The sequence below is a fragment of the Bufo gargarizans genome, chromosome 4 (assembly GCF_014858855.1).
Source record: "Bufo gargarizans isolate SCDJY-AF-19 chromosome 4, ASM1485885v1, whole genome shotgun sequence".
Lineage (NCBI taxonomy): Eukaryota > Metazoa > Chordata > Amphibia > Anura > Bufonidae > Bufo > Bufo gargarizans.
The window spans coordinates 141,931,157-142,003,245 of NC_058083.1; the positions used below are offsets into that span (position 1 = coordinate 141,931,157).

The 72,089-nt window shown below is 44.4% G+C and overlaps 1 protein-coding gene across 1 annotated transcript; it reads right to left on the reverse strand.

Annotated features, from left to right (window-relative positions):
• Positions 1-16,933: 16,933 nt before the first annotated feature.
• IRS1 (insulin receptor substrate 1) lies at positions 16,934-53,317 on the reverse strand. The gene is made up of 2 exons (XM_044289787.1): positions 49,353-53,317; positions 16,934-18,016 (listed from the first exon to the last, which is right to left on the reverse strand). Exons 1-2 carry the CDS (start codon positions 52,585-52,587, stop codon positions 18,012-18,014), a joined length of 3,240 nt encoding a protein of 1,079 aa, XP_044145722.1. The 5' UTR covers positions 52,588-53,317; the 3' UTR covers positions 16,934-18,011.
• Positions 53,318-72,089: the final 18,772 nt, after the last annotated feature.

The window sequence follows — 72,089 nt, forward strand, 5'->3', positions numbered from 1 at the left end:
CCCGTTATATGTTATACAGAGTTGTTTTCTTCCTTCCTCTGAATCTGACAGAAGAAAAAATGACAGCATGTTCCAGCAGACTCTGTATATACAGACTGTATAGATGCTGCACTGCTCCAGGCATTGTGGTAGTGTGCAAAAACCCTTAAAGGGGTTGTCTGTTTTATTTATTTTTTATGACTTAGGCCTCTTTCACACTACAGTATGTTGAATTCAGTGTTTTGCGTTCCGTTTTTCACGGATCCGTTGTTCCGTTTTTTTGCTTCCGTTGTGGTTCCGTTTCCGTTCCGTTGTTCCGTTCCGTTTTTCCGTATGGCATATACAGTATACAGTAATTACATAGAAAAAATTGGGCTGGGCATAACATTTTCAATAGATGGTTCCGCAAAAAACGGAACGGATACGGAAGACATACGGATGCATTTCCGTATGTGTTCCGTTTTTTTTGCGGACCCATTGACTTGAATGGAGCCACGGACCGTGATTTGCGGCCAAATATAGGACATGTTCTATCTTTTCAACGGAACGGAAAAACGGAAATACGGAAACGGAATGCATACGGAACACATTCCGTTTTTTTGCGGAACCATTGAAATGAATGGTTCCGTATACGGACCGTATACGGAACGCAAAAAACGGACCGCAAAACGGAAAAAAAAAACGGTAGTGTGAAAGAGGCCTTAAAGTGGCATAAACACAAATAAGTCACACTCACCTCCACTTGTTCTTATGCTCACTAGGACCCTGTTGGTCTCTGCTTCCTGGTACCTCTGAGCACACAGGAAGTGTCTGCTCAGCCAATCGCCAATCACTAGCGTAGATGGGTCAACATTGTTGCCAATGATTGGCTAAGTAGGCATTTCCTGTACATTTGAACAGTAGGGGTGGGGTGTGGGTGAAGATGAGTATGGCTTATTTTATTATTATTTTTTATGCTCCTCTGAAGCTCAAGAACCAGCTAAATAATTCCTTAAAGGTAGCCATGGGTCAGAAATACACAGTAACATTACAGCTCTGTAGAGAGCTAAGGCTCCTTCACTTGATCTTCTCACACATATCATGTTTGGCTGGCTTCTGCTTTGAACATTGGATGTAGATAATAGGAGTTTTTTTTTCCATCCATTGTCTCTCAGATTTTAAAATAAAAATACAAATGGAAAAACTAGCATTCTCCCATTGACTTAAATAACGAAATAAGTGAAGTTTTTCCATCCTTTAAAGTGAATGGAACTAATGCAATTGATGACAATAGTCATCAGTCTTTCACACATTTGTCAACGTGACGGATGACAAATTTGTGTAAGCGTATACTTTCCATTGATTCTAAATGGTATATAAATCTGCCTGATCATGGAAAATCGTGTGACAACTCTTATGAGCTTCGTAAGAATTGCATTTTTTGCCTGTATAGGAGATTAAGGTGTCTCAGAGCTGGATGAATATATTAACCCCTTTGAGCACCTTTGCTCCACACGTGCGCGATGAGTGTACAGAGAAAACTCAGTAGTTGAGCACATGGTTACACAGCTGACATCTGCCTGCAGCGGCAGGGATCAGAGATATCTCAGATCCTAGCCATTTAACCCCTCAGAGGATGCAGCGAATAGCGACCGCAACATCTGATGATTAGACATAGGGAGAGGACACCCTCTCTCCTCCAATTGTGCTCCACTTGTTGTCATAGCAGCCAGGGGCCTTGTGAAAGTGTGTGCGGCCAGTGATTGGCTGCAGCAGTCATGTGCCATCAACCTCTATGTCACTACTACAGCCAAACACTGGGAAGAGGACTGGATCTGTGGCACTGAGAACCGCAAGGGGGAAAAAAGGGGATATAGGATGATTTTTTTATGTTCTAGCTTATACTGCCATAAGGCAAATAACTAAGACAACCCCATGAAGACTGCTATTAAACCCTGCCTCTAGCAGGGGGTAATAGGATATCAGAAAACTCACAATACACTGCAGTATGGGAGTATTACAGTGTATTGTATAAGCAATCTACTAATTTCATATTTCAGTTCCCTAAACTTCCTTCCCCCTAAAAAACTGATGAAAAAGTTGTCTACATCCCAAAATCGTAGCAGTAGAACTACAGATCTTCCCACTCAAAACAAAGCTACACCGACAAAAGGTTATGGATGCCTGAATCAATTTTTTAAAACTAGTAAAACATAAACCTAATGAAAACTATATGAATTTATCACCTACTACAATGTGAACCCTGTAAAAACCAAATTCAAAAAACAAAGGTGGAATTGCTTTTTCACACCAGAAATAGCTATTTTATGATATGATATATTATATTGAAAAGGTGCCATTAGAAAATACATCTCACCCTACAAAAACCAACCCTTGTATGGCTATGTCAACGCAAAATTTGGTTTTTGGTTCTTAGAGTAAGAGAAGAAACTGAAAAAGGCTTGACTTGGTCCTGAAGGGGTTAAAGTATTTAACACTTGAAAATGACTTCTTTTCTGGTAGTTTCTTGATTTCAGAATACTATAGGTTCTACTTGTGAAATAATAGTCCCTGTTACAATAGTAGTAAAAAAAAAAAAGCCCGCTGATGGGAAGGATTACTATTATAAAATACTTCCGATATCAAGAACGCACAAGTCTTTACAATTTTTTGCAACTGTTCCCAGGCTATGAAGGCAGCAGCTGCTAGGATGGATACAGTAAAATATCTCAGCCCTCGGCTACATTTACAGTGTCACAACATAGTTTCCTGTAGCAGTAAATTATGTTTAACGGAAGCTCATGTTCTGCAGATAATACAGATGATATCAGAGCAGATAGGTTCATTTCGTAATTTGGCCTTTGCTCTGGCAAAAACTTGCAGGGGCATGTTTACAAGCAGGATAGTCCACCATACTCTCCATACAGTTATGCCAACGTGCCAAAGCCAGCGTACTGAACCCTCTGCATAGACATAGGGTTGTAGTGCGAACATGGAGAGGGCACATGTATTATCTTGACAGCCCTGCTGTCCACAGTGCACATGGTATGTTGGTCGTCATTTAACACAGATTGCTAAACCGTTGTGTAAATTTAGACCAATGGTTTGTTTGGCTCACTTATAATGAGATCAATGATGATATTAACAGCTGAGCTGATGGAATAATGTGGTAACATCTCCCTGATCTTAAGCTTTGCCAAGCCACTGGCTCAGACCAACACCATAAAAATACTGACTCTAAGAAGTTCTGAAGAATCTGCCAATGTTCAGGTTCTTGTCAAATTTTCTCCAAATAGAAAACAAATTATTGATCGGATATACTGACACCTCCCCCTCCCCCCCCACCCCCGATTTGGCCACTGGGGTCTAAATGTATGTTAAAGCCATGTATAAAAAGGGGGGGGGGGGGGTAGGTGATTACTGTGTTCTGACCTGTGGAGGGAAGATAGTCTCAGTACTTACCTCTTCATCATGCGGCTTACGCCACCGTCTCTTCTGCTTTCATGTGACCTCCAGGACAGGATGAGGGCTGTTATGCTCAGGTCCCAGCCGGATTCCTTATTATTCTTTCCCATTGCATTAGCACTCCGGCAGGCTGTTCTGGCAAAGAACGGTTCAAGCAGAGAATGCTGCACACAACGTTTTTTGTCCAGCCAAATCCTGGCATATTCTGCATGCTATATGTGGTAACATCAGGATATGCTGGATCCAGGGAGCTCCAGCAGGCTATTGAGGAACTAGCCTTAGTCTTCCTATTCGGCTACAAATACACTACGTGCAGAATTATTGGGCAAATGAGTATTTTGACCACATCATCCTCTTTATGCATGTTGTCTTACTCCAAGCTGTATAGGCTCGAAAGCCTACTACCAATTAAGCATATTAGGTGATGTGCATCTCTGTAATGAGAAGGGGTGTGGTCTAATGACATCAACACCCTATATCAGGTGTGCATAATTATTAGGCAACTTCCTTTCCTTTGGCAAAATGGGTCAAAAGAAGGACTTGACAGGCTCAGAAAAGTCAAAAATAGTGAGATATCTTGCAGAGGGATGCAGCACTCTTAAAATTGCAAAGCTTCTGAAGTGTGATCATCGAACAATCAAGCGTTTCATTCAAAATAGTCAACAGGGTCGCAAGAAGCGTGTGGAAAAACCAAGGCGCAAAATAACTGCCCATGAACTGAGAAAAGTCAAGCGTGCAGCTGCCAAGATGCCACTTGCCACCAGTTTGGCCATATTTCAGAGCTGCAACATCACTGGAGTGCCCAAAAGCACAAGGTGTGCAATACTCAGAGACATGGCCAAGGTAAGAAAGGCTGAAAGACGACCACCACTGAACAAGACACACAAGCTGAAACGTCAAGACTGGGCCAAGAAATATCTCAAGACTGATTTTTCTAAGGTTTTATGGACTGATGAAATGAGAGTGAGTCTTGATGGGCCAGATGGATGGGCCCGTGGCTGGATTGGTAAAGGGCAGAGAGCTCCAGTCCGACTCAGACGCCAGCAAGGTGGAGGTGGAATACTGGTTTGGGCTGGTATCATCAAAGATGAGCTTGTGGGGCCTTTTCGGGTTGAGGATGGAGTCAAGCTCAACTCCCAGTCCTACTGCCAGTTTCTGGAAGACACCTTCTTCAAGCAGTGGTACAGGAAGAAGTCTGCAAGGTAAGAAAAACATGATTTTCATGCAGGACAATGCTCCATCACACGCGTCCAAGTACTCCACAACGTGGCTGGCAAGAAAGGGTATAAAAGAAGAAAATCTAATGACATGGCCTCCTTGTTCACCTGATCTGAACCCCATTGAGAACCTGTGGTCCATCATCAAATGTGAGATTTACAAGGAGGGAAAACAGTACACCTCTCTGAACAGTGTCTGGGAGGCTGTGGTTGCTGCTGCACGCAATGTTGATGGTGAACAGATCAAAACACTGACAGAATCCATGGATGGCAGGCTTTTGAGTGTCCTTGCAAAGAAAGGTGGCTATATTGGTCACTGATTTTTTTTTGTTTTGTTTTTGAATGTCAGAAATGTATATTTGTGAATGTTGAGATGTTATATTGGTTTCATTGGTAAAAATAAATAATTGAAATGGGTATATATTTGTTTTTTGTTAAGTTGCCTAATAATTATGCACAGTAATAGTCACCTGCACACACAGATATCCCCCTAAAATAGCTAAAACTAAAAACAAACTAAAAACTACTTCCAAAAATATTCAGCTTTGATATTAATGAGTTTTTTGGGTTCATTGAGAACATGGTTGTTGTTCAATAATAAAATTAATCCTCAAAAATACAACTTGCCTAATAATTCTGCACTCCCTGTACAGTATATGCAGCTGAAGAGGAAGACTCAGGAACACAACTGGTTGGAGAGCCAGCAGTGGTGTAAGCATCATGGAGATGACATCATCGGCAGTGGGGTAAGTAGTGAGCAGACTATCTTCCCTCCACAGGTTAGCAAACAGCAAGATTTTCAAGAAGCGCCTCATTGTGGTCCTCCAGCTGCTGAGGTTATTCTCTTGGCTGAAGGGTGACTTTCCATGCAGAGGTCACCACCAAGGCCGGTGTCAGCACCCGGCATACCCGGGCAAATGCCGGGGCCCACAGCACAGCTGCCAGAGGCCAGAGGCCAGAAGCAATGAGTGCTGCCATCTATACAGATGGAAGAGCTCATTGCTGGATCGCTGGGAGCTGAGGTCCTGTCATTCACCGCTCAGCTCCCCCTGCTCCTCCCCTTCTTCAGGGCAGCTGCGCTCTGACTGGTGAAGCAGGAAGACTTCTCCCAGCTTCACCATTCAGCCTGTAGGCACGGATCGCGCTGCCAGCATGTGTGGGCGGAGCCATCAGGCGGGGAAATCGGCATAAGCTCCACCCACACAGTGCTGCAGAGCGATCTGTTCCTGCAGGGAAGAGAGGACTGTGAGCTTTAGGAGCGGGACAAGGTGAGTAGTTACTGTGTTTTTTTGTTTTTAATATAGAGGGGTCACAGAGGACTTTATTACTATGGAGGGGGCACAGAGAACTTTATTACTATGGAGGGGGCACAGAGGACTTTATTAATATGGAGGCGGCACAGTGGTCTTTATTACTATGGAGGGGGCACAGAGGTCTTTATTACTATGGAGGGGGCACAGAGGGCATTTCTACTATGGAGGGGGCACAGAGGGCATTTCTACTATGGAGGGGGCACAGAGGGCATTACTACTCTGGAGGGGGCACAGAGGGCATTACTACTCTGGAGGGGGCACCGAGGGCATTACTAATGTGAAGGGGGCACAATTGACATTTCTACTATGGAGGGGGCACAGAGCCAAAGGGCATTACTACAATGAAGGGGGCACAATGGGGATTATTACTATGAAGGGGGCACAATGGGGATTATTACTGTGAAGGGGCACAGATACAGCATTACTACTGTGAGAGGGCACAATGTGGGCATAACTACTGTGAAGGGGCACACATCTGTACAAAACTACTGTGAAGGTTGTACAATGAGGGCAATATTACTGTGAGGGGTAAACATTTTTTATTGGGGGGTGCCAGAGAAAGGACCCACCCCAGGTGCCAAACACCGTCGGCACGCCACTGAAGCAAGAAACTATTTTCTCCCCACTCCACCATTGAGCTGCCATTGCTCCACAGCAGCAACAGCACGATGTCCTTACACATAATCCTGCTGATCTGTGTATGAGGAGGAGCGGCAAAGGCTAGAAATCAGCCTCTGCTCCTCCTACACAGCAGTGCGATGTGTCACAGTATCCTCCTGCTGCTGATGGGGAGCGCAGATCATGGGAGGAGCCAGGTGACTGAGGCCAGGAGTATTTTTATTTTTTATTTTTTCACTTCCTGTGAAGGGGGTACATCTGGCCATAACCACTGTAAAGGGGGCACTGGGCACATATCTTGGCATATCCACCATAAGAGGGCACATATCTTGGCATATCTACTGTGAAGGGGGCACACATCTTGGCATATCTACTGTGAGGGGGCACATATTTTGGGATATCTACTGTGAGGGTGCACATATCTTGGCATATCCACCATAAGAGGGCACATATCTTGGCATATCTACTGTGAAGGGGGCACACATCTTGGCATATCTACTGTGAGGGGGCACATATTTTGGGATATCTACTGTGAGGGTGCACATATCTTGGAATATCTACTGCGAGGGGGCAAATATTTTGGGGTATCTACTGTGATGGGGGCACATATCTTGGCTTATCTACTTTGAGGTGGGCACATATCTTGGCATATCTACTGTGAGGGGACACATATCTTGGCATATCTACTGTGAGGAGGCACATATCTGTGAGTAGACCTGAGGGACTGAAACAATGGGTAGAAAAAAAAAGTAGATAAAAGCACATAAGAACTTATTCAAATATATCCGCTCTGTAGCATGCTCTGTGTAAGGTAATCTACAGGGTGGGCCATTTATATGGATACACCTTAATAAAATGGGAATGGTTGGTGATATTAACTTCCTGTTTGTGGCACATTAGTATATGTGAGGGGGAAAACTTTTCAAGATGGGTGGTGACCATGGCGGCCATTTTGAAGTCGGCCATTTTGAATCCAACGTTTGTTTTTTCAATAGGAAGAGGGTCATGTGACACATCAAACTTATTGGGACTTTCACAAGAAAAACAATGGTGTGCTTGGTTTTAACATAACTTTATTCTTTCATGAGTTATTTACAAGTTTCTGACCACTTATAAAATGTGTTCAATGTGCCGCCCATTGTGTTGGATTGTCAATGCAACCCTCTTCTCCCACTCTTCACACACTGATAGCAACACCGCAGGAGAAATGCTAGCACAGGCTTCCAGTATCCGTAGTTTCAGGTGCTGCACATCTCGTATATTCACAGCATATAACTTGGACAACCCTTTTCATGTAGGTTATACGTTTTCCTAAAGTGATGAATTTTCATGGTGCTCTTGAAAAAACTGAAGGTGGGAAAGAGCTTGATATACTGGGGTAGCAAGTTCCAGAGGATGGGGAATGTATGGAAGAAATGTTGGAGACAACTGAATAGACAAGAAGAGAGCAAATAAGGAGGTCTTGGATAGATTGGACATTATATGTGGAGATGTACTGAGAGATTAGAGCTAAGATGTATGGAGGAGACAGGTTATGAAGATTAGGTCAGAGATGTATGCAGGGGCACACTTGGCATGTCTGAGGGCCCTAATGTATGATCAGTAATATATTATGTTATTACCTCATAGCAACCATTTTCTCCTATTATATGCTGTCAGGATATAAAGCTGATAAAATGGTCTGTGATGTAATAACACAGTATAATACTAATAATAGGCAATTATTACTAATATCACGTTATTACTTCTCAGACAGTTTTATCATGTTAACCATAACTTGATGGTACCCCAAAGTGCTATTCAGGATAGAAAACACACCCCACAGACCACTAACCCCCCAGAAACAGGTACAGGAGGCACACAATACACTCCCCTAACACCATGATACAGCTCATGGTAAAAGCCGCCAGACATCAAATTGACCAAGATAGGGAAACAACCCACTGAGGCCAAGTTCACCCTTCAGTTATTTGGTCAGTTATTTCCATCAGTTATTGTGAGCCAGTAATTAACCCCAGTAATAGCAATTCCTGACTGACTATCCTATCAGTTCCCATTCCCGCAGTTCCCTATCTGTCCAGCCGATCTCCTGCATATTTTTCGGGTAGCAGCTGGATCTCTGCCAAACCCCATTACAGTTAATGCGGTCCGGTGGGCAGACCGTAGTATCCAGCGATGCTGGATCCAGAGAAGTCCGGTAGGCTGTTCTATGTCGGAACAGCCTGCCAGAGCGGACGGCCGGAGATGTGAGAACAGCCTAAGGTTTCCATAAAAATAAAAGCGACACTAAGCCAAATTTGCACGATTTTGCTCTTTAAAAAAAGATCTTATTGGCAGCAACTACTGTGTGTCTGGCCTGCTTAAGAGTCTTACAAACATAATTCATATTCTTCATATATAGGACACACATCACTATAGGATTATGTCACTGAATGCTTAAGAATTAGGTCACGCTGGGCTTTCTAATAGTACACATCTTTGCTCATTTCCCACATACATTTATCCAGTGTTGGCTATGTACTCACATGATACGACAATCACACATGTACATCAAAATGATTAAAGTGATATAATACGCGTTACGGAGTGTATTAGTGAGGGTTGCAGCAAAGATATGGATTGATTATTCATAAGGTATGAGTTTCCCCCATAGACGTGTATGAGCCCATACTGTATTTCATATGAAGTACGACATTTTTTCCCCCGGATTCAGCTGGAATCCGAGATATCAGCGAAAAGCCCCAAAATTTTTTTTTTTTTTAACAGCATATCATTTCTCATTATCAGCAGGTGATTCTTAGTAAGGGATATTGGGTGCCTTTCTGTGTTTTTGGTGCATTTCTGAGTTCATACCGTCCTGCCTCACAATGCCAAGTGCATACCACTCTGTAAATGAGTTAAAGGGGTTTACCAGGCTAAAATATTGGTGACCTATTTTTAATAGAGGTCATCAATATCACATCAGTGGGTGTCCGACTCCCCCTGCCAATCAGCTATTTGAATGGGTTCCTGCACTGGACCAGGAGATGCAGTCTCTTCATTGTATACCAAGCACTGCAGCGTACATTCTGCTGTGCCCACAAATGTAGCTTAATGCCATTCACTTGAATGAGAATGAGCTGCAGAAAGGCCATGTCAATAATGAATGCGATATCACAGGCCCAATCAGCTAATTGCAAGGGGTGGCAAGAGTCGTTTCCCCACCGGTTTTATATTGGTGGCCTATCCTAAGCTTTAGGTCATAACCATTTAAAGGGAGTCTCCAGGAAACTCACTATCAAACCAGGCATGATGCTCTGTAGAACTATCTCAGCTGAATGCAATGTTACCTTTATCCGAGGCTGCATTTTGGAGAAAAATAGATTTTATACCGTATGCAAATGAGAAGTTAAAGCAGTTGTCCCACAAAAAATATTCTATAGTTTTTAAACCAGCCCCTGTATCTGAATACTTTAGAAATTGTATGTAATTAAAAATTTTGTATACCCATTTATTCAATAAAATATGACTGTATAGCGCCACCTGCTGTTTTTTTCCCTTATTTCTTTGTCCTGCTCACTGAGATGGCCGCACATGCTCAGTTTCATCCTTCAACTGCCTCCTGAGCTGTGATAGGGAGAGCTGAGACACGACCCTGAGCTGTGATAGGGAGAGCATGGACACGCCCCCTTAGCTGCAGCAGAAAAGACACTCCCCTTGAGCTTTCACCTTGATATAAATCTAGCAGAACAATGAATGTGGAGATCTCGGGATCCATTTGAGGTACAGGGCTGGTTCTAGCTTTGTTAGAAAGAGACCGTCATGTCCTATATGATGTCTGATTATCATTTTTTACATTAGTCATGGGATAACCCCTTTAAGTGCACTGTGGGTGGTCCCAAGCCACAGCATGAACGTGCCCCTGTCAATCAAGAAGGAGATGGAGGGGCTAGCAGAGGAAGCAGGAGGGAAAGGGTGCACCTAGTGACTCAGATCTGCCCTCAGTGCACTTAACTGCTAATTTGCACATGAACTAAACATACTATTCCTCCTAAATGAAGCAACAGGTCACTAAATGAAATATATCATTCCATTCAGCTCAGCTAGTTATACAAGACCTTGTGCCTGGTTTAATAGTCAATTTCCTGGTGACAGGCTCCCTTTAAGTCTCATAAATGCATCTTCAACGTGTGTTCCGATGCAATCATTTTAAATAATAATAGGGTCAGTGAGGGCAAAAATAAGAGTGAACTATTTGCTCACCTTACCGATCCCCAGTCGCTGCTGTTTGACCACTGCTCCAATCTCCACTCTTTTCAACCTCCTCTTCTCAGGCTCGACACACTGGAATCGGCTTGGACTGCCCATTCAGACAATTAACGGCTGAGGTAGGTCAACTCTGCAGCCAGTGATTGGCTGCGCATGGAGACCAGTGAGAACTTACCATTTGTTATTTTTGCCTTCTCCAACCCCACTTTTAGGCTACTTTCACAGGGGATCAGCAAAAACGCATCCGTTCAACAATACAACCGTTTGCATCTGTTCACAACAGATCCGGTTGCATTATCTCCAACATGAACAAGACAGATCCATTGTAAGTCAACGGGTGCCGGATCCATTTTTTTTCGTGTCTGAAAAAACAGATTCGGCACCACTGACTAAGGCTGAATGCACACGGCCGAGAGCGGTCCGTGGTATGCCGGGCTGGATTCCTGTTCAGAGCAGGAGCGCACGGAGTCATTGGTTGCTATGACGCCGTGCGCTTCATGTCGCCGCTGCACTACAGTAATACACTATACGAGTGTGTATTACTGTAGTGCAGCGGCGACATAAAGCGCACGGTGTCTTGGCAACCAATGACGCCGTGCACTCCTGCTCTGAACAGGAATCTAGCCCGGCATACCATGGACCGCTCTCGGCCGCGGACACGGCCATGTGCATTTGGCCTTACATTGTGTTTCATGCTGGATCCATCTTGCTCAGTATCCCATAATGCACACAAAAACGCTGCTTGCATTGTTTTTGTGTGCGTCATGGGAACGCAACGGAACGGGGAGCATTCTGCACTCCGTTCAAGTTTATTCAGTTTTGTCCCCATTGAAAATGAATGGGGAGAAAACGGAAGCCTTTTGCTGCGGTTTTGAGATTCTGTGACAGATCTCAAAACCACACACAGCAAAATGCAGATGTGAAAGTAGCCTTACTTACAAATCGGAATACCCCTTTAATGTCAGTGCAGTCAGAGGGCATGGTGCAGTAAGATCACTGTTCTCATAAGTGTGAGAAAGTGTTGAAAACAAAGGAAATATTCTTTACAGTGGCGCACCGTTGTGTTTCCCTAGTTTCCATAAGCCCCCATTTATCAGAAAGCTTAAAGCAGGGGCGGACTGGGAACTTAAAGAGGACCTTTCACCTGGATATCCTTAATCTAATTATCCTACCTTATAGTGCGGCCCCCACTGAATCGCAGCTCCTTCTCCCTGGCTAAGAGCGGGGCGCTCTGATTGGATGCGCTCGCATACAGGGATAAGATAACTGCGCCCAGGAGAAATACAAGTCCACGCCTAGTATAACCGAGTCGCCTCATTAGCATATGAGGCGCCAAAAGATACGGGACCACAGTGGACGAACGGGGGGTTCTTTAGAGAGAAAAAAGTGTCAAGACATCAGTGGGGGCCGCACTATAAGGTAGGATAATAATTAGATTAAGGATACCCAGGTGAAAGGTCCTCTTTAAAATGACCCCATTTTATCGTCGGGTCCAAATTGATGGAAGGCAGGGCCACCTGTACCATATTGTGGCACATTATACCACTCCAACAGAGCCAAATACCACAGTCCTACATAAAATACTGCCAGCAGCACAAAACACATCCCCAAAAACTTCCACTGGCCGGCCATGAGGAGGGCTCAGGTGGCCCCGTGTGTATCGGCCCACTGGGAAATTTCCCTTAAAGGTTTATGGCCAATCCGCCCCGGGCTGAGAGAGTTCTTTTGGCATCACCTGGCTGGTACCATCATACCGTTTTCTTCAGCTGTATGAAAAAGCGTAGCAGGGTGTGCTTTCCTATACAGAGGGCCACCACAAGAACAAAACTGAAAGGCATCCATCACCCGACTGCAGGCTCTAATGCCATGTATACCGCTACAAGGTTTCTAGAGGAACCATTTTCTAAATGCATCATCTGAATATTGATGGAAATGACATGCTGTAGGAATCAATATCAAAGCATCCTGAAAGTTTGAGGAAAAGATATATGTGGCTTTAAGGGTTTACATTATTTTATCCTGGGAACTGTGAAAAGGAAAGACAGAATCGACTCCATGAAGAGTTTAATGAATGAGCACTTTGTTACTATAATATGGTCAGTATTCATCAGGACGAGGTTTGAGGAGCAGGAAAAACAACATGGAACAATTCCACTAGTTACTGCAGGCATGTTTTCAGCCTGGTCCGACGGATGTGGCTCCCCACGCATGGGCCTCTCTTGAATATCTAGTCTTGCTGTTGATCATGTACAGCGTGATTTTCTCTCCGGCAGACAGCTCTGAACACCAAATGGGGAGAAAAAGACGACTGGACACAATTAGGGCTGTTTAGAGATCCCTACAATTACTCAATTAGTTAATCACAAGGGGCATCAAGCTACATTCTGTCCAAGATAAGAAATAGACCTCTAACTGAAAGCTACAGAGCTGATAGGTGTAATATCTAACTCGGGATATATATATATTTTTATTAAAGGGATTGCAGGGACACTACGTTATGACCAGTGCTTACTCGGCACTAACTCACTAGTCACGCGTCACAGTTTTTAGACGCCGGTCTTAATAGCCCCCATAGCTGGAGGTTGATCCGCCGAAGTTATGTAGAGGCGTCAGCTTCTACATAACTTCAACATATCCAGCTTCCTTGCTTACATTTAGACCACTTTCTACACCTAAAACATACGTAGAAAATGATGAATTAGACATGCCTAGCAGCCCATCCCTGCCCATGCCGCGCCCACTATTTTAGACCTGGCGTGAGCGGGGAGAAGTCACAGATTGTGGTGCAAATAACCTTTGCGTCGCAATCTGCACCAGCAATACGCCTAATATAGACTTATTTCTGATTGTAAATGACTCCCATAATCCATAGACCATAAGTGTGCCTTATTGGGTAAATGACACTTGAACATGGTGTACCACCGCACCACAACAGAATAGATTTGGGGGAAATAGGAATGTCCCCTCCAACAGTAAAGATCCAAGTTACGTTTTCACATTAACATCCTCCTCTGTGGTTGGGAAGTTGCTGTGATTTACTACAGGCATGTATGATCTAATGGTCATAGGATGAGTCAGATCTCCCATCATTCTGCTTGAGTAATAGTAGATCATAATGCACATGCACAAGCTTTGACGGGAGCGCATAGCTAAAGCCAAAAATCAAGCTTTATGTTAGGCATGCTAACTGAAATGCCAAATTCTTTTGAACCTCCAGACTGGAGACATTTATCATTTGCAGTTGTTTTTGTGTCCTTTTTAAGTCTGTCTGTGCCAAATTTATGAAATGGCTCAATAATATATTGTGTTAACGTACATCAGGCGGGTGCCTGGCGTAGAGTTATGACCTTTTTACGGCTTTTGCAAAAGTCGTACATAGTAATGTGCCATAACCCAGGTCTAATCTCACTTTTAGATCTTGGAAAAGTGGCAAGGGTCACCACGTCGTAAAATCTTACCAAAAAAAAAAAAAACACTGCAATCATTTTTAAGCCACAAAATAGATGTATCTGATTTGCTAAATGTCCCCCCATATTTACACGAATACATCTTAATGAAAACAGGGTTCGGCTATAAGGTGTTCTCGGTCGGGAGACACCTGTTGCTCCCAAAGATCACAGTGTAGCAGTATTAGCATAGAAGTGAATGGGGTAACGCTCATTTACCATGACCACAACCCCAGAATCGCAAAACATTCAGCAGTGTCTGAGCTTGCGGCACACATGCAGTCGCACTGTGATGCCATCTATTTCTATGCTAGTACCGCTACACTGCCATCCCACTGCAACTCTTGGGCGCGACAGACTTGGGCAAGTCCAGGATCACCATGTAGCCGAACTCTTTCTAATTTTTTTTATTTATTTCTTTTTTTTTACAGAATTAGAAAGGCCTATTAACTCACCTTAACATAAAAAAAAATATATAAATAATATATATATATATATATATATATATATATGTGTATTGGTTCTAATTACAGTTCCCTACTTTTAACTAAAACTATTCTTCGCATACACCAGGCATCCTCAAACTGCGGCTCCCCAGCTGTTGTAAAACTACAACTCCCACAATGCCCTGCTGTAGGCTGATCAGGCATGCTGGGAGTTGTAGTTTTGCAACAGCTGGAGGGCCACAGTTTGAGGATGCCTGGCATACACTCACACAGCGGTTTTTCACTCCCAAATCCACCCCAGTTTTTCACTTTGGACGTCACAGACCCACAAGCGGTTCAGCCTCGTGTCCATTCTTGGCACAGTCATGGCTTTGAGCCGACGGCTGTGGGAATGGCAGCGTTGGGGGGCAGACACTGTCCAGTTGCTGCCAGAATTTGGGCTTTGCACCATATTTAAGTATTTTAAACACTTTCTTACACTTTGTACACCTTGTCCAAAAATGGACCATGACCTAGTGGGAAATTGGCAAGGCTTAGGGGCTCATGCACACAAATGTATTTTTTGTCTGTCAGTTTGTTTTTTTGGGGCCCTTTTTTTTCCTCCAGATCGCAAAATACATATGGTTGTGTGCATGAACCCTTAAAATGAGACACCAAATCAACAAATAGGTGGTGTGATCTTAGAGTGGATAGTCTAACGATGTGACAGATTGATCAACAAGCGTGATAAGTGCAAGGCCATCATGGAGAAATAAGTTATAGGAGTGCTGCTGTGCCTGGCTCATCTATATGGGCACTGCTTTGGAGGGCCCAATAGAATGGTCATTGCCCTGGACACAATTGGATGGGTATCTGCTTTGGCACAAAGTACTCTGTGGAAACTGCTACGAGATGCTTAGTAACCGCACAATGGTATATTCAACCGTGTTAACATTTTTACTGTGCTGCCCCTACTTGCAGCTCAGAGCTCGAAGGTGGCACCACTGTTTAAGTACTACAATGTCATAATCAGACTATAAGAATAATTTGCGAGGCGTCATATGTTTGGCTTGCTGTGGGCACTAAGCATAAAAACATTGGATTGTCGTGAGTTTTAAACTAGAGCTGATGTAGGTGGTGTTAAAAGAATAACGGGTCAAGACTACATCCAAATTAAGGTCCCTTTACATGGGCCGATGTAGAAGGCGATTGTCAGGGAGGAAGCGTTGCTTCCTGACAATCGCCTGCTAGTCAGAGGAGAAAACTGCATTTACATGCAGTGATCTCCTCCACAGTATGGGATGCCATAGCTCAGGCATCCTCTAACTGCGGCCCTCCAGCTGTTGTAAAACTACAACTCCCACAATGCCCTGCTGAAGGCTGATAGCTGTAGGCCAGGGATGTCAAACTCGTGGCCCTCCAGCTGTTGCAAAACTACAACTCCCTTCATGCCTGGACATACTACAGCTATCAGGGAATGATGGGAGTTGTAGTTTTGCAACATCAGGAGGGCCACGAGTTTGACATCCATGCTGTAGACTGTTCAGGCATGCTGGGAGTTATAGTTTTGCAACAGCTGGAGGGCCACAGTTTGAGGATGCCTGCCATAGCTCATCCCCATACAGAATCACTGTTTGCCATTGTTAGCTTGTATGCTACCAGATCATTCTAGATAAAGTAGATAATTATACAAATGCATCAAAGGAAATAGCATGTTTAAAGGGAATATGTCACCAGTTTTACGCTTCCCTCTCTGAGGGCAGCATAAACTAGTGACAGATATGTGAAGTAACCCACTTAGCTTTCGTGTGTGCCGACCATTGGGGTCCACTCAGTACACAGCACATGCTAGAGAGTTCTCATACTCATGAGCTTCCTCTCTCCCTGCTGATGACTGACATCTTTCTTCCTATCAGCAGCAGGACGTCATGGAAAGATGAATATCAGGACTCCTTGGCGCGCACTGTATTGGGTGGACTCCACTGCTTGGATCATTTAGCAAATTTACTGGATCATTTGGAGTAAGTTGACCCAGCATTCTGCGCAGCGGGTCGCTCATCCCCAGTCACCGCTGCTCTTGTATGGCAGCATAAAACTGGTGACAGATTCCCTTTAACACACCTGTATGACGGACATCTATAGACCTGTGTCTTTGTGTGGCCATGAAACCTTCCACCGTTAGAATATATATATCACTTATATGTTAGTAAAGGACAACAAATTACACCACATTTACCAGAAAAAAAATTAAACAGTATCTAGTTTATTACATATAGAAAGATTTTCCAGAATTTACAAACAACCACATTGCTCATTCCAGGGAGTTTCATTTAAAGAATTCAGCCAAGTTTCACTTTTTTTCCCTTTTTTTATTTTTTTTTTAAATTTTATTATTATTATTATTTTTTTATTTTTACTTCTTTCTTTTATAACTATATACAATGGAAGACTCTTTATTATTTTTTATTTTCTTGTACCTGTGCAATGAAAAAAAAAAAAAAAAAAGTCAGTGTTTTTTTTTTTTATCTTTTAAACCTGTGACTAGCGTGGGTATGGTCATTGGTTCTGATAAACTGCAGCCCCATCTGGCACCGAAGGAGTTAAAGCACATCACTGCCGGGAGTGCAGATGTATTCTGACATACGCTTATATTACAAGTCTCACTAAATAGGACCCAAAATAAGGAGTCCTAGCAATCTAGGACCGGATTTGTTTCTTAGAAAGGAGGATAGTACTCTACGTCTTTTATTAGCCATATTTTAGCAATTATCCAAAGTCTTTTTACAACAGTATACCTCAAATTCCCACATAAAAAATGGGCTCTAAGAGAAAAAAAAATAAATTGTATAAATCAAAAACCTATGTTAAATATTTAATTCTCAATCAATATTATTAACAGTTCTTTTGTACTTATAATAATTTACACCAATGATTTGTAATACAGTTTTTTTTTTTTTCTTTCTTGAAAATTTTCAGCAGCAACTTAAATTGAATGAGTTGAGTACAATGTGCGAAGAAGAAAGTCCATGTGCACCGCGAGCTGGTGCTGGGGGGATCACTGAGGTTGTCTCCAAAGATGAAGAAGGAGCAGATTGCTTCTGTCCAGGCGTCACAGTGCGTTTTGCTTGGCACAACAGACAAGGTGCGGTTTAGTCAGCTGACTCCTGAGGTTTGCGTGTGAAGTAAACAAGGTGAAGTGGATGCAGCGTACCATCTATTGAAGAGGAGGATTGTGAGGTCCTGGTTGTGATGTGTGGAGGTTACTGAGAGTCCATAATCCCTTGAGATTGAACAGGTATCTTGCTGAGGTTGTAGAGGTTGTTATTCTGGAGAGCAAAAAATAAAAAACAAACATTAATATATTTGACCTTCACTGTCGCACATCAGACTAGAAAACTACTAGAGAACCCCTTTAACATGTTTAACACAATCAGAGATACTAAAGGGTTGTTCCATCTGGACACCCTGGGGGAGATTTATCAAACAGGTGTAAAGTAGAACCAGCTTAGTTGCCCATAGCAACCAATCAGATTCCACCTTTCATTTTCCAAAGAAGCTGTGAAAAATGAAAGGTGAAATCTGATGGGTTGCCATGTATCTATATACCATACATAAGTGCCCTTCACCGCTATGGCACAGCAAGCGCTGGCTCAGCTATTTTCGGAAGCACCACAGCAGTAAAGTGAATGGAGAAAGCCGCACAAGCGCCATGTTCTCTATGTTCACAGCAGGGTCTCATTTTTGAGACGTGCTGGTCCCAGAAGTAGGACCCACGCCTATCAGATATTTATGGCCTATCCTATCAATAGGTCATAATCGTCTTTAATTTCCACGGTCACGGCAGGGGCGCAGCTGTCTGACAATTCTCGCACCCGTTTCTTCGGGGGCTAAAAACATTGCATACAAAAACAAGCAAGTGCTTCCCCGTAAGTGGATGCTGAAGAGATTTTGGCAACACCTCATACACTGAAGACCATCAAGCTCTCTCGCCTCTCCTGACATGTCTCTTTTAGTAAATGTTTGCACCCCCGGCGAAATAACAATTCTAGAGCATCTTTTCTCATAACTCAGTTGTGCTGTACCTCCGTTATTCTTCCTAGAAATATATAAATAAAATTACCAACTGGGCGTTACCATTGCCTTTGTCAATTGGGCGTGTCCCTACACATTCGGGCAGTATCAGCATTGATTGTACAGTGTCAGCCACCCCCACAACTGGTGACACCCAGTAGTCAACTTAACCTGACATTTCTAGCGGGAATAACTGAGGAACAGCACAATGCTCCACAATTATTTTGTGGGGAACATACAGTTCTTACTAAGACAGACGTCTCCAGTCAGCCAGCTGGTCCTCTTTAAGACAATGCTTTGTGGTTTAAAACTGATAAAGAAGTTTTACATCATGGTATCCATCACACAGCGCTACGACATGTCTATAATATATAGATTAATGCACGCCTTCAAAAACATCTATGCCATATCTGGGTTACAAGTAAACTCAAGATTTCCACAAGATGCAATGCAGTCTGCACTGATCATTTTGGGGACGGGGGGGCGTTCTCTGCGTCTGGACTCGCCATTGTTTTTCAGCGTTTCCTTAACAACCTGTGAAACAAGGCTCGGCACAAATGGCTTAGTGCAGGGGATCTCGGGCTACAGTGAGCTCAGCGTAGGATCATTTAATGTCACTGACATCACTGCTGGCAGCTTAGGAACAGGGGAAACCTGTGTTTAATCTATTTCCTACTTACCGCCAGCAATAGCTGGAGTCCCCGATAATACAGCTTTGTGGTTGGGCTGGCTTACTCAAGCCTTCCTGGCAAGAGGAAGACGTGACTGAAGGTTACAAAAGGGGAGCGTTTTATGCATTCGTCTGAGGTTTCACATCTGCTCCAAGGTGCATTTTACGAAGACCAAGAGTATTTCACTTCAATGTTAAAATATTGCCATTACAGAATAAGAAATTTGACAATTCTGTGCATTCTACAAGTTATCGCCAAGCTGGAAACAACAGGCAAGGCGAGATAGGCTGCAATCCAGAACCAGATTAATTCATCGCTGCTAAGTTCACATGGCTCCAGCACCTCCTAACCACCCTAGGTGGTCCGTGTGTAAGGTCGCAGACAAACCTGCTGCATCAAAGGAGGAATCTACTAAATCTTTTAAGCTTCTCAAACGCTAAACAAGGTCTCTGCTGCTTGGTTTGCAGTTCAAACGCTAAAGCAAATCTAATAAGCAAACGCACTCAAAGACCGTATGAGAGAAGAACATTTATCCTACAGGCGCTGGCCTGCAGCCCTAAAAGTCGTCTGGGCTGCGCTCATTCACACCATATAGGAAATATGTCAATGCATTTTTTTTCCATTAGGAGCGCCGGATCCCAGACGGGCTGAAACTCCCATGTAATGCTCTCGGTATGCATTTCTGGAAAAAGCACAAGGAACGCTTGCCAGACCCTCAAATGATTTACCATATCCTGTGACGACATGCAAACATAAAAACAATCCCGAAATGTCTGAAATAGTATAGGCAAACAAAGCGTTTAAAGCACGGCTGCACAAAAATAGCGGGCGCCTCCTCAAAGGTGCCAAGGCTCCTCGAGACCGCAGGCGATAGCTCAACACTGCTCGCAATGGACAATCTCAATGTGAGAGCTCTTAGGGCACCTGCACAAGGTGCAGATTTGTATGCAGAAATCCGCATGAAGAAAAGAAACAAAAAAAAGTCTGTGCTGTTTATTACAGTTTTGGTGCATTTTTTGCAACTTTTTTTTATGCGTTTATGTGCTGTCCGCATCTGTAGTTCCATTCCGCAGCCTCGCAAAAAAAGATAAAGCATGTCCTATTCCTGTCCTCAATTGCGGTCAAGAATAGGCATTTTCTATGGAGCGGCAGCCATGTGCGGAACGCAATTTGCAGAACGCACACGGTCCAGTATCCAGTGCACACTATCCAGTTTTGAGGATCTGCAAAACACTACGGTTTTGTGAATGTATCCTTACGCTGTGGTTTTCCTGCATAAAGGGGGGGGGGGGGGGACACACACTTGATCAGCAATGCACTCGGGCACCCTTAGGCTGTGTTTACACGTTACGACACAATGCGTTTGATGTAGTTTTCCAGAAATTCCAAAAAATGCTGTGAGGTTATTGCAGTTTCACAAAACTGCTGCAAAATCTCAGCACAACCTCACTAATATGTCTATGCTGCCACTTTTCAAAAATGAAAGGTCTGTCACATCACCACATGCCTTGTGCACAATCATGGTATACACCACTGAACACACATCAAAATCCACCTGAAAATGACTCCGTGTGGCTGCACCCCATCAGACGACACTCTTTCTGCTTCACTCCAGTTCTTAACCTCCGCGAGTCTGATGGAGTCTCGGGCACAAGTCAATGCTCAGGCTGGCAGCTCGTCGTTTTTTAGCAAGAATGCGTTCGGCAGACGCACACGTTTAATCCAGATCCCGGTTATGTCCCACAATTCAGAGAAACAACTAATGAGACCGAGAAAAGACGTCATGTCTGGTTTCATCTAGCCATCTTTAAAAGTCTTGCAAAAGTGATCATTAAAGTTGCCTTTCCATATGTGGGAAGCCTTGTTCTGGGCATTACAGCATTGACTTCTAATGAGTACAATTAGGGTCTTGGTTATGAATCTGCCAGACAATGCCTCTCACATGATTTCGGGTTTACACGATAGAAAACTGCATCTTCTTTGTAATTAAAGGGGTTAGAGCCCCATGAAGATGACAACCCTTGTCCATATGTCCTATCAGGTCATATAGGGGCAGTTCCACACTCACAACCCCCTCCATGAGCCAGAGCAGAGACCCCCTTGATGGCTGACTTTAACCATCCTTGTATAACATGGGCGGCCATTTATCTTAAAGGGATTGTCTAGAAAAATACATACTCCCCTCTTTTTCTGGCGCCATTCTCGTCACTGCCAGTTCAGTCTCTCTCCCTCGGCGGTGACGAGCCAATCACGTTATACTGGCGAGGACAGCGACTGGCTATAGAAGCCACGTGCCAGTTACCGGCACATTACTGCTACAGGGACTGAACAGTTGGCGCAGCAAACGCTGCCAGAGGAAGATGTAATTCTTATTTTTTTTACAACGTTCAGGGGCATTTGAATTCTCAGACAATCCGTTTAAAGGCCGCCCTGTAAAACCACATACTGTATTACGCTGCGTTTTTTTAAATGGAACAATCACATGTAATCTATATCACGTGCTGTTAGCCTTAAGGAACGCCTGCGCAAGTCTGAAGAGCTACAGATTTGCCACCGTGGATTTGCCTGCAGCAAATCCGTAGAATTGCACAGCACCAGCAAAGTGAATGAGTTTTAAACAATTTTGATTCTTTTTTGCAGCAGAAATTGACCTGCTGTGCAGATTTTACGTAAATGGTTTGGTGTGGTGTTCCAGCTGCGGATTTCAGTCATGTGTGGACACACCCTTAAGGGGGTTAAACCAGTTAGTGCCCATCAAAGTGCATGCAACCATGCCACCCCAAAAGGCTGTACTGCATTGGTGATTGTCCAATGGTCTGGGCAGGTAGGAGCTTACAGGGAATTTTTCATGATGTCTACAGAGGAGTCCTTCATTTTTGCTCAACTGACATAAGCTAATTTTCCTATTCACGAGTGTTGGCGGTACGTGGATGGTGATCTACATTAGGAAAGGGGTCAGTGTGCTGTTTCTACAAAGCGAAGAGCAATCACACGCTCCTCCGATGAAAGCCGTCCTGCCAGTTTATACTAGAAGCTGAAGCTCTCTATATATAGAAGTGATGCCTCAGCACCAAAGCTTTGTAACATGCTTCATCGTCAGTGCCAGCAAATGCCAGGATAAACCCCCAGAGGAATATCTGGCCGAGCGATGCAGGGTAAACAACACTAAACAAGAAGGGTAAAGCATCCAAATTCAATGTCGCTCCAGTTCATTATCTACAGCACCGGGCGTTCCCACTAATCACCCTGAAGGATTAATAATTTCTCCCCCTTTGGTGCTAAGAAGTAAAATCAGAGGCGTCAGATCTCTGCACCTAACAAGATGACTGTGCTTCCCATACAGCATGCCTGTCCAGGGGCAGCGAGAATAGGTCAGTGTAATCCTGAATATGACATCTACAGGTGAACGGTATAATAGGATTCCCGGGACTAGGTGAAAGGTCTAGCTAACAAGGATGCTGACCCCTGGGATCCTGGCGGAGGGAGGAAAGCATGTCTATAGAGCTAAATGTAGCTATCCTACCACATATAGAGAAAAACTAGCTGGACAAATCCCAATACCAAGTAGAAAAATGCATTCAAATTTTTATTTTATTTTTTACGGAAATGGCCATGGATCAGAAGAACGTGGCCGCTTTCTTCCAGAAACCGCACCACACCTGTTCATGGGTTGCGTTTGCTACTAACGTGAATGAGACTGAGCTGCAATACCACACACAACCAGGTGTGGTGCCGTTTCTGAAAGAAGGGAGCCATGTTTTTCAACTCTCTGGTTCCTGAAATAATCTAATCGGCTCCTCAAGTGTACAGTAATGTGTCCCTTTATACAGAACAATCTCAAAAGTGACCTGCGTTAAGCGTCCCTGAATGCCATCTGGCGTCGTAACTCACATCTGAAAAGTATTTGTACCGAGACCAAAATATGCGAAGGAAAAGTACATCATGAGAGACTCAGATTACTCCGAGGTCTGAAACAACTGCAGCAAAACACTGCATTTATCATCAACAGCAAAATGTTCTCATGGCCCAAATATATAAAGTTTCCATACACAAGGAAGCGAGAAAGGCTAAGCAGCCACTTACGGGGCCTCGTGATGGAGAAAGCACCTTACTAATAAAAGTTAATGTGCCAAGACTGTACTCTGTATTCAAGAGCAGCTCTGTTTAGCCACAAATCAATGGGAAACAACTGTCCTCGGGGCAGGTGTATACACCGATGTACTGAAGAAGGCATGTGACTGCTTCCAACCGGGGAAGAACTGGTTGGAGGTGGTGGCCCACCCATGCCCATTACTGGAGAAGAAGCTGCTAAACACCAGAAAAGCAACTAAAAGCAGACCGATCACGACTTTAGGGTAGGTTTTTGTTCGCATTTTATGGCTAAAAGCCTTGTAAAATAGGATTCTAGGTTCACTCATTTTGTCATTATATAAAGTGGAACGTAGTACCAAGCCCTAACCTTTAAGGGTACGGCCACACGGTCAGGTTTACTGATGCAGTTTTGGAGGACAAAATCAGAAGCGGATCATAAAAGGAGAGAAAGTATACACAGACATATTCACTCCTGGTTTTGGCTTTCAAAACTACATCAGGAAACCTGACAGCGAAGCCGTACTCTAAGCCCCTTGTATTCAGGGTTGATGATTGGTCAGGCAAACGTTCGCATGGATATTCGTACCCAATTACTCCCCTGTATAAATATGTCCAGTGATCAGCTGACAAATGCTGATCTCATCTCATTTCCTGGCCTCAAAAAAAAAAAAAAAATCACAACTGTCAGCAGCACATTGCCCTGAGTAAACAATATGTACAAAGGGCATGTGGTCGAATGATCACACTAATGATTGTTTGTTCCCTCACTTTATGACGGTTACTACGTTTAAATGTAGTACACGTTTACATGCCCTCTGATCTTCCAGTAGAACTGTGGCACTCGGGATCAGCATGCTGGAGTATTCTTCAGACAGTGCCCATTCTCTGTACAGGAGATCACAGCTTTTGGGACATAACATAACTTACTTTATATATATGACCAGCTGCTGACTCAAAACTTACTTTATCCAAAAATGTTGCACCATGTTTGTATGATTGCACCCTTGCTCCTCCTTCCCTCTCCTTATTTATTGGAGACATGACTATGCAGTAACCTGGACATGTCCCTCAAGGAGAGTGAGGGGATGGCAGAGAAAGTAGGAGAAGGAAGGGTGTATTGCTTGTATTCTTAAGGAAAAAACTATTCTGGAGCATCTTTTCGTTGATCTCCACATTGTGCTGTCCCACTGCAATCCCTCCTAGAAAGAAATGAATAAATGGTTGACTTTGAGGGTGTGTCCCCATACACTGACTGCCTGTCCAATCCGTGCTGACAGTCTCGGTGTTATATCAGTATATAATCACTAAGGAGGCCATTAGTGCTGAATACTTAGAAAGTTGTATAGCACTTGGGCATCACAAGAGTGTGTCTTCCTACGTCTTACTATGAATGGTGCTGAAGTGCTCTTAGGATTAGTTTACGCACAAAGGCAGGCAGGGGCAGAGTGGGAATGCACCAGCCGACGCTTCCCGGGATTGTGACCGCTCTCTTTCAAAGAGCTCTACTCCTGGAATGCTGCCAGCTGGAGGACCATGACGCACTCCCGAGCACCAGAACGTATGTGGCCTCGCAAGGATGACAGGTGCATTATTTTTAACCTTCCCATAAGCATAGTGGGGGGAGGAAGGGGGGAATATCCTAAAAAAACATCCATTAATTATGTTCAGGAACAAAAAAGAAGCAGTGTGGAACATATAAGGAGCAGCAGTGGTGCGACCCAGTTACCTATTATGTAACATGCAGGGGATAGGCCTACTTCATAGTGACATTACCGAATCCACTGAACCTCAGCTGACAGGCAAGGGAACATTTCCTACAGACATCCTAAGGATATCAATGGAAAAAAAAAAAAAAAAAAAAGTCTGGGTCATTCTCACTTGGATGTACCCTCTGCTGTCAGAGTCCTTGTCTACGAATAGAATTCCAGAACTGCGGTAAAAACTGACACTTGCAGGTAGCATTGTTGGGCAGGAAGGGAATGTACACTACAACGCCAATTTCTAGGGCATCCAGGAAACATCCTACATTGTCACTCTTCAAATCTAGTTAATCCAAACTAATGTTGAAAAGACCACATAGAAGATAATCGGACTTCATGCAAGAGGAGAACTTTTACCGAAGAGCAAACAGACGACCGTTTAATACACTGGCAATGCCTTTTTCCATAGGGAACTGCTTTACACGTAATCCGTGAAGCAGTGAAAGGACGAAGACGATGAAACCTTCACTTATGTAGTCAGAAAGGCTCTTAACATTCGGAACAATTGGCGCATGAAGATCATGTAATGTGACAAGCATGATCTAGAAGGAGACTCCTCCACGTAGGATGGCAAGCCCTGTAATGAGGAACATGCATGCAGCCCCTCATCACAGCAGCCGCTCCATGTTCTGAGACATTAAACACTAATTAACAGACGTCTCCTATTGTGCCAAGAACACGGCCAGCACCGTCCCAGGTCTACACAGTTGTGGCATGTGATCGTTTTATAGCTAAAGCCATCATGAATGGGAGATCACAAGAACAGGCAGGCACGTGCCCAGAAGTCTCTGCCGAGAGGTGCTGCATGCTTCAAAAGGAGCCGTCACTTCAGAGCTGCCACCACACAGGGAGGGATGTGGACATCTGCCAAGTCTACTACCCACCACATATAGGCTTTTTGCCCCTTTTTAAACGAACTTGAAATAAAGGTTTTGTTTTTTATTTTTAAACATTCATCAGGCTGTGAATTTATTAACACACAGGTAACCACACTGCCGGACACATGCAGAGCAACGATTGCACAGGACTGGAGGAATAGTGTAGTTTGCAGTATATGGAAGCCATGACGCTAATGTGAACATTGCCATATGTAAGAATATGTTAAAGGTTTAAAGGGGGTGTCGGGTGTTTAATACTGACAACCTATCCTCAGAATAGGTCATCATTGTCTGATCGGTGAGTGTCCGACTCCCAGCACCGCCGCCAATCAGCGGTGGTCTCTTCCTAGGCCAGTGACATGTTCGCCTGTCATATGGCCTTGGCACAGCGCCATCGCTGAGTTGCCATCCAATGATGAGCTGCGAGGAGGTCATGATGCTCACCAGAAGTACCCTAAGGCTACATATGCACACAACAGTGAAAAACGGACGTGTGTTGTAAATTCTTTTTAAAGGCCATCACATGTCCGTTTTAAGACCAATGGTAGTCTATGGGGTTGTTCACACAGCAGTTTTTTTTGACTGTCAGTGAAAAACGGACGCAAAAAAACATGCTCTATCTTGTCCGTTTTTCAGACTGACTGCCCCCATACAATTGAATGGGTCCATTTTTAACGTCTGTTTCTCAGAAAAGAATCAGTGAAAAATTGCCAGTTAAAAAATGTCCGTTTTAACAGACATCGTGTGCATGTAGCCTAAGGCTATGTTCACACAAGTAGTGAAGTGCTGTTCTGGAAAGGATTAGCCATATTAATAAAGCTAATATGTCGGAGATATCCATCAGTCTCGTAGGCTTATATTACATTAAACAATCAGGCAGGCGGGAGGCGTTCCTTTCCGAAAATCGCCTGCTCAATAGTGCAGAAGAAACTGCTATTACATGCAGCGATCTCCTCCTCAGTATGGAGAGGAGCGATCACTAATGACATCGCTCATCCTCCTACTGACTAGTCGTTAGATGGCACGATCTGCTGGCGGCAAACAATGGGGGTCATTTATTAAGATCGGCGTTTTAGACGGTATTACACAGGCAGATCATCACTAACGGGCGTGCCTGTGAATGCTTGCTAGCAATGATCTCCATGATTATCTGCTAGCGCAGGGGTCAGCAACCTTTGGCACCCCAGATGTGGTGAAACTACGACTCCCAACTTGTTCCAATAATTTCTAAGGGAGCTTGAAAAACAGCTTAGCAAGTGTGCATGCTGGGAGTTGTAGTTTCACCACAGCTGGTGTGCCGAAGGTTGCTGATCCCTGTGCTAGTGTAATATAACCAGATCTATAATCCATCAGACTGTAATCTCTCAGATTTCTAATCTGATGAATCTGACACATGTTAACATAGCCTTAGAGAGTTTCTGATGGATGCCATGCTTCATTAGCACCAACCCAGAAAAGTTGCCATCTCACAATGCCACACAGCAACTGTAAAGAGGGATCCAGGCAGCTTTGCTGCCACCGGCTAATAGAATAGGACAGTCAGGGCTGCCTGCGCTTGCTGCCTCCATGAAAACCAATACCTCCGCCCTGCAATGTGTGTTGTTTATGTCAAGCTAAAGTTAGTAGCTGAAACAGGCACCGTGGCAAATAAATCAAAATTGCGCACAGATATGATATAGATATGTTCTGAAGAGAGGCATGAAGCTGGAAACAGGAGTAACGTGGAAAAAAGGCAGCCCGTCCAGCCAACGAAGGCACATTACACGCTGCATGGGATATTGTTGCAGCTGCATTAGGTACAAAGTCTTCAATTCATCAAATACATCCAAGCGCGTCCTTACATAAGAAGGAATAAAGAGTTTAGCGTTTGCTTCGTGGGAAACTTCTAGGCAGAGTCCTCTGAGGCACATTAATAGCAGAACTTGCATTACGTATTCTGGTAAATATGTGCAGATCGTGGATGATATTAGCACAAGTGCTTTCTCACCACAGACCTACCTGAGAAGCTCTACGGCCTGTTCAGCAATGCTTAGGAGTCTTTGTCATTTCGAAAAATGTGACACACTGGTTGGATGGAGTGGATATCCGGCCATCAACATGGGGGAGGTCAAGCTGCTAATGGCCTAGCAGTAAAATCGGAATCTGTGTTGTACATCGACACACAAATCCCTAGCTGAACCCATTGAAGCAATGGGAAGGAGGTATGGACACTGGGGCATCATTGAATGCTCCTATAGGAGCGATCCCAGGAACTGAAAGTTTTGGAGGCGTTTCTGGTATGTTCCTGAGCAGTCCTGGGGGATTGACATAAATGTTCAAATTTTTGCTATGTACATGTTGGTATGCAGGCCTCTGGTCATTCCATGTTCCCGAAGTCTCCACAAATAATACAGTAAACCTTACGGTGTAAAAATGTACCAGGACCAATGTCATTGAGATCCTGGACATGGGCTATAAAAGTGATATGGGAACAGTGGAGCCGATCCGCTGGTTTTTCTTCAGGTATTTGTCTAAACTGGGGATCGGTAACCTCTGGCACTCAAGTGATGGTGAAACTCCCAGCATGCTCCATTCACTTCTATGGGAGTTCTGTGAACAGCTAAGCAAGTGTGCATGTTGGGAGCAGTAGTTTCACAACAGCTGGTGTGCCGAAGGTTGCTGATCCCTGTCAGAATGGGATTACTTCATCTTCATAGTAAAAAGGAAAGAGAATCCAGCCATTGACCCAACATGGCACACAAGTCAATATTCGTTACCCTGCACCATCGCTAAGTGGAGTCAATTTATTTTAACTACTAAAAAGGAAAAGAAAAAATTCCCTCCGAAAGAAGGCGCAACTGCAATATATGAACGTGATAAGTTTCCTCTAAAACACAAGGCCGGTCAAATAACGTTCTCAAGCTGCTTGTTTTGCTCTTCTTTGGCCTATTTTTAGTCTCTTTATTGAGATTGCTGCATTTTCTCAGTGCCTTCCTTTTATATCATCTTGTGGTTTTCCAGTCTTTAGAAGTATGCAGAGCACTGAGCACTTTATTTTCCCTGGGAAGAATGGAGCACAAAGCGGTGCCAAAAACATTACAAGCAAAACCGCAGAAAAGCACCGTTTGTGCCACGCGTCAAGTTACAGAGCTTCAGGACAGAAGTAAAAAGCAGGCGCTCTATGAGACTCATCAGTGCTAAATATAGTGGGGTTCTATGTAATAACCAAAGAATATATGTGCAAATCTACCATGAACCTGGAAATATCGTCCGGCATGGACCCTGCAGAAGCTTTTGAGAGTGGGAACGAGTAAATGAGAACTGTACCCACTTTATAGTCATCGAGTTGTACTGCCATCTCTGGGGCCCCCCATTTATTTGCATAGTAGGTGTCTCCTGGCCCCTTTGTGTGCAGTTAAGGGGGCACTGAAACACTTTCCGATTTTAGCACCTCACATACATTACACAAAGGAGAGCATCAATTCATGCATGCTCTCTCCCTTTCTGCAGAGGGAGCAGGAAAGAAGGAAACTCTCAAGAAAGGTGGGAGTCCTAGAAATGCAACTGCCACATATGAGACATTACAGATTTTTGATGTCATACATGTCTCATATCATAATATCCCTTGGGATTGGTTCAATCTGATAATGTGACCTTCGGATCAGAAAAGATTGTGCACCCCTGGTCTAGACAACAGCACTGGCACAGCAGATGCATATGCTGAATGTGCAGTGCGAACAAATCCAGAACTAACCAATGGAAACTAGTGGGCATGGCTGGCATTACACATGGACTTCTCAATTGCGTGGCATCAGTTTTAAACACTTCTACAAGCTTTTTAATAAAGGGGTTGTACAGCATTAGGGCTCGTTCAGACAACCACATCCGTTTTGCGTACGCAAATTGCGTATCGGCAAAACACAGTTACCAGCCGTGTACTTTCCGCATTTTGCGGAATGGAACAGCCAGCCCTATGATAGAAATGCCTATTCTTGTCTGCAAAAACAGACAAATGCCCCGCTGAAATGAATGGGTCAGCATTCATTCTGCACAATTGTGGAACGGATGCGGACACAAACATACGGTTGTCTGAATGAGCCCTTAGAAAAAAAAAATATTACTTTTCTCTCAAAAACAATGTTGTTCCTGTCCACAAGCTCTAAGTGCACTAGAGGTGGAGCTTCACAGTGAAGTGCCCTCTACATTAAGCATTTTCACAGCCCCCCCCCCCTCTGCTTTGAGTGACAGCTGCAGCATCCAACCAGGAGACCACTACAGCTGTCACTCAGCAGAGGGGAGGGTCTGTGAAGAGGCTCAATGCACAGAGCATCTTACTGTGAAGCCTCGCCTCCTTGGCACCTGCAGGAGCACACCCCAGCAGAATAAGGCTACTTGAGGGTATGTAGTGTCCCACTACGTAAAGGTGGGCACTACTAAGGGTCATGTTGCCCCCACCTCCTGTGGGAGATTGGTATTTTGTATTGCATTATAATGTATATTGTCATGTTCTCTCCTGTGTACCAGGCCTGTTAGGGGTGTAGTTTCCTCCTCCAAGCTGTAGAGGGAGCTAGGGAACCCCCTAGTATATATAGTTAGGCCCAGACAGGAAAGGGGCAGTCCAGTCTAGCCTGCCTGAAGTGCTGAGCAAGTGAAGCTCAGAAGTTGCATCTAGGAGAAGAAGTTGCCTCCTGAAGATATCTAGCACCTTGTAAAGTACAGAGCAGAGCCAATTTTATCCAGCCAAGTAGAAAACTGAAAGGCAGAAGGATATTTACAGCAAGAGGATTTATACCAGAGGAAGGTTTTCCCTACCCAAGGATAAAGCCAGTTATAGGGCATACTGGCCTTGGAGAGAGCCAGACAGGATTTTAAGAAAGTACAGCCTGATCTGTGAGTGTTATTCCCTCTGAGTATCTTGCAAGAATTTTGCCTGCCATTTATGTGAAGCCTGCCTGTTACCAGAATCTTTCATATGGAACTAACTGAAGCCTGTATATAGTTGAACTGTTCAGTAAAAAGGTGTTCTGGTTCACTACAACTGTGTGTACCTCAATTATTCCTACAATAAGTCGGTGTGCCACCGTTACCGGCACTGGCGTCACGAACTATAAGGGATCTTGCGACAGGCACACTAAACCTGCAACACCCAGGGCACCTCACCTACCACCCGGCCTGGTCCCTATATACAGAGAGTGCCCCAGAGGATCCATGTGCCAGCCTCTCTATCACTGCTGTACGCCTGCCCAGGGTATCCTACAAATTTTGAGTACCAAAAGCAACCCTTGGTCTGTTAACTGACTTCTGTGACCTCATATTCGCTCCCCCCCCCCCCCCCCCCCGAAGGTCTGGCGTACTGCAGGTACACAAGCAAAAAAAAAATAATCATGAAATCGCCGTGTGGATTTGGAAATTCTGCACAAAAGAACCGAACAACTGACATGCTGTGGATTTCAAAATCCATACGGCAGAGCAATTACCACGTGGAAGATATCAGCAAAGTCTACATGAGATTTGCTTAATCTCAGACTTTGCTGGTACTGTATTGTGTTGCATTTCCCCCCCATGGGAACCTGTGTGGAAAAGCCATGCGTTCTCACTACTCCTAATAAAAACTCCACAAAAGGTATGTTTGCTCTTTTATCCTCAGCTCTTACCTAGGGCTGTTGGCAGTTTAGCACAATCAAAACTGCTGACAGATTCACTCCAACATCGAAATGCATGACTGTATAAAGTATGCAACATAAATAGTGATTAAAATGAACACACAGGCTATAAAAGTGAATGAGGCAATAGTGTAGCAAAGTAGAGCTCCCAAAATACTCCTGCAAACATCAAGGATCAGCTGCCTGAAGACTTAAAGCTCTCCAGGCTAATAGGTAGCATATTTACAATGCGTAAACGGGTATTTCCAGCTTAGCAAATGGTAAAGACAAGTGGATGGCAATACCCAACTGGTCAGCTACAAGGACAGCTTTGAAAAGCCTTGTTTTCCTTAAAAGGGTTAAAGATGCGATAAGTATAGCCGTAAAGAGCGATTGGCTATGAGGGAGATGGGAACCCCTACTGACAAAGCTCTCTTTCTCCAGAAGATCCAGTTTAGGTTAAAACCTCCAGCTTTGTGGGGGCGGAGAGCGAGCTATCGGATAGCTGTGAGCCGTGGCCCAAAGCCATTAAATTCTTTGCTGCTCCCTGCTTTGCCTGCGTATCGTTTTCCGATCGCACAGAGCTTCCATCAGCTGCGTGACCTCACGTTTGAGGACACATTTTGAAAGTAAAGCCCTCTTGGGGTTTCCAGCTCACAGCCATCGTGGCTACAAAGTGAGCCAAACATGTGCGCTCCAGAAAGATGTTTACAGTCTAAATTCCAGTACAGTTCAACTGTATTACATTATGCTCAATTCTGATCACAAGTTACTAGGCAAGAAGGGAAAAAACAGCCCCCAGTCTGAAGAGTGTCCCCATTAATACATCCTGCTAGACTTACCTCCCTCCCCGGAGACGCTCCACCTCCACTCATCTATGTTAGAAAACAAAATGACTCCTCCTTACCATTCACATGTGTTTTCTGTATACAGGAAAAAAACTAGGATTTTTATGGGCAGCACGGTGGCTCTGTGGTTTGCACTGGTGCCTCGCAGCACTAGGGTCCTAGGTTTGAATCAAAGACAACGCGGGGTTTGCTTGGGTTTCCTCCCACACTCCAAAGACATGCTGATAGGGAACTTAGATTGTGAGGACAGAGTGATGCTAATGGTTGTAAAGTGCTGCTGAATAGACCTAGTAGCGCTATATAAGTGCATTAAATACGGTAAATTTAAAAAGAAAAACATACTGACATGTAATTTCATGGTTTTTTTAAATACGGTTTTAAAATGTTTTTTCATACTGCCCATTTTAATGGGAACTCTGGGCACGAATTCAAGAATGGACGTCACTTTTTTTGTGGCATGGTTTTTAAAACCACAAGCAGGGGGAAAAAAAAAAAAAGGTGTCATATCTATTAACAAGCTGTTTTCCCATTTGATTCAATAGAGATGAAATACAAGCGCCTTCAGGACAGTCTTTGGGCACAGAATCCGCGTCGAAAGAACTGTCAGGATACCGTAAAAGTACATTCACATTAGACTTATTAGGGTGCGGAAAACCCACAACCTGCGCCAAAATCTGTATGAGGATCTATTTGGGCAGAGTAGATGGGCCAAATGGTTCTTATCTGCCGACACATTCTATGTTTCTCTATAATGCGGATTTGGTTGGGCATCTCAACCTCTGCAGTGCAAAGGGTGAAACCTATGACATAAATTGACAATCTCATCCATTGCTGCTACTGTACAGGCTCCAGATTTCTCCCCGCCATATGCGGCATTGCCCTTTGACTTTACCCACATACATGGTGACTCCCTGGAGCTTGTTGTTTTCAACTGCTGGCCAGACACAGGCTGTCTACCTCTGTCCATGGTCTCACACACGGATTGGGGGCTCATTACTAAAACCATGGCCTAGGACAAAAAAGTGATCATTATAATCCTCATTAAGTCGAAATAATACTTGTAAAAAGTGAGCAGAAATGCTGGCACCGGTGCAACGCTAGTAGCCGGCACCATGCGGTCATTATGTCTTGTATCGGGGTGAACAATCCTCAGCTATTTAAAGCTGTTTAAAGGGTCACTATGGTTTCAGAAAACTGTGGAGGTCATAGACGCATATAAAAAGTCATGATCGCTGGGTGCGGAGACCCTCATCGATCCCTAGAATGAGGGATCTCCCTTCTGGCGGCTCAAAAGAAGTCTATGGGCTCATCTCAATTCCGTCCTCGACAGTGAGAAGAGAGAGCGCGATATTGGCGAGCTTCTCTCCCCTCTAGGGATCTCAGTACTCAGAGCCACACAGATCTAAAATTTGGTATGTCTCTATGACATATAAAAACAGTTGTGACAAAAAAAAAAAAAAAGGTATTGCCCCCTTTAACTACTTTGTAGGTGAGAATATGGCAGGCGTTGCAGGCGCTCCTAAACAGCCGAAAACACTGTAACGGGGCGGCTACAGCCACTTATTTATACAAGAAGAATTTGGCATAACCTGCTCAGAATAGCGCACGATCCACATTCATCACATAATCTGGACCCTTGGAGCTGCTATATTGGTAACTGAATTGCATAAATGGATATTACATCAATCTGTTAAGCAGCTGCAATACACATCTCATGTAGTCCAAGAAATATATAATAAAAAAGTATAAAGTAAAATAAAAAGAGCTACAGCAGAGCATAGTAGAGGACATGCCACCATTATTATCCGTCACTGTGATCCTTGCAATTGTTACCTTCTAAGGGGATCTTCACGCGTCACGGATTTGCCAGTGGCTAACCTGACTTAAAAGAAGACCAGAGTCAGAAGTCCAAGGCTGACACTCAGTTTTACTGCAAATGTGCAGAGGATGGGCCGCAGGTTTAACCTCATTCAACTGAGCTAATTTGCAGCTTTTCCACAATTATATTTTTTAGACATGCTCGATCTCACTGCCGAGGACTTCTTTTTCTGAAGCAACGAATACAGAAACCAAACCCCTAATCACGTGCATTGAAGGCTGAATGTTAGCAGATTCCAGTCCTTGTAATCTGCCAGGTTATTGATAACAGCACATCGCTCGCTGCCGGTATTTACATGCACAAATTCTCTCTAATATCGGGAGGAACCATGGAAATACGATTGTTCATCCCCATGCAGTTTTCATTTATTGGCAGAAGATCCCAGATTACATGAGATGATGAGCTGTGGACAAACAATAGTTTTTTGGTACCACATAGAAGATTCGACCACCAGATAAATGACCACTTCCTCACTGGTCAGGTATTGCGGCATGTTCACATGGGCAATGATCGCCAACAAGTGATATTTCCGATCATCGTCCCCTTAAACTAATCACTTATCAAGAATTTAATGTGTACTTCCACAGATTATGTCACAAGTGTGTAATGGGTGGCAGTCCTACCAGGTGAGAGGTCTCCTAACCACAGATTCATCCAGTCTCAGAGTGACTACAGTGCCCACAGAACTCTCCCCTCCAGCCTATACAAGTTGAGGAAAAAATTCTAACTTTAGATGCATAAATATAGATTTTAAGTGTGCCATTTTGTGGCGCTTTAAGATACATAAAGATGGTAGTATTCAAACCGCCAACACACCTGGATGAATTTTTTTTATTTAGCAGGGAAGGATAAGATAGCAGTAAATTTAAGATCAGTTTCTAGGGTCTGCAAAGTCAACGAGTCAGGTAGATACACCATTAATTTCATCACAATATCCCTAACTTAATCTCGGCCTTGTGTGTCTAAGTTGGCCGGCAAACAGTATGCTTTCTGCCAAGGTTTAGGGTCGAGATGAATTGAGGACACGAATCACAGAAAATGTGGAATACCGTCTAGGAATTCAAGGTCAGACTGTTTAGAAAGGGTGGAGGGTAGTAAAATACTTCGTGTTTTCATACAAAATGAGAATTTAAGAAGAAAAAAAAAAAAAGTGAGGCTGTTTAAACAAAATACATGAGTCACGCCAGCAGCTTAGGAATCCTAAAACTTCTAAGTTTAACCCCATCAGAAATCTGTAACAAGACCACACAAACACCAGTGCTTTAAAAGGAAACGGTCATGGACAGAAGGGTTTTCACAAAGATACTATCCCTCAAATGACAAGTACATAGTGTAGGACGATGGGGCTAAGGGAGAGGCATAGAATGGACATAGCGTCTACACAGAGGAACAAGATTTAGATAAGGGCATGGTCATGGGGCAGTATTTCACGTGGTTGAACCCATGTCTGACCCCCAGGTTTCTGCAGTTCATCACAATGCCTGTCTGCATGTGGATATAGGCCCATTTCAGTGTGCAGCTTCCTGGCATTTCATGTCACCTTTTTTTTCCGTAAAGTGACATGAATGGCTAGAAAAACGCATCAAAATCCTCTGTGTGAATAATCCCTGAGGCACGCATGACAGTTAGACCACAAAGCATGTTAATAAACCTTACTAGTCTCACAATTTCCTAAAAGGGGTTGTCTCACTCAAGCAAATGGCATTTATTATGTAGACAAATTTATTACCAGACCTTACTAATGTACTGTGATTTTTCATATTGCCTCCTTTGCTGTCTTGATTCATTTTTTTCATCACATTATGCACTGCTCGTATCCAAGGGTTACGACCACCTTACAATCCAGCAGCAGTGGACGTGCTTGCACACTATATGTTGGCCTAGGTGCAGTTACCAGAAAGCCAGGTGCCATAGCCAGGGTTTACGACCACCCTGCAATGCAGCACCAGTGGCTGTGCTTGCAAACTATAGGACAAAGCGCCGGCTTATGTGCAAGTCCGTGGTCCCGACCACCAGGGAGGCCTTCTACTATAGTGTGCAAGCACGGCCACCGCTTCTGGATTGCAGGGTGGTCGTAACCCCTGGATACGAGCAGTGTATAATGTGATGGAAGAATGAATCAAGCCAGCAAAGGAAGCAATATGGACAATCACAATACATTAGTAAGTGCCTTGTTTTAACTTTCTCTACATAATAAATGCCATTTGCTGAAGTGAGACAACGGCTTTACACAACTGTCCAAAAAAAATATATACTTTTGGAGTCTAGTACTAATTCCCCAAGATGTCTTTAGCAGAATTCTGAGAAGACAAGCTGTGTATGTACTCGCATTGCTAGGAGGCAGAGGCCCTGTGCAGTTACTACATATTCTGAATACTAGAACAGCAGGACAATAGATGCTGGAACACATCTATGGCGAGCTGGCTGGACGCCATTTCTGCAGTCACTCACTACTGCCGTTATAGACTTATACTCCCGTCTTTAGCAATGTCCAACTAAAACTTACAAGAAAGCCTACACGTTACCTTTACGGGCTGAGACTAAAGTTATATTTCCCTTGTAATTATCCGAGCACCAGATCTCCGTTACCACAGGCTCAGATAAAAAAAAGTACGTTGGCTAGGCCTGGAAGCTTTTGTGGGAAACCAACTATCTTTGCAGGTAGGAGAGGAGATCACACTTCATTTACAGGTTTTACCCAATGACATGTAAAAAAAAAATAATAATAATATTAATAATACATTGCATAATACATGTAAAGAGCAAATTCCCAAAAGTCCAGCGCTATTCAGAGAGGATTCACTAAAACCAGATTCCAATGCAATGTCCTACTGAATAAAACCCTGAAGCCCAGAGGATGAATAGACATTGCCACCCAATTAGATCAGAATGGGAAGGCTGGAGGGGCTTTGTGTGCGCCTGATAATAGCAAGCTTCTGCCCCAGAGATCCGGCCCAACAAAGGCCTGTGTGAAACAAGCTTTGAAGACACAATAACATTCCTCTGCTGAGCTTCAAGCCCCACGGGCTCAGCAGCGCCAAAAACAGCCACTCGCTCTTCCGTATTGAAGCACATTCCTAAACCAGAGATTCAAAGGCCTGCAAGATAGCATGCCAGAGCTGCACCTTTCTGCCGGAAGATTAACCTTTTCAAGACCGCACCATATCCCTCTAACCTACTAAATATCAGAAACTGAGCCTTAGCCTACTACTACTCCAAAACTACAGAGCGTAACAACTAATGAACATTTATAGCCACAATCACATTTTACGCACATTCCAGAAAGGGACTTGGTATTTATAGGCCAAAACGGCAAACCATGGAACATTTTCTGCCCATGACATCACTGCAAAGTCAGCTGCAGTCGTCTTGTGATCACAAGACATATATTTCGCTTGACCACGATGATCTCCCCTACAGTGACAGCACTGGGGGCCACGTGGTAGTAGTACAAGCAATGCTGACTGCAGAGATCCAGCTAACGAGTCTGAAGATCGCACACAACATGGGCTGAGGTCATTCTCCACCAACAATGGGTGGAGAGATGTTATGACAGACAAAATGCCACATTGTGTGGTGGAACTTTTAGCTACAAAATGTGGAGGTATACATGTAATCCCCAAATAATTTTGTATTTTGAATAAAGGGGGGGGGGGGGAGCATGTCAACCAGCTTCTTTTCTGTACTATATAAAATATTAGGAACAGGTGCAGTATATACATTTTGTGTATTGGGGATTAAGATTATGAAGTGATATTAGATCACAAGACCAGTCATAGGTGACTTTGGCGCTGCCATATTGCCTTAGCGGAAGAGCTGGAACCATGGCTTCTTGAACCGCAGGACACTCCACAACGTTTATTCATTATTTTGCCATTCTTGCCCAAACTGCTGTTCCCTCCAGACCCCCAAAATACACATGCACGCTCCGCCATAGGGTGCGGAGAAAGGCCGCAGCCTGACATGAGTAGCAGTGTGCATATCTCCGTCAAGTACAAAGGATCAGAAATGTTGAATCCAACATGTCCAATCCTTCTCCTGACATCGTTCAGATGTCTGCAATCAAGACATCCCAATATACATTAGATGCCTCTAGGGAGATCATGAGAACTTTCAGAAGAGGATGATCTCGGTTGCTCTAGCTCAGAGCTCCTTTCCTTAATTTGCTTTTCCTGAGAGGGAACAATTCGTAGAGGATGTTCCGTCTGAAGGTGCACGGTTGCAGACTCCAAGAACAGACCTTAAGTGATCCTCCCTACAGATTAATTATTAAAAGATTAAATCTTTTCATATCTGAGGCAGTAGGTTCTGCTGCTGTCTTCCTGACGAACCCTTTGTAGCAATGAGGGATTTTCTCCGGCATTGCGCTAATTAGGTAACTGCAGGTGGGATGCAAATCTGCAGCTGGCTGTCAGCATAGGGAAGCGCTTATAAAACCAGTGAAGCCTGGCACACGTGTAGCAAGAACAGACAAGCACAACCACCCGGCAAATCTGACCTGTTGACTTGCACAGGCTTCATTCCAACGTACAGTATTAGATGGCAAGATGAGCCGAACATGGGCTCATACATGGGTTCATTTCATTTTATGGAGGCTATGGTTTCCCATATATAATTCTAGACTTGAGTCGGGAAAGGAGAACGATCAGAAATCCTCAATATTGACCAAAGACCGTGTTATGTACAATAATCTATTTGCTATGAATGTTTTTACTTTGGACTCCTAGAAAGGGAACGGATATGACCCAGCCAGGAAAGTGGGAAAACACAGAACAGGGACCACAAACCAAATAATGTACAGACCATTAAAGGAAAAAAAAAATAAATAAATGCCCACATCTTTCCCGTATAAAATTATACTAGAACACAGATTTTCATAATGGCAAAGCGATGCGAGAAAAATAACACAAAACGGGAACGTCTCCCAGCCACTTTAAGGATAAATCTCTAAAGACATCTTCTCAGTTGGTGACCTAGATCTGTCACATTTCATCAGAAAACTGCACGTCAATACATCTCCAGCGTTCCCCAGCAAATAAAGTCAACAAATGAAACGCTCATTCCCGTCTCACAAGAAATTAGAGATTTATGTAGCAGAGGGCACTTTCCAGAGACATGACTTTAATCGAAACAATTTGCATTCTACTCCCTTTTTAACACGCTGAAACTTGGATCTTAAAAGGACCACTCACTGATACCACTGAGCCAAGAATGGTGCAGACATTGTAATGTGTTCTGAAAAATATCCATACAACCAAATAGCATATGCCTTTTTTCTTTAAAGGCATTGTCCAGGATTTTTAATTTTAAATACCCACACCCAGCTGTACCTGTGAGGGAATCTACAGCGACCTTCTCCCTCCTGCTCCTGGGCTGTCATCTTCGGTATGGAAGGTCACAACGATTGGTCTCAGCGGTGGCGTGTCCCCAAGAGGCCTGTAACTGCTGGATCACATGACACATCACTGCTGAGGCCATTGGCTGCGGTGATATATGTGACCCCGATGCAGAAGTTGAAGTCAGTCCAGTTGGGAAGCTGGGAATGATCCTTCCACATAAGGCTACTTTCACACTGGCGTTTTGGCTTTCCGTTTGCGAGATCCGTTCAGGGCTCTCACAAACGGTCCAAAACGGATCAGTTTTGCCCTAATGCATTCTGAATGGAAAAGGATCCGCTCAGAATGCATCAGTTTGCCTCCGATCAGTCTCCATTCCGCTCTGGAGGCGGGCACCAAAACACTGCCTGCAGCGTTTTGCTGTCCGCTGACGAAGCGGAGACAAACGGATCCGTCCTGGCACACAATGTAAGTCAATGGGGATGGATCCATTTTCTATGACACAATAGAAAACGGATCCGTCCTCCATTGACTTTCAATGATGTTCAAGATGTATCCGTCTTGGCTATGTTGAAGATAATACAAACTGATCCGTTCTGAACAGTATTCGTCTGTGCACATCCATGACGGATCTGCACCAAACGCGAATGCGAAAGTAGCCTAACAAACCCTGCCATTATCATGAAAAAAAAAAAAAAGATTAAACTGTGTTGCTGAAGGCTACTTGAGATGCCCACCTTTCCACATATAGCAAAGATATCTAGAAGAGAGCCAACTGTGTAGCAGATTGCTCACTTTCGCCAAAGGTCACTTCAAGCAGCCCTCCTCCAGCATGAGCCACATTACAAGCTGCTCAAGGTGTCACGTTACAGGAGGTTCCCATGGGAAAGGGACTAGAAGATTTGCTGCAAGTGTCAAGTATTAGTTAAAGGGAATGCATTATTGGAAAATGCCGCACTGGATGTTTCAACTAAGTTTTTAGGACAGCTTTCTTTTTTTCTGATGGTCTTTATTTAAAAAATGTCAGCCATTATCCCCTTTACAGCGGTGGGCTTTCTACTTACACTGCTCTGATAGCTGCATGTGTGGCCCTAATCTCTGAACTCCCCACAGCTTACATACACTCATAGCTCAATCCTGATAAGAATATGGCGTAAAAAAGTGTTTATGAACTGTCAGGAGTTCAGAGATAAGGGCTTCACATGGAGCCATCAGAGCTGCTGTCTGACGTGAATCAGTGTAAACAAAAAGCGATGCGCTGCAAATACAAAGAAAGCCACAGCTGCACAGGGGAAATTGCTGAAATAGTTTATATATAAATTTTAGCTGAAAATGAGGAGAATGCAAAAATACAATCTGGCCCCCAAAGCTGTTCATTGCATTTAAACATTTTTTTTTATTTTTTTGCTAATTACTAGAGCACTATTTAAAAAAAATGCTAAAATCTTGCAGTTTACACTCTGGTTACTGAGCCTCATATCAGACTAGGTTCAGAGCTGAATCCAGACACAAGCTCCCTTTCATACATTTAGCCTGTATCACAGTGGAGCATCGGGGTATTTCTTGCTCCCATGCGCTGCTTGTTTTCTGCAGGTGACGTACCCGGCTTCCGTCTAGCATACCCATCAGAAGCCTGGTACATCATTGGTAGTAAAAAAAAATAAAAAAAAAAAAAGCCAAGAAATGCTCCACTGATACAGGCTAAATGTGTGAAGAGGAGCTCATGTCCGGGTTCTGCAGACAAACCCTTTAAGGTAGCTGTACATATAACCTCCTTATACACATGCATGCTTGGCCTAAAGTAACGAAATTTGCAGTAATTCAAATAGATAATATATCTGCCCACACTCGCTCACATCTGTGTTGGAGGCTGCGTTTGGAGCCTCTGTTGCAGATTCTGTCTAAAGACCAGACAAAAATGCCTTGTATGCAGCACTTTTTTGGTCTGGTAAAAAGACAGGCTTGTGAAATGGAAACTGAACGGCCCCCTCCATCATAGTAAGCGGGGTCACACGTTAGCCTACATGTTTTTTGGCTGGACTTTGCAGGATGGAAAAACATGGTACACTACCCTTTCCCATCCTGCAGAATCCTAAAAAAAAATGGCATCTGTTGATCGTATGACAAAAAGCCATCCTTACGTGCCCGATGCAGCACTTCCATTATTTTCGTTGTTCTGCTCTATTAGATGAGCAGAAAAACAGAAATAAATAGTGGTAATGTGAACGGGGCCTAAGAGGTGGGGATTTACGCAGGGGACCATTACTGGTCTAAATAACATCAAGCTATTATAGCGAAGTTATAAAGTCCAGTCCTGTACTTTACCACTTGGCTATAATAGCCTGTCTGCATTCACTACATACATGCGTGTGATGTATGTGGGGTGCAACGTGTGATGTATGTATATAGTGCAGCGTGTGATGTATACATGTGTGTGATGTATGTAGTGAAGTGTGCGATGATCACACACTGCACTACATACATGACACACATCGGTATGTTACACGCTGCTGTCACCTTGTTCTGCTTCCATCTTCATGTCAAGGCCCAGTTTTTAGCTCCACTGCCGCCAGGGTCCTTGTGCAGCACGCCCGGCACGCCATATTCAAACATCCTCTGGGAGCCGGCCCCTCCTCCCTCCAGCACCCGCCGGCCCCTCCTCCTTCCCCTGATGCAGGACCTGTAGCGCTGCTGCGCCCACCTAAACTAACCAATAGCAAAGCTCCTTGCTGTTGGAAGCTTTGCTATTGGTTACGGTGGGCACAGGCAGCATTGCTGCACTGCATGTGCCGTTCACTGCGCCATATTCTGATGAAAAGCAGGGAAAAGTCTAAGGCGAATTGGTACGTCAGACTTTTTCCAGGGAGAAAAATGGCCTGAACAGGCGTCTATGACATTATTGCGACCTTTGCTCGTATGCACACCTGTCAGCGCCACACACACAAGTTGCTTGGGTTTCTGAGAAGAGCAGCTTACCCCATAACAGAGTTAATCCATTCATGAAACCAGACAGCACAAAAGCATTAATAATTCAGAGGATACACACCGTCTGGTACAACCTAGGAAAGACTATGTAATAATGAATCTTTATGAGATAAGCGGTAGTGAGGACTGCGTTCCTTCATGACCTTGGCCAACATATTCCTTCCTACATCATGTAACACCAGTTTACAGGTAACATGGAAGGTTAACAGGTTAATACCTTAGGGACCCTCAGGTGCCGCAGCACTGCTTCGTGGTGCCCTGGCCTCGCACTGTACAGGGGAACTGAAACACAGCCATATGGGAAAACCCTTTTAAAACAAAATAGTCTTAAGTCCACAGTAGAGCTCACACAGAGTGTCCTCTTTACCCACTGCAGACGACGGGCTCAATAAGAAGTCTATGAGCCCGTCTTAAGTCAGTTTCTTGCAGCTAGGATAGAAAACACTATGCGTTTGTAACAGCAGTTGCTGTGTGCCGATGTTCCCCTGCTTACCGCCCCAGTCTCGGGCGCCGCGTTCAGCGGTGATCTGCTGGCAGCGTTTCCTTTCATGCTTGCTGCTTTTTTCCCGCAGCATTTCTTTAAGGGCCAGAACGCGTCACTTCCTGTGTTTTATGGGATGGATCATGTGACCTTGCCAACCAATACTAGCCCTCTTGCACATATATAAGTGTCTCAACCCCCTTCCCAGATGCCTCACTGTCAAGGTCCTTATGTCCTGCTAAGGTTCCTGATATCCGCTTGTGTTCCTGACTCGTAAGTGTGTTCCTGGACTCCGCTACATGTCCGATTCCCTGCTTGCTTGCCTTGACTCTCCTGTTGCCAATCCGGATTGCCTGACCTGTACCTGTGCTGCCTGCCCTGACATATTGCCTGTCTGACTTTGCCTCTGCCTCATCCTTCATTCCTGCACTGTTGCTCCTGGTAACTACTCAGCCTGCTGACAACCCCTGTACCTCTGAGGTACCTCCTGGACCAGCTGCCTCGTGTGCCTATCCTCCTCAGGAGATAGCAACCTGGTGTTCCCCTTGGGAAAGTCTATCCCCACCATCAGGGGTACTGTAAAGATCCAGGGGTTCACTTAGACAACGCCCTTAGAGGAGGTAGGAGACGTGGCACAGTGGGTTCACACCCACTGGTTCCTGACCGTGTTGTTTTTCCTCATTCTGGTGATCTATGGGGGTCTTAGCCCCGGGACACCACCAAACAAAGCCTCCGATATGTCACTATGACATATAAAACACGTTTAAGGACACAGTCATATTAGATGAGCCATTTTTACACGGTTAACGTGAAAAAGACAGACCTGAGCATTGCACTGAATGAAGTTATAAAGCAAAAAAGTCACATAGCAATGACATCAACACAAACAAAAGGCAAAAGCTCTTTGTCTGCAAAAGAAGTGAACATGGCACTGTTGCTTTAACAATATAACAGAGGTCTGGGAATGGAATGGCATTCCTGTGGTTTAATTAAGTAAAAAAATACTCTCGTAGATTGGCCCGAACATGGGAAACTGATACACCATTCTCAGCAGTCAATCACTTCCTTAGCCTTTTGCTGTTTTGGAAAGAGAGTCTGGCCTTTGAACAGAGGCTCCAAAAAATAAGAAAAAAATAAATAAAAATGCAAACTTCACAACACAAGAAGAAAAAAAGCATGTGACAGGTTTAGGCTACTTTCACAAAATAAATAAAAATGCAAACTTCACAACACAAGAAGAAAAAAAGCATGTGACAGGTTTAGGCTACTTTCACACTAGCGTTCGGGCGGATCCGTTCTGAACGGATCCGCTCATAATAATGCAGACGGAGGCTCCGTTCAGAACGGATCCGTCTGCATTATATTAGCAAAAAAAAGCTAAGTGTGAAAATAGCCTGGGACGGATCCGTCCAGACTTTCAATGTAAAGTCAATGGGGGACGGATCCGCTTGAAGATTGAGCCACATTGTGGCATCTTCAAACGGATCCGTCCCCATTGACTTACATTGAAAGTCTGGACGGATCCGCACGGATCCGCACGCCTCCGAACGGCCAGGCGGACACCCGAACGCTGCAAGCAGCGTTCAGCTGTCCGCCTGTCCGTGCGGAGGCGAGCGGAGCGGAGGCTGAACGCCGCCAGACTGATGCAGTCTGAGCGGATCCGCCCTCCATTCAGACTGCATCAGGGCTGGACGGCTGCGTTCGGGTCCGCTCGTGAGCTCCTTCAAACGGAGCTCACGAACGGAAACCCGAACGCTAGTGTGAAAGTAGCCTTAGATCACTCCAACATTCACCAGAAGTGGAGGAAACACTCGGCTAGCATGGCCATGTAACGCAAGCAGATCTCAGTCCTCTGCAATACATCATGTGGAAACGAAATGCAACAAGCATCAAACAAAACAAAGAATCCTGAACGTAAGGCTGGGGCTACATGGCCGCTTTGGCCTTAGACACACATCATGCGGCCAAAGATCGGAGCAATCCAATGCTACGTAGTAGCTAACGATTTCTTGTGACTGTCAGGTCATCAAAACTTGCAGGCTACATCACTAGTGGTGATCTCTGGCCACATGACGTGTACGGCAACCAAAGTCACCGTGTAGCCTCAGCCTTAGGGTTCATGCACATGACCGTATGTACTTTGCCGTCCGCAAAAAACGGATCTGCAAAAAAATACGGACGTCCGTGTGCAATCTGTATTTTGCGGAATGGAATAGCTGGCCCCTAATAGAACAGTCCTATCCTTGTCCGTAATGCGGAGAATAGGACATGTTCTATTTTTTTGCGGAACGGAAATACAGAAACTGACTGCACATGGAGTACCTCCCATTTTTATTTTTTTTGCAGACCCATTGAAATGAATAGTTCCACATACGGTCCACAAAAAATAAAGTTTGTGTGCATGAGCCCTTAGGATTTTCAGCAGTTCATTGCCTATAATTGCGTTTAGGAGCTTTGACCCATTAACCCACTATTTGTCAAAAGCCACACATGGCAGCAATAAAGACTACAAAAATTAACATTGATAATACAATCCGTAACTTGTTATTTGCCCTAGAAATACAGATGATTTCCTGATTTTACTTTTCTTTAGGCATGAAAATAGTACGGAAAGATGTGCCACCCTAAACTTATCATTGTCGGCAGAAGTTGTGGATTCTCTTAGGACCACCAACCATCTACTGGGTATGAGAGCCCCCTGATGCTCCCCCAATGGCAGATTTATTTATTTTTTTTGGGGGGGGAATAAAAGGACTTGTCTAGTTAGATTTCATTCTAAATCCTTTAGTTCTCACTCAGGGTAGTTACGGCTCCATCAGAAGTGTCTACAGCAGCATTCTCCCCTTTCCCTATTCAGAACATATGTACACTTGGCCGAGCATGTATGTGTGGGCTTGAGAGACATAGCTGTCAGCTGAATGAGTTTTTGACCAAAAGCTGGCCAGCCTTACATTTAGAGCACATTGAAACATCTGTAATTTCAGCCCACGTTCAATCCGCATTTTTTGCGGGTCGGATGCAGACCCATTCATTTTAAAAAAGATGCGGCCAGCATGTCTTATGCAGCCCTGCAAAATAAAAAATAAATAAAAAACAGAACATGTCCTATTCTTGTCCGTTTTGCAGAGAAGAATAGGCATTTCTAACAAAGGGGGGGACGAACCGATCGACAAAATGCAAAATGTACTGGCTGGCATCTGTGTTTTACTCATCTGCAATGTGCAGACCGCAAAATGGATACGGTTGTGATAATGCGGCCTAAAAGGGGACATTACCAACATTTATGGCATATTCACAGGTTTTGGAACTATGTGGAGAATGTGCGATGATTGGAGGGGTGGTAGGGCACATGCGGGGCTATCTACATCCACTACTATTGGAATTATGGAAACCGCCGAGCTACAGTACTGTGGATATGCCATAAATGCCCAAAGTTGCCATAACACAGTCACTATCAGTCACATGCATGGCATATCCTGGGCCAGTTACATTAGCGGGTATGTTATTAGCAGGGTCTCTACTTCTACAGGCACCCCCCTCCATACAGTATGCTGCTCTGCTTCACAAAGTGCCAACCTCTCCGCGCCTAAATTATTAATCCCCCTCTCTTCCAGCACCACTTCTGTCTAAAGTTTACATTTAAAGGGGAAAGATTTGTTTCAAACCTTAATGCAGCCCTTTCCGTCCTCTGACAGCAATATCCTCCCTGTACAGTCTACGATCAGATTACCTTACTTAACCTTAGTTCTTTTTACCGATGCCACGGCGCACATTATTTTATACTGCAGGATACACAGATTGCAATGTCAGCTTCCAAGAAGAATGGGCTGAGATAAGATATAGATAGTTATAAAAAGGCCATTCAAACGTGATAAATACTGACACATTAACAGCAAGATGAAACTCGAAGATCACAAGCCAGGTCCAACCCAATACAACCTGAGCGTGCGGCTTTGTTTAAATGGGACAATGGGACAACAAGCATGACCCATTTACTGCCAACTCGTTACAGTATCACCTATAATCTGGACGTAGAATATACAACAAGGCAAGAAAATGTCCTCTAAACGGAAACAAAGGTCACAGCTAAAAGCCAGAATGCTTTGCTGGTGCAGGACTTCAGCCCGAGCCATACACCAGCAAACATCCATGCCCTCCCTATCAGACACAAAAAGCAGACAGGGTGTCTCCCGCGTGCACGCCGTAAAAGCGCACACCTGCCGATGGCCTCAGCACACGCAGCTGTACGGCCCGCCAGGTTTTTCTATACCGTCCAGTGTGTAAAATGGGGGGGCTTGGGTGCTATCTAGCAAAACAGTGTCAGGCTCCTAGCAGGCAAGGGAGTGAAGGGGTTAAGAGCGGAGGCTGGATAGACGCAGTCCCTGCAAAAATGATCACCAGGAGCAGTCACAATAAGACGCACGTGGGGACAGACGCGGAGCGCTGTTTCACCAACTCGGGTTGTCGGTGGAGCCAAAAGTGATTACATTGGGTAAAGCAAGCAATGGCAAATGGTGGCTGCTCAAGACCTAAAGCATAGAACAACAAGCAGTCAATTCAGGAGGGGGCAGAATAAACAAGCTGACACACAGAGGAGCATGCTGCTGCCAAAAGGCTACGCAGGGGTTAAGCGGATGTGTGCTAATAAGAAGGAAAAGAGGGCGGGATGGGAGCAATGAGCCCATGAAATGACAGATTCCCACGCTCTAATTTGCTCATTCATGAAGCTCTGCTGGTCCACTAAAGAAATGTGCAGGATTACAACATCATCATCCACCCATTACCTTCCAAGGGTCCCCCCCTCCCCCCAAAAAAAAGTACACACACTGTCACTTTAAGAGCTCAGTCCATTGGATGATACAGAAAGCAAAGTTTGGTTTTGTACAAAAAGTGGGAATTCTAGTTGTTTACTGCAATTAATTACAGAGAATAATGGACAACTAATCACATTAGTAGCGGAGTTTCCTCTAATTGGCTTTTCACCGTGTAATTAGAGGGTGGCTATGATTTAATTTTTAATAAACTCCTAGAGCACAATCTTAAGGGACTGGAAGTGAAAGAGCAGCCCAAGGCTTTACGTTATCAGCCAAAGGTCCCCAACGTATCCAGGAGGTGCAAAACCAAAGCGTATCAAAAGGGCAGACAGACACTCATATTTTAGGACCGACTCTGCCAGACAAAGACTTGGAACAAAGGGAGCACTGACTGCACCAAACCTTTCAGCATATGACTGACATTTAAACTGCTAACACAAATTCATTCTGTTGCCTTCTAGATATCAAAGCATGAGGCTAACATGCCACCCCCAGACAAGATTCCTGACCTCTAGACAGGAGCTGCATCAGAAGACACATGGGGGACTCCGCAGGGCTGCACATGCCTCACCCTGGCAAGAGAAAGCACATGGCTGGAGTAACTTTCTAAAGCATCCCATGTAAGGGCTGAGAGGAGCTTAACGACGCCAGAATTTCTCCTTTAAAGATCAAAGACAACCACCACAAACAAAGCAATGATGAAGTTACAAGTTCAGCTCTGTTACAAACACAAAAAAGAAGAGTAAACAATGAGCAAAAGCAAAAAATAACTCATTCTCAAGACATAAAGGTACAGGGATTGGTGCAGAAACTGGACAATCATGCCCCACCTATATTGACCTCTGTCACCACATGTACAACAGTGAAGCTTGCATAACGTGTACTATTACTGATCAGCTTACAAAATTCTACCTGCGAGAATGACACACACAAAAACAAACAAAAAACACAGGATTGTGCAAGGATCGAAAAGTTTTTACATCTACCAGCAATAAGAACACTAAACACAAAAATAAGCCATAAACTAAACCAGATAAGCCACCATTTGTATTGAACACCCTGATTGACCCATGCTCACCACCACACATGGTGAGGTATGGACACTTGCAGTAAACAGCTGCTTTTATAGTGGACAGTATTAGAAACTGACTTACAGAAGAATGTCCTACACAAACACACACAAAAAAATTCTAGATTATTTTCCAAAGATTAATTTGGTCACCTACCTTCTGTCTCCGCCTGGCTCCTGCGTTCATCCAACTTGTGGAAAGTGATGCTAGCATAAGCACTCAGATCATCCGAGGGGTGGGTCATCCCAGTCTGATGGGGGTTACAATGTTCCAGACCATTCAAGTCTTTAACTAGATCCAAATCAATGTAATTGAGGCCGTTATGATGGGGATCTGAAGGTTGCTGTGACTCCCTCCTAACAGGCTCTCCAAGCCTGAGCCAGACATTCTCAAATGAAGCAGAACTGTGTCTCTTTACATCATCTCCAGAAACAGGTCCAGTACTAACTCGGGCGGTGGTAGGAGTAGAAGAGAAGGTCTCTGAGCTGTGTCGCCTCCTACCCTGTGGGTCACCTGCCCTGACAACTTTGGCACTCTGGCTACGATTTGGGCTTAGGCTAACACGGGTAAATGCACTGGGGCCAGAGCCCTGGCCCAGAAGAGAGCAGGAGGTTTCTGTAAGGCTTGTGTTATCAGACGGTGGGGGAGCATGCAAGTTATCAGAGACTCCACCAATTGACATTTCTGCATAATTGCTGTTACAAGAGGGAGAGATTGGTTTGGGAGTGGTCCTAGTAGGTGGCAATTGACTGTAATCTGAACAAAGGGAACCAAGTTGCATGCTCATATAGTCCCTCTGAATGGGCTTTCCTCGAACAGGCGGACGACTACTGCATATGGCTGTTGAACACACAGTACTGGCAGGTTTACATGAAGTATAAGCATTTTTTGCCCTCCTGTGCTTGAGGTCCATGTTCATGTATTCAGATAAGTTCTCTCTCTGAGGAACCACTCGGCTCTGCACATAAGATGGTGAATGTACTGAAGAGATTAACCCCCCAGAGAATATTTTTTCATTGAACTCTATGTTTACATACTCCCCAGGGCTCTTTGGCTCTGGAGGTAAAGCAGGTTCCCGAGCCCTAGGCAATGTATTGGCCTTACTACTACTTTCTAAAGACAACCGTGTGGGCCTGGTCAATCTGCTACTCCTTCCTTGAAGACACATTTCATTTGTACGGCTTTGCTGGATTTCTTGTCCCCCAAGACTATCACTGCTTGTAGAAGAAGAGGAGGATTCCTCAGTGTACAGTGGATGACCTGAGCTTACAGATGTGCGCGGGAGGCCATCATCATTCTTCCTGTGAACATGCTTAAATGACCTTGGCAAAGAAAAATAAGAATAGACAGGTTTGGATGGCTCTTCAACAGAATTGAGATAGCAATCAGGAGGAGTGCTAGTAGTAGAACCACTAGCTGGTGACATATTAATGTAGTCACTGCAAACCAACTTGCCATCATTGCTCTCTATGGACAACTTTGGGTTTGCACCATTTGTCCAAATTTTGCTATAGTTACAGCTGTCTGGAGAGCAGCTGCCACTGGGAGACATCATCATATAGCCATTGGAGTCCACTTGTGTATGTCGTCTTGGGTTAATAATCTGCTGTGGGGCTGACACACTCTTGGGACTCATGGGCATGTAGTCACCATTTTTAGTAGGCACAGGAGCAACACCTGGTGACATTGGCATATAGCCATCATCGCTGTGGTTTGGTCTATTATTTTCCAGGTGGAGATCTAGGCACTCTTCTGGATATGAGTAAGTGGGCACAAAAGCAGAGTGCCTAAACGATGAGAGGCGCAGAGGATAAGAAGGCATCATCTCAGTGTATTCCTCTATTGATGACTGTGAAGGGGTCTTCTGATGGGAAATAGTGGGTGGGGAAGTACCTGAGGAATGAGTCCTCTTTCTAAATACTTTGTCAAGGTCAGAGTTCTCCTCACTCCTACTTGACTGGTACCTCTGCGGTGTGCTTCTCTGGATAAGATTGTTTGTTTTTCCCATGCTGATGTAGTTGTTCAAGTCTTCTTCTCGAGCTGGGGGTGTGTGCCCTAAAGAATCTGGTGTCACACTCCGGAAGGAGCTTCTGAAATCACACGGACTAGATCCATACTCATCAGATGAAATAAAACCACCATCACTAGGGGAACCTGAAACTGAGGCACTGGATCTTCGAGGACACAAGCAGTCAGATGTGGAGCCATGTCCACTGGTGCTGCTAGAGGACAAACTTACAGGACTTGTAGCAGAGGGTGAACAACGACTTGTTGGCATGGGAATGGAGCGACTATGGTTTAGAGGAGGGTGAAGCCGAGAACTTGCCCTATGCCGATGCGACTGGGCCCTGCTGGCACTGGGGCTTACTGGACTGCCGTCCATTGAGGCAGGCCTCGACATTGTACCCTCTCCATCGCTTGAAGCCCGAACCCTGAATGAGGATCCATGTTTACCAATGCCTCCTGCAGGAGACGTGGCCGTCACACTTTCGGTTCGAGCCCTCCGATTTAGCCCTACTTGGCTTGGAGGAGGATGGTTAAGGTGATGCCTCCTAACAGGCACAGAAATTGGGTTGGAGCAATTAGAAGATGACTGACTCTTACTACGTGGTCGAAATTCATCGCTCAATGCTTTCATAGCTTCAAGGATAGTCTCGTGCATATTCTGCGCCACCACAGAGTCATCCACCTGCATCCAGAATTCTCCTGCCCCTGTAACAGCAGAGCGACCAACTTCAATAAAGAAGAAATTTTCTGAATGTCCACATCGACGGATGTTCATGAGTTGCAACACTACAGCCGCTGCATCCGAGTTGAGTTTAACCAAACTAATTGTTCGGTGGGTCAGGCACAAGCGGTAGATTCCAACAAGATTTTTAAGCTGCCCTAAACCCTTCGGCTTCATAATGACTTGCCACACTTCCTTAAAGGCCAGACCAGGGTGGTTGACTTCCCCATAAACGTCCTCGCCATTAACGCCATCATGCACCCCATTGGCGGCTCCTTCACTGTAATGGTGGTGCTGATGGGTTTTGCCCCGGTTGTGTAGGTCCACTAGCGCTTGATACCATCCCTCCTGCTCTTGTTCACAGTCAGCAGCAATGGCAAAGCACTCATCTTTCGTGTACAGGGCGACTAAATGTTTGTTCTTTGAATCCGCCCTCTTGTTGATATTAAAGCAGCTTTCCAGTGGAATGGACCTTTTCGGAGCCCCAGATTTGTGCCTCCACTTTTTCTCGTTCTCATAATACTCCAGACGCGCTAGACCCGACTCGCTGGCAGCTCGGAGCACGAAAAATCTTTTGTGCATGCTCTTAGGTTTCCTAAGGTAGCCTACCTTCTTGACATCGGAGAAGCCGTCTTGAGGTGGAGGATCTGTAGGGCTGGCCATGGTACCAAAGTATAAATAAGAGTTCAAAGCTAAAAATAAAAAAAATATTGGAGTCCTTGTAATAATGTCACTAGGCAAATTCACAGATCATTCAGCACCACCGTGGAGGGGAGAAGCAGCCGCAGTAACGTGCAGCACAGGATTAGGTCCACTTTGCAGAGTTGTGTTTCCCCTGGATCAAGAAATCCACAGAGTAGCAGAGCCCATCAGCCACAACCCCAGTGCGATCCTGTCCACGCCCGGGGAGCTCCATCGTGCGTCTGCAGAGTTTGCCTGTAGGTCTGGATGGATGCAAGCACTGCTGCGGTATCTGGGCGATCACGGTGAACTCAGCTTAGTCCTCCCAGCGGGCTGCAGCGGCCAGACAGCCCTCCAATGTCACTGCAGGGCGGGGATCACCGTCTCTGCCTGTCCCCATTCAGTCCCATTGCGTTGCAGAAAGTGGCATTTGATGGGCAGGTATCCGCACTCCCACCCCCGCCAGATCCGCACGACCTCGGCTGCCAACCGGAGACTTGTCCTTCCACCCCCCTCCCTCAATCCGGGGTGCACGGCCGGACCGGGGCTGCAGCGGAGGGAGGAGGTGCGGTGATAAATAAGTGCTCAGGGGGAGAGCTAGGTCCAGGAGTTGCAGGAGTTTCTGCCAGGCTTCCTCTCTCCCCCCACCTCTCCTTGCGAAATAAACCAAAACAAGCTGTGCCAGTGTCTGAGTTCCCGGGAGCGCAGCCCCCGCCCCCCTCTCTCAGCTCCCGCCGCCTCCTTCTCCCTCACAGCAGCACGTGACGCTCCAGCAGCAGCACCACACACACACTGCGTGGAACACAAGCCGCCGCTAGGCTCACCCTACCTTGCTGCCCTAAAGCCACGCCCCGATTTACCTTTCTACTATGGCGCGGCCGGGAGGCGTTGGGGAGCAATCCAGCCATTTCATTGGCTGGTTTTATCTATCAATCTATACTATAGTGCCACGCCTCTCCTGAAAATGCAGAAGCTTGGTTGTGGCGCGGCGTAGTAAAAAGGCGTAGACGCCATTCAGTCCCTGTTATTTGAGTAGAGTGAATGTATGGCTCGGTGTATCGGAGCGCGCTGCTGCCGCCGCAGTCCTGGGGCGTCTGTCCGCGGGTGACACCGGTCACCGGGGCTTCTTGTGTGAAGCGTGTGGAGGAGGACGTGTCACTGACACAAAGCGAGAAATACATAATTGCCCCTGACATCGCGTGCGGCAGACAGAGCCCTGTCATGTCCGCCCTCGCCTCACACGTGCTGTGGAAGCAAATGCTGACTGGAACTTTTATACATTTACCTATATTCACAATGAATGGCCGCCAGAGGATTTGTCCGTAGTCAACCCGTAGAATGTGTCGGCAGATAAGAACCATTTGGCCCATCTAGTCTGCCCCACATGTGCATCCCCTTTTATATGACGCCCACCTGCCTTCTGTAAGCTACATTACAGCCATTACATTACTGCTAAGGGTAGCTCAGTATGCAATGGGTTAAATCGGTCCTGTACCTTTAAATATTACTCGAAAGCCGAAAAAACATATAGAGCTGGTCACCCTAATATATGGGGTATGTTCTAGAGCTGGTCACCCTCATATATGGGGTATGTTCTAGAGCTCTTCACTGTAATATATGGGGTATGCTCTAGAGCTGTTCACCCTCATATATGGGGTATGCTCTAGAGCTCTTCACAGTAATATATGGGGTATGTGGGCATGCTGGGAAGTGTAGTTTGGCTGTGCGGGCATGCTGGGAAGTGTAGTTTTGCAACAGCTGGAGGCACACTGGTTGGGAAACACTGCTCTAGAGCTCTTCACCCTCATTTATGGGGTATGCTCTAGAGCCCTCCCCCCTTATATATGGGGTATGCTTTAGAGCTGTTCACCCTCATATATGGGATATGCTCTAGAGCTCTTCACCCTAATATATGGTGTATTCTGATGCTCTAGAGCTGTTAACCCTAATATATGGGGTATGCTCTAGAGCTGTTTACCCTAATATATGGGGTATGCACTACAGCTCTTCACCCTCATATATGGGGTATGCTCTAGAGCTCTTCACCCTCATATATGGGGTATGCTCTAGAGATCTTCACTGTAATATATGGGGTATGCTCTAGAGCTCTTCACCCTAATATATGGGGTATGCTCTAGAGCTCTTCACTATATTATATGGGGTATGCTCTAAAGCTTATCACCTTAATATATGGGGTATGCTGTAGAACTCTTCACCCTAATATTTGGGGTATGCTATCCTAAAACCCTTTTGGGTCCATGTCTTAGACATGGATCTGGTGTCTGTCCATGAAGCTGTATGGGTGCTGGAGTCCTGTCTACGACGGTCCCATAGGCCACAACCTCAGCTATTTCAGAGTGCACACAGCACCACGTTCAGCCTCTCATCACACCAAACCCCCTTGCTCCAGAAGGCCTGGGCAGTCATGACTCCCACTCCCTGGTCACAGTGCCCCTACTCTCCTAGATCCAACAGGTGTGGTAATCCCTCTCAAGGTGGGTGAAGCAATCAACTGAGAGGTAGCAGCGCTTGTGTGCCGCTTCCGCTTCAAACCTACCTGCGCAGCATCTTGTTTGTAGAGGCAGCACATCGCAAAGGAGCCGGCGCACAGGTCATTTTGAAGCAGAAGCAGCGCTCGTACAAGCACTACTGCCTCCTCAAACAGCTCGGTGTCTCCTCCACCGGATCTGATATAGATCACCTATCCTGATGATAAGTCAACAACATACACGCAATAAAAAATATTATTCTGTTTTTACATAAATTCAATTTTCCTCTCTAGTAGCGCCCCCTGCTGTTTATCCTTTTGGTCCACCTGCTGCATTTAGAGGTGGACTGACATGCTCAGTAGCTTCTGTCCCTCCCCTGACTGCCGGGGGGGGGGGGGGGGGTATACTCACTCATGGCAGACATTTCTCCACTAGTCTGAACAGAACGTGCAGAAATCCATGTAATTGCCACCAAAACAACACCATTCAGATGCACAGAACTGATTTTCTGCAACAAATCTGGTGTGTGTGAACATACTCTGATTGGGGGGGACCCCTCTGCGATGTCCATATGTCCTCAGACGTAAAAAGGACAGGGTTTGTCTTATATCGACGTGACCTTTCTGCTCTTATGTTGTTATATCAAGCTGAACTATTTTGGACCGAAACATGATCAGATACAGGCCAGGGTCGCCAACCAGAAGTTTTCTTTTTTTTTTTCTGGACAACTTATCCCAGAATCACGGACATCCAACATTTTTTACGGACAAACTGGAAAAGCATAATAAATTATAAAGATGATAAGTAATGCATGTCTGTAACTCAATATACTGATAAAAACTCATTTTTATTTGTGTAGGTGCAGCGAAGCAGACATATGGATGCAGACAGCCCCATTGAAGTGAAAAATGCGGATCGGATGCGGACAAAAAACACGGTTGTGTGCGTGACCCTTTTATTGAGAACATTACTGAAATTCAAGGTTGAACTTCTTTTCCTATATTTTGCACGGCCGCACCATTAGGGCTCGTTCACACGAACGTGTGCTACCCGTTGCCATATTGCAGACCGCATTTGCGGATCTGCAATACACGGGCACCATTCCGCATCATGGATGCGGACCCATTCATTTCAATGGGTCCGCAAATCCGGAGATGCGGAACAGAACACTACGGCGTGCTCTCTGGGGTTCCGTTCCGTGCTTTCGCACCGCAAAAAGATAGAACTTGCTCTATATTTTTGCGGAACAGAGGGATCGCGGACACATTCAAGTGAATGGGTCTGCGATCCCCATGCGCCTGCCCCACGGAAGGTTCCGGTGCATTGCGGACCGTAATTTGCGGACCACAGCACAGGCTTCACACGTTCATGTGAACGAGCCCTTACATTGTTACTACTACTACACACGAGTTTGAAGGAAATGCTTTGTATTGTAGAGGAACAGTAAGTCTTTTCAAGCATGTGAAGTACAGAGCATATATGTATCAGAGGCTTGTACGTGACGGCAGACGTCTGATCCCCCTTCAATACAACGACCCTCGTCTGTGCAGTGCAGTCGTTATGCACACTACATTACATAAGCACACAAAAGCTCTCTTACATAAATGTTCCGCACACAGCCATCACATAAACCAACTTCTCCACCCTTCAAAAGCTTTTTACATCTAGAACTACTTTCCATTCAAAGTATTCCGTTATGCAGCATGTAAATATACGTAAATCCTTATCAGAACCTGAGTTACAGCCTGTGCTATAGTCTGGAGCTGCATTCACCATCCCGCAAGCTTCGGAGCTAACATCGCTGTACAGTAATTTGATGTAAGCAGAACTAGTTCTCCCATTGTATTATAGCAGCTCAGCTAAGCTATGTGTTTGATGCCAAGCTTTTTGACTGTTATGGCAAAGGGAGTCTATCAGCAGGTTTGAGCCCTATATAGGTGATAGATAAGGTATGTGCTTAGGCACTGTATATGGCGTCACGCTACGAATATACAACCCCTTTTATTTGCTGGACTCGGTAGCTGATATAATTCAGAGACTGCAATAAAAATAATAATACTTTCATACTATACATATGTTCTTTCTTTCCACCTGACATTACAGTTTTGGGTTCTCAGTTTCCTCTTAAATCTTTATGGACTTCAGTGCTAGGTATAAACTTTCTTCTGGGCTGATTCACTTGTGCGTTGCAGAGCTGGCATACAGCACCCATAGACTACTATGAGCCCGCACTGTACCACAGGGTACCTTTCATTTATATGGAGGCACTTATCTTTTTCCATGCATGTCATAATATACAAGAATACTCCTAGGGGAAGATACAGCGCCTCACGGAGGCACCACTAGGTGGTGCACTGGGTGCCTCCTGACAGGTACCTAACCTAGAGGGACGCCATGTCCTGATATACAGACCCTATGCATGCCTCAATGCTGTAAGAAATAATGTCATAGACACAAGCATATAGCAGCTTTAGGCCCCATTCACGCGACCGTATCCGTTTTGAGGTCCCCAAATCGTAGATCCTCACAAAACAGATGCGGTCAGAGGCGGATTGGCCATAGACCTTACAGGGAAATTTCCTAGTGGGCCAATGCCCAGGGGGCGCCTGAGCCCTCCCCATGGCCGACCAGTGGAAGTTTTTGGGGATGTGTTTTGTGCTATTGGTGGCAGTATTTAGCAACGGACTGTGGAATTTGACTCTGTTGGACCTGACTACAAAACGGGGCCACTTTTAGTATTTTTTACAGGGCCACTTTAAGTTCCCAGTCCGCATGCAGTCCACACTTTTTGCAGACTCGTTGACTTCAATGTGTCCGTGGTCCACATCTTTTTGTGAAATGGACATACGGATGTGGAAAGAACATGATGAGCTTTCCGCATCCATATGTCCCTTTCGGGGAAAAAAAGATAGAACATGTCCTATACAGTTATCCGCAAAATGCAAACCGTGGACTCATTGAAGTCAATGGGTCTGCAAAAAATGCGGATGAACCACGGACAGCAGCTGTATTTTGCGGACCACAAAACGTATACACACGAACATGTGCCACTGGTGCCGTGCATTGAGGCCTGCTAATTGCGGCCCCGATACAGGAACACTGTCCGTGTCGCTGACGCCGACTGATGCAGACCCATTCAACTTGAATGGGTCTACAATCCTCCTGCACCACAAAACAACCTTAAACAGATGTAGTGGATGTTCTTTGAAACTGAGTGGAATTCCAATACATCTATTCACACTATTGAACCCAATCTAAAGCGTGCCACGTCTCTCTGGGTTGTATTTTTTCGATGCAGTAGCGGGCAGATTTCTGCTGACTGCCACCTTCTCCTCCCTAGCTGCCGGGGCTGTATCAAGACGTATCACCAGCCTTTTTGATGACATTGAGCGACGCTGCTGGATCACAAGATTCCAGCACTGCACAGCTAAAATAATATTCGTTGGGAAGTCTGAAAGACATGTGCTCACATAACTAGACCAATATTTGAGACCTTCTTTGGGCATGCCAATTATGGAAAGAGTAACAGTGACCTGAATGAGGACAACGTAAGCAAGCCTTTAGCTCTTGGCTGAGGAATACCATGATATTTATCTGTGTGCACCAACCTATTCAAAAGTCATCTTTGCCCTATTTTCTCAGGATTACACGACATGTGGAACACGTATATTCATTGATAAATCCAGGAGACGTACTTCAGTTCATGACTGCAGAACACAGACTCAATGCTGCCATCTTTTGGCCAATTTTATATTACCTGTTGATCATTGAGAAGATGAAAACAAAAGCTGTGAGTTCATCTTTATGTTAGGAAGAACATTTGCTCTAACAGTTTTTGTATCTTTTTTATTTAATTAATTCTACATATTTATGGAGCGCCTGAAACTTGTGAACATGTTTTGTCAAAAATATAATTATTTCTACTTATGCTGTCTTTTTTTTGTATTATAAGAAGAAAAATATGTATGATATTGACCCTTGTAAGATCTCTGCTATATTAAACCATATCTATTATTTAAAGGGACTTTACATTATAGCCTAAAAGGGGTTGTCCAAGTTAAATAAAAACTCAGGCAACTGCTGTAAATGGTGTAAAATAACAAGCCACCACCAACCAAAACTTCAGACATGTCCTTATTACATGTTTTAGAACCTGGCATTGTGTGGGTCATAGAAGCATAGTTCGATAACAGACATGAAGATTGATTATGAGCAGCATCCATGTTGTCAGATATAAAGAACTGTAAAAAGAAGAGAAGGCAGGAAATAATGCAGCTCTACTTCTGCCCCTGAGAATACCTACAGCACCGATCATTCCTCTTGGCACAGCTACAGTATCTGAGCAGCTGCAAGCTCCATCTTCATCATTAGATTACATGTTTTCCCCTGTTGTTAACTATTGATAACCTATCCTTGGGTCATCAGATCAGTAGGGGTCTGACACCCCAAACCCCCACCAATCACCTGTTTTGCACAGCCAGTGGCCCAGAAACTACAAACCAGATTCCAAAAAAGTTGGGACACTATACAAATCGTGAATAAAAACTGAATGCAATGATGTGGAGGTGCCAACTTCTAATATTTTATTCAGAATAGAACATAAATCACGGAACAAAAATTTAAACTGAGAAAATGTACCATTTTAAGGGAAAAATATGTTGAATCAGAATTTCATGGTGTCAACAAATCCCCAAAAAGTTGGGACAAGGCCATTTTCACCACTGTGTGGCATCTCCCCTACTTCTTACAACACTCAACAGACGTCTGGGGACCGAGGAGACCAGTTTCTCAAGTTTAGAAATAGGAATGCTCTCCCATTCTTGTCTAATACAGGCCTCTAACTGTTCAATCGTCTTGGGCCTTCTTTGTTACACCTTCCTCTTTATGATGCGCCAAATGTTCTCTATAGGTGAAAGATCTGGACTGCAGACTGGCCATTTCAGTACCCGGATCCTTCTCCTACGCAGCCATGATGTTGTGATTGATCCAGAATGTGGTCTGGCATTATCTTGTTGATGAATGAAATGCAGGGTCTTCCCTGAAAGAGATGACATCTGGATGGGAGCATATGTTGTTCTAGAACCTGAATATATTTTTCTGCATTGATGGTGCCTTTCCAGACATGCAAGCTGCCCATGCCACACGCACTCATGCAACCCCATACCATCAGAGATGCAGGCTTCTGAACTGAGCGTTGATAACAACTTGGGTTGTCCTTGTCCTCTTTGTTCTGGATGACATGGCATCGCAGATTTCCAAAAAGAACTTTGAATCGTGACTCGTCTGACCACAGAACAGTCTTCCATTTTGCCACACTCCATTTTAAATGATCCCTGGCCCAGTGAAAACGCCTGAGCTTGTGGATCTTGCTTAGAAATGGCTTCTTCTTTGCACTGTAGAGTTTCAGCTGGCAACGGCGGATGGCACGGTGGATTGTGTTCACTGACAATGGTTTCTGGAAGTATTCCTGAGCCCATTCTGTGATTTCCTTTATAGTAGCATTCCTGTTTGTGGTGCAGTGCTGTTTAAGGGCCCGGAGATCTCGGGCATCCAGTATGGTTTTACGGCCTTGACCCTTACGCACAGAGATTGTTCCAGATTCTCTGAATCTTCGGATGATGTTATGCACAGTTGATGATGATAGATGCAAAGTCTTTGCAATTTTTCACTGGGTAACACCTTTCTGATATTGCTCCACTATCTTTCTGCGCAACATTGTGGGAATTGGTGATCCTCTACCCATCTTGGCTTCTGAGAGACACTGCCACTCTGAGAAGCTCTTTTTATACCCAATCATGTTGCCAATTGACCTAATTCGTGTTAATTGGTCTTCCAGCTCTTCGTTATGCTCAAATTTACTTTTTTCAGCCTCTTATTGCTACTTGTCCCAACTTTTTGGGGATTTTTTGACACCGTGAAAATTTGAATCAACTTATTTTTCCTTTAAAATGATACATTTACTCGGATTAAACGTTTGATCTGTCATCTACGTTCTATTACAAATAAAATATTGACATTTGCCATCTCCACATCATTGCATTCAGTTTTTATTCACAATTTGTTTAGTGTCCCGACTTTTTGGGAATCCGGTTTGTATTCCATGGACCAGAAGGCTCTGTCCACGGTTTAGTTTCTGGCGGAAACATACTGCAGCTCAGCTCCCATTCACTTCAGTAGAAGCCAGGGTGCAGTAGCCTGGCACAGCCACCACACAGTGAACGGAGCCTTGTCCCTCCAGCCATGTCCCTAGCATAGTTTTCCACATGAAACCACCGATCGGTGGGGGTGTTGGTGTCACAATCCTAATTCTGAGCTGAAGCTGTTCAATACACAGTGTGCACCAGGGGTCCTCATATTCATAAGCTCTCAGTGCATACCACCACTAACTGCAATAGGAAAAAAGATGTCAGTCAGCAGCACCGAGGAAGGGAAAGCTGGGATTGCATGTAGAATTTAGTAAAATAGCAGTCAATAAAAAAAAAAAGTGGCCTATTGTGTGGCATATGTCAGCAGTTTACGCTGCACTGTAATGACGCAGACTGCAGAACTGGACTTCACCTGTATCAGTCATCTTTCCCAAGTACTAACAGCGGCAGAAATGCATAGCAACAGGACAGAAGCAAGGAAAATATATGTACCCTGTGTCAAGACTGGCAGGCAACAAAGCCACAGAAAAAGCTCACTGACAGATAACAGGAACCGAATGATGGTAAAAAGATACTGGGCACTCTCTCTATATATGAACCTCACAGTTTATTACAGATATAGCATATACAAACAATTCATAAAACACGCATGTTACTTAAAACAATATATCATAAAATCCGGATAGATAAAGAGAGCTAGACTCCTACAGGAACTGTAGTGAGTGCTATAGATTGTGATAGCCTCTGAATATTTAGGGACAAGAGTCCTTTAGGTAGATGTCCATCCAACCTTTGGTTGGAATATATTAAAACTTGCTTTTTAGGGTATAGGATCCCACAATGAAAGTCTCCTCCGAACGGGGAAAATGTGTAGAAACACAGCTGTTGACTACAGTGATATGATTGTGCGGCGTCCCGCTTTACTCACTGTTAGGTTGCGATAATGTGCTCCGCTGCTGTGCCGGTGCCGTAGATATTTCAATTCGGATCTGTATTCTATTCGTCCCGTTCCCCTCTCTGTCTCTCAAGCGCCGCTCCGTAGATGTGAGCGCCGGCGCTTGGTGTATTTACAGATTCCCTCTTCCGAGCTGGACTCTATGTTCAAGCGAGCATCATACACTCCTATAGTGGTCCTGTTGGAATGTGCGTCGGGTCTCTGGTTAGACGGGGTTAGTTTGGGTACATGCGATCCTTCAGCAGATGGAATGAATATCCATGGGGGGGTCTCTGCACCAAACGCGTTTCGGGGTCTGTTGTCACCCCTTCCTCAGTGGTAATAAGTCCCCCGAACCGAATGATGATGTCAGTCCGGCAATGGAGCAGATGGAAAATGGTAATGGAGTTCAGGGACAGAGCGGTGAATGCCAGTGAGCAGAAATAAAGACACAGCAGGACCTACCCTGCTCTGCAATATAACCCAACAAAGGTAGCCAAGGCAAATCAAAACCAAACAAAAAAACGGAATCCACAATAATTGCTATGCTACCAGCAATGAAAGACAGTAGTACCACAGGTACTAACACAGCTATATGAAGATTTAGCAACGCCCATTTAGTTTTTAAATGAGGGTAACCCGCACATATTATCTTAAGGCCTCGTGCTCACGACTGTGTGCTGGCCTTGGCCATGCTGCGGACCGCAATGCACGGGCACAGACCACGTATTTTTTGCGGTGCGGAGGCACGGACAGAAAACCCATGGAAGCACTCTGCTTCCCATCCGTGCCTCCATTCCGCACCGCACCATATGTCCCAGATGGGTCCGCATCCGTGGTACAGTGTACACATGACCATATTTTGCAGACCCACTGTTTGCAGGCCGCAATACGGGCACAGCCAGGAAACGGCTGTGTGCATGAGAGGAATTGCATTTGACAGTCCTTACTTGTTAGACGGGTACCTTGACAAAAAGCTGCATGCAAAGTGTCCTCTGTAGGGACCCCCAGTAATCAGATGTGATCTGTGGGGAAACTTGACAATACGGGGGTCATTTATTAAGACCCACAATTTATACGTTGGTCTTAATCCCCATGTGCTGACGTCAGATGCCACAAAGATATATAGAGGCGCCTCTACATCACTTTGGCTCTTGGTGCCGTTGGCCATGTGGCATGGTTTACACTATGCCATCTCCCTTGCTGGTGTAGTTTAAGACCATTTTCCATGCCATAAACTTGCATAGAAAATGATAAATGAGACGGGCCGGACATTTTTACTGGCCCCGCACAAGATTTCGTTACACTATGCATCTGCAGCTTTTCACGACATACAGTGATGATACCGGTACAAGCAGCGTGTCAGTCAACCCCTGGACTATTCATTAAGAGCGTTACTTTATGGCTTCATTCGCAGATTTGATACAAGCGTTTGGGAACTGGATTACAGAGCTATATTATTAGTACAGTGCTCCCTCAAGATACAATATTAATTGGTTCCAGGACGACCATTGCATGTTGAAACCATTGTAACTTGAGTAATCGGTTCCAAAGCCTCAAAATGTCATCAAAGATAAGAGAAGATGAAGATTTAAGAAAAATAAGCAGATAACTAAGACAGATAAAGCAAGTCCTTACATATAGCAGTCAGGAATAGCTGCTAACTAGTAACTACTACAGACATTGTACCAGAGAAGTGGCCTGGATTGGTTGGATCTGAGGCTCAGTCATTGTATGTTGAGTCTAGTTTCCACTTACGATGGGTCAGAAAAGACCACTGTATGTTGCAAGTGTTGTATCCTGAGGCCACTGTAACCTCAGGGACCACTGTATTATGTATATTAGGTAGCCTTTAGTTTGGGCTATTTACAGGGCATCTGTCAGCAGATTTTTTAGCTATGACACTGACTGACCTGTTACATGTGCACTTGGCAGCTGAAGGCATCTGTGTTGGTCCCATGTTCACATGTGTCCGCATTGCTGAGAAAAATGATGTTTTAATATATGCAGATCATCCTCTAGGAGCAATAGGGGCGTTGCCGTTACACCTGGTGGCTCCAGTTTCTCTGCAGCTGCCGCATCTTCTCCATTTTGATTGACAGGACCAGGTCTGATGATGTTTTTCCCTGCCTGGCCCTGTCAGTCAAAGTGCAGAGGGTGCGACAGTTGCACAGAAAGCCGAGCCTTTAGGTGTAAAGGCAACACCATCATTGCTCCTAGAGGCTCATTTGCATATATTAAAACATCATTTTTCTCAGCGATTCAGGCATAAGTACAAATCTGCTGACAGGTCAGATTAAATTACTCACCATCTTCATACAGCCTCCCCTTTTATTGAGGTCTTCGTGCTGCTCACCAATTTCAGAATCTTGTTTTACCTTTATGTACTCCCCATAATAAGTTCCATTCACAGATTTTGAGATATGCAGTTGTTAACGGTACATTAAAGGGAACCTGTCACTGGGATTTGGGTTATAGAGCTGAGGACATGGGTTGCTAGATGGCTGCAAGCACATCCGCAATACCCAGTCCCCATAGCTCTGTGTGCTTTTATTGTGTCAAAAAAACGATTTTATACATATGCAAATTAACCTGAGATGAGTCCTGTCCCTGACTCATCTCAGGGACAGGACTCATCTCAGGTTAATTTGCATATGCATCAAGTCGTTTTTTTTACACAATAAAAGCACACAGAGCTATGGGGACTGGATATTGCGGATGTGCTTGCAGCCATCTAGCAACCTATGTCCTCAGCTCTATAACCCAAATCCCGGTGACAGGTTCCCTTTAATGGCAATAATATTGAGCCACTTTCCTAGATAAAAATGAATTCCATTCCACTGTGAGACTTATTATTCCATTACTTTCTCAACTTTCTATATTCTGGCTTCAAGCAAGAGGTAAGTTACAGTACAGAAAAAAAAAAGCTTAAAAGAGCCAAAGTAACAAGCAGACGAACTAAAATATTCTGTAAAGCAGTGTTCCTGAATTCCAGTCCTCAGGGCCCACCTACCGGCCATGATTGGAGACTATCCCACAGCATGAATTCTTGTGGTAAGTCCTGATGCACTGACATTAATTATACCGCCAGCTCAATACCAAGGAAATCCTGCAAATGTGACCTGTAGGTGGGCCCTGAGGGCTGGAGTTGAGGAACTCTTCTGTAAAGGGTTAAGTATACCATAGTATGAACATTTCTACAAATGCCTTTCTTTTAGAAGTTTAGTCTTTTGTCAAAGGGAACCTAGCGGTAAAAGTTCAAATAATCAGCTTGAGGCGATATTTCAAAGTGAACTCACTGTGTGCTGCCTTGGAATTAGCTGGCTATAAACTGCGGTACATGCACTTTGATATTATAGTGATGAACTGTTAGCTGCAAGAAGGAGATGTACTTTCCCAGCACACTGCTTGCTCCAGCCCAGCATTTGTTCTGAGACCAGAACGCTCAGGTCATGGGGGCTAGATGAACTTTGGATCTTAAAAGACTACATGGAAGCAGTGAGCAGAATGCTAACAATGTCACAAATTGTTCACTTCACATAACCAATCTATTTTGTTTGATTAGCCACTTACAGTAATCTGTCTAAATCTCCCATTGGGTTACCCGTGATTAGGATGCCACAGCCGGCGCACAGGAAAAGTTTATAGAAAAGTTTTGATTTCTGTTATATTTCCTTTCTCACTTTGCTGTTTGCTGCTGCAATAAACTTCCCTTTTTTATCTTGTGGTTTTGTTCATCGTTAAAGGGGCACTACACAAAAAGACTGAAAATTCAACTCCATGTGCCAGTTCAGTGAAGGTTTTTGTAAAGGCGTGCCCCATCCTTGGTGTTCCCTCTGGACATGACATATATGGTTATGTGATATTTATGTTGTCACCAATATATTGTTGACTTATTCACTATGTGAATTTATTTTGTACTGCGGACACCAGCAGATTGTAAATCACCGTCTTGCCAGTTGTCCGGTGTGAACAATGCCTGTGCTTCTGTCTGCCTGTTCCAAAAGTGGTAAGGGCGCCTGTTAGAACTATTACTGAGAGATTCCCCATCTGTTAGCTGCGATGGATGTTGCCACATGGTGAGTGTCAGTGACAGTGTAGTGAAAGCGATGAGACACTATCGCCTCATTTATTATGATCCCTTAAAGGGATTCTGTCACCTGAAAAATGGGTATTAAGCTGGCTGACATTAGTGATGTGCTAATGTCAGCTGAACATAACTATATTAGCGCCATCTCACTGCCTGCCGCCGTTATTGATAAAAAAAAACTTTTATAATATGATAATTTGCCATTAGGTGCAGAGGGGGCGTTGCCCCTGCTCCCAGAGGCTCCGTTCTCCCACCTCTGGCCACGTCCTGCTACACTAGATTGACAGGGCCAGGCAGCCTTCACCTCCTCCTGCCGGCCCTGTGCGCTGTGGAGATCTTGCGCCGTTCAGTATTCGGCGCAGGTGCAGTGTGGAAACTGGTATCCGGCAAACGCCCTTCACTCACTGCGCCTGCGCCGTATACTGAACGGGACGGCACAGGCGCGAGATTTACAGGTGGGAGAACGGAGCCTCTAGGAGCAGGTGCAACGCCCCCTCTGCACCTAATGGCTAATTAGCATATTATAAAAGTTTTTTTTTTATCAATAACGGCGGCAGGCAGCGAGATGGCGCTAATATAGTTATGTTCAGCTCATATTAGCACATCACTAATGTCAGCCAGCTTAATACCCATTTTTCAGGTGACAGAAACCCTTTAATTCTGCATTACAGGGACGTCCTTTACCACCCTAAACATTATCCGCACATATCACTCTGATTCACAGACTGGAGAAAAAGCCCAATTGCACAAGCTACCGCCCAATCTCATTATTAAACGTAGACATTACGATTTATTCTTAAATATTAGCACTTACACTAGGGGGGAACTTATCATTTGCTGTGGTTTTGGTGTTAGTTTTGAAATGGTTCACAGTAGTATATTTGGCACAAGTGCAATGTTGTGTACATCTATGTCTGTAAAAGTACTCTGAGGGGTTGCCTTGGTGTGGAGATGTGACTTTTTAAAAAGTCACACATCATGAATGAGACTTAAAGGGGTTTTCCGAGACCTTAATACTGATGAGGTATCCTTTGATCCAAACTTGGAAAATTCGATTCGCTGCAAAGTCGAATTTCCTCGTGCATACTGGTAATGAATGGAATTTCTTTGAATGGCAGTGAAAAAAAATTCATACTTACCTCATCCGTTTGAGTGAGAAGAGCCAGACGCTGCCATCTTGATTGGAGATCCTGCACCAAATCCCTTGTGCATGACGTCATCATGAGCCACACAAGATTTCGCACAAGATCTTCAATCAAGATGGCGGCGGAGGGCTCTTCGTGATCAAATAGATTTTATTTTATTTTTATTTTACACTGTATCATTAATGTCAGATTCTGTGATCTGCTATGAACACTGCAACTGAGGGGTACAATGACGGGGAGCAGCGCAGTCGCCATTCCCTGTCATTGCACCCACTCCTTACAAGAAATGCACTTCATGATGACGTCATTCATCACAAAGTGAATTTTTTTGTAAGATTCGGCGAAACAACCGAATCGAATTTTCCAATACTTTGCTCATCTCTAGTTATCAGTATCTGATCGGTGGGGGTCTGACATTCGGGACCCTCACCAATCACATCAAGGCCTTCTCCAGCTTTTTCTAATCAGTCTTGCAACATTTGTATGCTACAAAACTGGCGTAGCAGACTGATAGATGTCCGCCATAGACTCGAATCATCATTACCAAACCAAGGGTTTGTGCCAGGTAAAGATCAGAGGGATAACACCTAACACGTTTTGAATGTTATCTCCTTTGCCCACAAACATAATTCCCCACTGCTTTTATTAGGTACACATGCAAGAAAGTTTTTCTCAGGGTTGCTTGGCCTTACATGGAGGTTTACCTCCAATGTTTATCCGTGTCATCATGACCACGTACAATGCATTTGGAAAGTCTTCAGACCCTTTCACTTTTTTGTATAAAAAGAACGGAGGGTACAGGACTTACTGTTACGACAACCCAATCTTGTGGGCCTCCATAATGGGAAGAATAAAGCTAGTGTGATGAGTTGTCTGCAACAATTTTGCATAACATTTCAGCCCCCATTACATTAATATTTATCACACACATATCTAATATATAAAGCTGAGTGTATGTATGTGTGTGTATGTATGTCTGCTAAAGGAATCCGCACTGTCACATTTACAATTACGAAATTTGGCACACAGGTACATCAGGTGTCCCGGAAGGTTTTAGACCGGGTCTCAGCTCTCTAGCACGTACTGTTTCTGAGATATTCCCATAAAATGCATTAGCCAATAGAAGCCTGGTCACATGACCCTTATCAGCCAATAAAAGATTGCAGGCCCTTAGTCTGCACATACACACAGTTTTACAGCAGGTTTCCATAACAACCCATTTATTTTTCTTCACTGCTGTCTTTGTTAAAGGGGCGGGCGCTGAAGTCACTGTTAAAGGGCGGGCAGTGTGGAGGTCTCTGTTAAGGGGGCAGGGAACGGTGGAGGTCACAGTTAAGGGGACGGTCCATTATAGAGGTCAGTGTTAAGGGGCGGGGTGCTGTAGAGGTCACATTTTAAAGGAAAGGAGCTCTGTGGAGGTAACTGTTAAGAGGGCGGGTTATTGTGTAAATCACTGTTAAGGATACAGGGTACTGTGGAGGTCACTAATAAAGGGGCGGTCGCTGTGGAGGTCACTGGTAAAGGGGAGGGCGCTGTGGATTTTACTGTTAAGGGGGCATGCCACTGTGGAGGTCAATGTTTAAGGGGCAGGCACTGTGGAGGTCACTGTTAAGGGAGGAGGGAACTGTGGAGGCCAGTATCAAAGGGGCAGCGGGGTACTGTGAGGTCACTGTTAAGGCAACGGGGTACTGTGAGGTCACTGTTAAGGGAGCAGGGTACTGTGGCAGTCACTGTTAAAGGGGCAGTAGCTATGGAGGTCTCTGTTAAGGGGGTTGGGAATGGTGGAGGTCACAGTTAAGGGGACTGTAACCTATGGTTAGTGTTAAGGGGTGGGTGCTGTAGAGGTCACTGTTAAGGGGGTGGGCCCCTGTGGAGGTCCCATTTTAAGGAGACGATGCACTGTGGGGGTTGGGTCAGTGTTAAGTGGTGGGGGGCTGCAGAGGTCACTGTTAAAGGGGCGGGGTACGGTAAATGTCACTGTTATAGGGGATACGGTCAATATCTTTTAACGACACACACAAACATTAAATAAAATTGATGAAATATATTGATCCATTGTGTGAAAGGGTTTAACAGGTTTTCTAGCTGTGGAAATCATGCATTTTACTTTCACTTTGTGCCGATTAGTATAGAGCAAGTTGAAGTTAATGAAGTGGAATTTGATCCAAGTTTCGCCACAAATCCAAATTCCCTGGGGCTTCGTGGTAACAAATCAATTTTTCCTGACATTGCGGTAAAAAACAACAACATACTCACCTCATCCATTTGAGCAAGAAGAGGCCACCACGCCCATCTTGATTGAAGAAAACGTGCAATGTCTTACGTGCTCTGCTGTGATGACATCACCAAGCCCGCCCACCATGATGACGTGTTGACATCATCACATTGGTGCGCGCCCCAGTTGACATGTTTTCTTCAATGAATGACTGCCTCTCTGTGATCAAATGGATGAGATGTGTATTTTATTTTATTTTTTTGCTTTAACACCGATTAACCCCCTTGATAGGCTGAATTGAATGCGGCATTTGAGAGGTTAAGTGAAGGGGTTGGGTGGCGTGATCACCGTTCCCTATCATTGCGCTCTCTCCATACAATGGAATTTGATTTGTTACCAAGCAATTTGTAACTAATAGACTTTCTTGGCAAAATTTGGCAAACCAACCAAATCAAATTTTTTTAAACTTTGCTCATTTTTAGTGCCGGTCATCTAATAAACCTTATCTCTAGATTACTGAAAGGTCATAAGACTTCTTTAAAGGAAACCTGTCACCATGAAAAGTAATTTGTAGGCAGCATGTTATAGAGGAGGAGGAGCTGAGCAGATTGATAGAAAGATACAGTAAAAGGTTTATGTCATTCATATAAATTCCTGCTTCTTCTGGGATTTAAAGTCAAGGAGGCGGTCCTATCAGTTATTGACAGCTTTTTCTGTATATGCAGTTATAGAGAGAAGGCTGTCAGTCACTGTCAATCATTTATATATATATATATATATATATATATAGGTTGAAGTGTGGACAGCAGCACTCCTATGTAGACCAGGTGCTAATGAAATGTAGTTGGTGAATAAAAGGATCCACTTATCTCACATTAGCCTCTCTCTCATAAATATACACTCACCTAAAGAATTATTAGGAACACCATAATAATACAGTGTTGGACCCCCTTTTGCCTTCAGAACTGCCTTAATTCTACGTGGCATTGATTCAACAAGGTGCTGATAGCATTCTTTAGAAATGTTGGCCCATATTGATAGAATAGCATCTTGCAGTTGATGGAGATTTGAGGGATGCACATCCAGGGCACGAAGCTCCCGTTCCACCACATCCCAAAGATGATCTATTGGGTTGAGATCTAGTGACTGTGGGGGCCATTTAACTCATTGTCATGTTCAAGAAACCAATTTGAAATGATTCAAACTTTGTGACATGGTGCATTATCCTGCTGGAAGTAGCCATCAGAGGATGGGTACATGGTGGTCATGAAGGGATGGACATGGTCAGAAACAATGCTCAGGTAGCCCGTGGCATTTAAACGATGGCCAATTGGCACTAAGGGGCCTAAAGTGTGCCCAGAAAACATCCCCCACACCATTACACCACCACCACCAGCCTGCACAGTGGTAACAAGGCATGATGGATACATGTTCTCATTCTGTTTACGCCAAATTCAGACTCTACCATTTGAATGTCTCAACAGAAATCGAGACTCATCAGACCAGGCAACATTTTTCCAGTCTTCAACAGTCCAATTTTGGTGAGCTCGTGCAAATTGTAACCTCTTTTTGCTATTTGTAGTGGAGATGAGTGGTACCCGGTGGGGTCTTCTGCTGGGGTCTTCAAGCCCACCTTAATTTCCCATTCTGACATTCAGTTTGGCGTTCAGGAGATTGTCTTGACCAGGACCATAACCCTACATGCATTGAAGCAACTGCCATGTTATTGGTTGACTAGATAATCGCATTAATGAGAAATAGAACAGGTGTTCCTAATAATTCTTTAGGTAAGTGTATATATATATATATATATATATATATATTTCCATTGGAGAATACATCACAGCAGTCTTAGGCTCCATTCACACGTCCGCAAATACAGTGGGATGCGAAAGTTTGGGCAACCTTGTTAATCGTCATGATTTTCCTGTATAAATCGTTGGTTGTTACGATAAAAAAAAGTCAGTTAAATATATCATATAGGAGACACACACAGTGATATTTGAGAAGTGAAATTAAGTTTATTGGATTTACAGAAAGTGTGTTATAATTGTTTAAACAAAATTAGGCAGGTACATAAATTTGGGCACTGTTGTCATTTTATTGATTCCAAAACCTTTAGAAATAATTATTGGAACTCAAATTGGCTTGGTAAGCTCAGTGACCCCTGACCTACATACACAGGTGAATCCAATTATGAGAAAGAGTATTTAAGGGAGTCAATTGTAAGTTTCCCTCTTAATTTTCTCTGAAGAGTAGCAACATGGGGGTCTCGAAACAACTCTCAAATTACCTGAAGACAAAGATTGTTCACCATCATGGTTTAGGGGAAGGATACAGAAAGCTGTCTCAGAGATTTCCGCTGTCTGTTTCCACAGTTAGGAACATATTGAGAAAATGGAAGACCACAGGCTCAGTTCAAGTTAAGGCTCGAAGAAAAATCTCAGATAGACAGAAGCGACGAA

Bases quoted from the DNA above. Each gene is read 5' to 3' on its own strand.
- IRS1 (XM_044289787.1), bottom strand. From the start codon at position 52,587: ATGGCCAGCCCTACAGATCCTCCACCTCAAGACGGCTTCTCCGATGTC.